Source organism: Mustelus asterias, chromosome 8, assembly GCF_964213995.1.
Source record: "Mustelus asterias chromosome 8, sMusAst1.hap1.1, whole genome shotgun sequence".
NCBI lineage: Eukaryota > Metazoa > Chordata > Chondrichthyes > Carcharhiniformes > Triakidae > Mustelus > Mustelus asterias.
Window position 1 is genome coordinate 50,312,064 of NC_135808.1, and position 72,089 is coordinate 50,384,152.

At 46.3% G+C, this 72,089-nt stretch overlaps 1 long non-coding RNA gene and 2 gene segments (V, D, J or C); 2 read left to right on the forward strand and 1 right to left on the reverse strand.

Annotated features, from left to right (window-relative positions):
• Positions 1-6,969: 6,969 nt before the first annotated feature.
• LOC144497132 (Ig kappa chain V region Mem5-like) lies at positions 6,970-17,342 on the reverse strand. The segment is given in 4 exon segments: positions 6,970-7,834; positions 14,399-14,437; positions 16,710-17,012; positions 17,199-17,342. Coding segments are annotated over 4 exon segments (720 nt in total).
• Positions 13,965-34,156, forward strand: LOC144497136 (uncharacterized). Its single transcript, XR_013498515.1, has 2 exons — positions 13,965-14,186; positions 33,889-34,156. It is a non-coding gene; the product is annotated as an uncharacterized LOC144497136 (long non-coding RNA).
• Positions 34,157-46,944: 12,788 nt separating this feature from the next.
• Positions 46,945-56,407, forward strand: LOC144497138 (Ig kappa chain V region Mem5-like). The segment is given in 4 exon segments: positions 46,945-47,147; positions 47,334-47,635; positions 48,390-48,435; positions 55,501-56,407. Coding segments are annotated over 4 exon segments (726 nt in total).
• The last annotated feature ends 15,682 nt before the right edge of the window (positions 56,408-72,089 follow it).

Here is a 72,089-nt window from a genome sequence, read left to right on the forward strand (position 1 = left end):
TACATTACAGCTGAAGAGTTGTAAGGAGAGTTAACCATTTAAGAGAAATAATTAATTATGCGCTCATCTTGAGCTTAAACCGGAGAGTCTGTAAGAAAGTGTAAACGTCTTAATAAGTAGAGATATTTAAAAAGTGACAAAAATAAATGGATTTTTTGGATCAGGCTTTTGTTATAAAATGAACTCTTGATAGAATTGACAATGAAAAGATAAATGGAAAGAATTATTCCTGCGTATTTGAAGTGATGATTAATCACTTGTTTATGTTCAGCTGAGTGAACTTACCCCTCCGGCTCTCTGCTGAAACGAGCAGAGAACTAATCCATCCTTTCCGCCACAGGAAATTCATGTTATAAGACTTGCAGTAATCTTAAGATATAGAGTCAAAACTTAAGAGAGAAGGGAGTTACAGAAGGTAGAATGGGAGTGTGTGTGTGTAATGCTGGGAATCATTATACGGCCATAATGCATTCTAATTAAAATGTGTTACACGGATCAACCATGAAACTGTATTAAATGCCAGACAGGCTAAAAGAGAGTGCCCGCCTATAATACCAAATTGGCAAATCCATATAATTGAGATAAGAAAATGCTGGGAAAGTGTTTGTTACAAATTGTTCAAAATTAAAGTGATAAGATTTCTTGAATTTACTTCTGTTTTGAGTTGAATTACACTTTGGAAAACAGCAGAATAAAAGTGACTGTTAATCAACGTTCAGTTTTCTTCAATGTTTTATTTTCATCCCAGTTTAAGATGTTAAGTCTGAATAAATGTTGGAAGCTTCCATGTGTATCTGTGTGTTTAACAATGTGATTGCGTGAATGTTTTGTTGGTGTTCGTTTGAATGTTTTAATGTTGAGAAAGGAGTTAAACCTTGGAAGGACCATGTGCTCTTTCCTTGTCTTGAAGTTGAAATTATAAGAGTGTAGTTGAGAAGTTAAAAGAAAGGCAATTTTATGAAAACAAAGAAAAGCAGGAACAAAAGAATAAGATGAATATACTGTCTCTGAGTCAGTTTAACGTGTATCAAATCAGTGAAATGAATCGTAGTTCTGATTACCCCAAGTTACAGCAGGAGATTAACCTCAGTTGTTAATAAAAATAAAGATGTTGTCCTTGAGTATTTTTAAACACCATGAATTGTTGGAACTTGTGTTACCAGTTAGTTATTTTTAAATAAAATGATAATAATATGAAATTTGTGATGTTCCGATAACATGCGACAAATTACATCATTTAAACCATCTCACATTGATGATAGTTCTGTAAAATTAGATACTGCCGTTGGGATTGCGTGTGCCATCTATTGTTCAAGGTTTTCCAGATGTAAAAACACTGCAAAGCTTAAAACCTAGCCAGCTAGGAATCAAACCAAAACATTTCTAATCAAGTAACAATTGTTATTGTTATATGTATTGTGCTTGTTATTGTTCTAAAATGCAGGGATTCTGATCTGGAGCAGCTTAAAAATAAAAACGACTTAAATTAAGAGGGTTTGGATATACCCGAGAGAATCAAATCCTGGAGAGCCTTAACCAATTTTATATGTTGATATATATTGTGTATTGATACAACATAATTCTGTGGAAGAAAAGGCTATTTATTCCAAACATTTAACCATTCTTTGCCATAATTTGTAATAACTTGCACAACTAACATTAACATGACAGGAAGTGAAACCGGATGACTTGAGAGAGAGAGAGAGAGAAAGAGTTGGTGACTGGCCTTACAACCAGACTCAAAAATCTTGCAGCATTCGACTGGACACAACAGATAGCTCATTCAGTTATCTGTGTTTTTAAAGAGCTGTGTCTGGCTCAGTGACCACGGAACACTGTTGTTTACCTTATGAGACAATCTGTCTATAGAGGGATCATTTCTGCTCAAACAAATGATCAAATTAGATATAATGTAAGATACATCATACAAAGATCGGAGCTGTATAGTATATGATTTTAAGTACACTAAGCTCTCTATGCAAGGGGGGTATGTAGTTAAATGTATAATGCACTGGCTTTTGTGGCCAAAGGTATTGACCACCATACTAATGAGATTAAGGGTTGCCACAAACCAAACAACCGGATTAACCCCTTATGAGCTAATGACTGGACGGGCGATGCAATTACTAGAAAGCACCATAACAGGTGGGACCGATGTAGGTCCACTAAAAGATAAAATCAGGAGATATGTTTTGGAACTAAGCACCCAACTAAAAGGGATGCGTAAATTGGTAAAAGACAATTAGGAGATACGAGACGCAGAGAGAGGGCTTGAAATGCTCCCTGACATCCCAACAGCGGGACGTCTGAGTGAAAACACTACCTGACAAATCAGGGTTTGTACTAAAATGGGATGGGCCGTATGAAGTTACAATTAGTGAAGATACCTGTGCCTGCATAGACATAAGGGGGAAAGGTCATTAAACTCAGTTGAAAGAATATGCTGAAACTAATTGGGAAATTATGTGATATCCTCCCATTGCAGGAATGTACAGACAATGACCAACCTCCAAGCAAGCTGAACGGGTGCGCGGTGTTGCGCGCGGGCGGTAGCCTTTGGACCGTTGTATAACGGTCACGCGGGTTATTAGTAAGTGATAAGATGCTTTTCATGCTACTTCTCACGACCCTGGCCCTGTTAGCTATAGTGGGAAAATATAGATGGAATTATGAGAATTTGGGGATGGGACACAGTGAACATCTCCGTGACGATGACTCTGTCTATTGTATGAACACCTCTGTGTATATGTCTTATCTGTGTGCATCACAATCGAATTTGAGCAAGTGCTGGGTCTGTTCACACATTCCCACGCACAGAGGAAAGGGAGGAATTCCTTTATTCCCTATCCCTTTATCAGCTCCAGATACACAATATCGGGACCTCTCAGGCCAGTTTTGACGTTATCAGTAAAAACAGAACTGTTATACATTTTCTTAATCTGATTCTCTGCCTTACATTCGTTTAAAATTAATTTCATTTAATGTCCATATGTTAACATAAATTATTGCCAAATGCCTCAGCTAACCACTTAGTACTTTCCAGCATGATGGTTTCTCATTCGTCCATTACAACAGGACATTACTCACTTCTTGACTAAAGCTATTTCCCTGTTGCCTGGATGCGGTAGATGCTACCGTAAAGGTCAAAGTGGAGATTCCTACCAGCTCACTGCCAAGCTGAATAGACATGTGTTGCTGCATCCAGGGTCATGTCTATTCAATGTATGTATTGGCGACACGGTAGCACAGTGGGTAGCACTGCTGCTTCACAGCTCCAGGGACCTGGGTGCGATTCCCGGCTTGGGTCACTGCCTGTGTGGAGTTTGCACATTCTCCTCGTGTCTGCGTGGTTTTCCTCCGGGTGCTCCGGTTTCCTCCCACAGTCCAAAGATGTGTGGGTTAGGTTGATTGGCCATGCTAAAATTGCCCCTTAGAGTCCTAGGTAGGTTAGAGGGATTAGTGGGTGGATATGGGGGTAGGGCCTGGGTGGGATTGTGGTTGGTGCAGACTTGATGGGCCGAATGGCCTCTTTCTCCACTGTAGGGTTTCTATGTCTGGGCGGTGAATTGATTGAAACATTATGTTGCACAATGTGTTCCCTCATCGGGATCTCCCAGATATGAGTTTGCAAACTAATGGGTTCCAGGCCTTTGGCTCGTCACATTTTACCTTTCCCACCATGTCTTTCAGTACCTTGCATTGGCCAAAGTGTACAATCACAGTAAAATACTTGAAATACATTTAGAATATCAACTTCTATGTCTTAAAATCATAGTTGTTTTAATTCTCTTACTGCGCTCACATGTGGGTAAGTTATCATTTAACTCCTTACTGTTCGCTCTGCCAGTGCTTGTACTCTCTCTAAAAATGAAGAGAAATATAAAATAATCCCTTTCATCTCCCCATGGGGCTCGGTCTCAGATTGTTCTTGTGAAGCACGTTGTATTATATTGGCAGTTGTGTGTGTGGTGTGTGTGTGATGCCTCCCATGGTTGATGAGCTGGGAATTATGTGTGTGCATGTGTGTGTGTGTGTGTTTTTGTGTGTTTTCGTGTGTGTGTGTGTGTGTTTTTGTGTGTTTTTGTGTGTGTGTGTGTGTGTTTTTGTGTGTTTTTGTGTGTGTGTGTGCGTGCGTGTGTTTTCGTTTTTGTGTGTGTGTGTCTGTTTTCGTGTGTGTGTGTGTGTGTGTGTGTGATGCTACCTGTTGTTGATGAGCTGGGAGTTGTGTGTGTTTGTGATGCCTCCTACGATCGATGAGCTAGGAATTGTGTGTGTGTGTGTGTGATGCCTCCTGTGATTGATGAGGCAAATGCTTTAGGGGGTAAGGGGGGGTAAGAGGGCACGGGGGTGGGTGAGGGTTTGGATGCGTTGGGGCTTTGGGTGAGTTTGAGATTGGGGGATATTCTGAAGGGCAGGTCAGGTCACGGGGTGGTTGGTGTTTTTTGGTGCTGCCAATCGAGTCAGGGCGGTATTCAGGAAGGTGAGGGGGTCAGACAGGTGCCCTTTGGAGGCAGGGGACATGTTTCAGTTTTACACTGACCCCGGTGTTGGAACTGCTCTGAATCGTTCTAACTTTTCCTGGGTAACTATTCTGGGCAGTAAGTCAGAAACATCTGAATTCTCCAGATTTCAGTCCGAGATTCAGAGGGTTCCAGACTCAGGGGAATTCCCCATATAGATCCGGGATACGACCATCCGGAGATTGGAAGTTCTGGGTCAGGAGCTCAGACCAACCAAAGATGAGATAAAGAGGTGGGTCTGCACCGACCACAATCCCACCCAGGCCCTACCCCCACATATTTACCCGCTAATCCCAGTAACCTACGCATCACAGGACTCTAAGGGGCAATTTTTAACCTGGCCAATCAACCTAACCCGCACAACTTTGGACTGTGGGAGGAAACCGGAGCACCCGGAGGAAACCCACGCAGACACGAGGAGAATGTGCAAACTCCACACAGACAGTGACCCGAGCCGGGAATCGAACCCGGGACCCTGGAGCTGTGAAGCAGCAGTGCTAACCACTGTGCCACCGTGCCGCCCCACTGTGCCACCGTGCCGCCCCACTGTGCCACCGTGCTGCCCCACCCCCCCCAACCAGTGAGCGATCGGGCCTCCCCCCCCCACCCAGAGGAACATCTGACCCGCCTCCCTCCTCCCTCCCCACCAGACAACGATCAGCCGTCCCCGCCCTCCCCACCACCAGACAACGATCGGTCCTCCCTCCCCCCACCCCCCACTCCCCACCAGAGATACATCTGACCCATCTCCTCCTCCTGCCCCTCCCTGCCCCTCCCCCACCCCCGCCCCCGGCCAACCAGACAACGATCTGGCCTCACTCCCCTCCCGTCACCCCCCCAACCAGAGAATGTTCTGACCTGCCTCCCTCCTCCCCCCCACCACCGATCTGAGTCAGGGAGCCGCTGGAAGCTCTGAACTCGCTCTTCAGCAGCTGGAGCGCCCGATTCAGACTTTTATTCAGCATGTCCAAGGATGAGAACTATAAAATCAAGACATTGCTTGATCAGGAGCCAGTGTAGGCCAGTGAGCACAGGGGGTGATAGGGGAACGGGACTTGGTGTGAGTTCAGACTGGGACAGCAGAGTTTGGGATGAGCTGATGTGTGCGGAGGGTGGAATGTGGGAGAGCAGCAAGGAGTGTATTGGGATAGTCACGTCTAGAGGAACAAAGGCATGGATGAGGCTTTCAGCAGCAGATGGACTGAGAACAGCAGGTAGCTCTCATGGACAAGATGAGCTCAGAGAAGCCATGAGGGGGTATTGGAGAGAAACTAGAGAAAGATGTGAGTTCAGGGCTCGGGCGGGGGAGGGGGGGGGGGTGGGGTGCGTGGGGGCGGGGGAGGTAGAATTAGAGGATGTTTGTCCAGATGGTTAGAGGAAGGAAGGGACGTGGCAGAGGCAGCTGATTGGATTGTCTCAATCTTAGTCACAAAGACCTCGGTGAGATCCTCACACTTGTTGCTGGAGGTGAAGGGGGAGGGGACAGGGGAGAGGGGTTTAAGAAGTTGGTCTGCAGTTGGGAAAAGAAGCCGGAGCTTATCTTCTCATTCCAGGATGATCCTGGAATAGTCAGCAGTTTTAGCAGATGAGAGTAGGAGCCGGAAGTGTTTGAAGTGCTCCAGCCAGATCTACCAGTGGATGGATAAACCAGTTGTCCACCAGATCCTTTCAAGTCTGTGTCCCTGGGATGAAGTGAGTGGAGATGAGGCCGGAGCAGGGGGAACGGCCGGGGGGAGAGGGAATCATGGTTTTATTGGGGATTAGGATATCAAAGGTGGGGGTGAGGGGGAGGAAATCAGTCGCTGCAGAAATGTTGTGGTGATCGGAGGGCCAGAGACGAGATAGTTGGGATTTGGAAAGTGCGGTTGTAAGTGAATGGACACAGCTGGAAGAGTTGGGTGAGGGGAAACAAAGGGGTTGCCTCCCCACAGAGCTGGTCTGAGAATCAACTGGCTTCTGGTAAAATGAAATTTAAGATAGATGGGAATTGGAAAGTGCGGTTGTAAGTGGATTGGGGAATAGGTTTTTGCAGGGATGGATACAGAAGGGGGTAGGGTTGTGGGTGTGGAAGGAGGATGTGGCTGGGGAGTGATACAAGGAAGTGATCAGAGATGGTCTGATCTCTGATTGAAACTATGGGAGCAGTGAGACCACGTGAGATGGTTAAGGTCAAGGGGGAGGTGGTGAATATGGGGTGGAGAATTGTGATTGTGATGGTTTAATCCCAGCAACTTTCAGTTTCTTTTCTGTTTTCAATCTTGTCACTCAAGAGATTCCAGATCAAACTGATAATTTTCAAATGAATGATCATTGGCTTTGAATCCAATCTTCTGCTGATGTGTCATTGATTGACAGGCCAAACAGCCAATCAGGACAATCACTTGGTGAAATGCAGCCAATCAGCTGATGGGGAGGTGGGACATTTCCAAAGCACTCACCAGACAGAAACTGAATATTCTTAATGTTTATTACCTTTTACACATTGACATTGACAGAAAAAACAGCCCAGCCAGAGGAAGCTGGAGAAATTCACAGGGAGAATGGAGGTTTATTAAAACACTTGTGGAGATTTTCTCAATAACATGAGAATCCTGTCCCTTTAAACAGTGACTAAAGCTTCAATTGTAACTGCAGGGTGAGCAGGAAGGAGGTCTGGTTTACTGAAGCAGACACTTCACAGGGTCACATTATTATTGTACAGCTGACACTCTTCAGCATCTTCCAGAGGTTGTACTTGTTATCACGAGTCTGCACTGTCCCCATCAAACTCTCCCAGGACAGTAACACCACAGGGTTAAATACAAAGTAAAGCTCCCTCTACACTGCCCCAATAATGTGCTTTAACCCCTGACCCTCAGAAGTGTCTCAGACCCAGTCCCGAGGAGGAAGAGAGTTGTAATTCAATGCTGATAATGACCTTTGCCCTCCCAGCTCACCCCTGTTCTATTTCAAGTTGTGCCTCCTCTGTGGACTGTCTCTAACACTCTAGGCACATTCTGATCTACTGACGCTCTTGCTGAGGGGCGAGGAGAGGCTGACGTGGGTGAGGGCACAGGAGAAGCGGGCGTTGGACTCCCAGTCGGAGCCAGAGAGGGTCAGCAGGCTGCTGACGCTGTAGGTGTTGTCTGAAGCTCGCAGGTAGTTGCTGGTCTGAACCCCGTTGGAAATGGCTGCACCATCCTTCTTCCACTTCACCTCCACCTCATCGGGATAGAAGTGATTGGCAAGGCACACCAGGGTGGCAGTGCCCTTGGTCTTGACCTCCTCCGGGGAGGGGGGCAGCAGGGTCAGCGTGGGTTGTGAATTCTCACGGGCTGAAAGAGAAGAGAAGGAATTTTAATCGCTGCTATTTTCAGGCTTTCAACTTCCCGAATATTGACTGGGATCAAATCAGTGTCAATGTTTCGATGTTGCAGAATTCTGAAAATCCATTCCGGGGGAAATTTTTTAACCAGCACGGAACAATCCCAACAAGAGAAGGGGCAGTTTTGGGCAGTTTTATAGAATGAATCTCGGCATGTGGAAGGTGTATCAGTGGGAGAGCATTTGGGTAATAGTGATCATAATATAGTTAGATTTAGAGTAGTTACGGAAAAGGGGAAAGATCGATCAAGAGTAAACGTTTTAAATTGGGAAAAGGCCAATTTCACGAAACTGGGATTTGCCAAAATGGAGAGGAAACAGCGACTTGAAGGTAAATCAGTGTCAGAGCAGTGGGAAGATATTCGAGCTGGAGATAGAGTTCAGAACAAATATGTTCACACAAAGCAATAGCGTGGGACATTGCAAAGAGGATAACTAAGGAATGAATAGGGCTGATTGGAGAGCAAAAAGGTAACTTGTGTGTGTAGGGAGAAGACACGGTGATGGTTCTTCATGAATAATTTACATCAGATATCACAAATGAGAGGGATAAAGCTAACATTGTAGTTCAGGAGGGGAGGGATTGTGAAATAATCAATGGGATAATGATAGTGTGGGAGGAGATATTAATGTGCTTATCATCTTTGAAAGTGGAGAAATTCCCAGGCCCGGGTGAAATGTATCCCAGGATGCGAAGGGAAGCACGGGAAGAAAAAGCAGAGACTCTGACCATTATTTCCCAATCCTCTCTGGCTACAGGTGTGGTGTGGGAGGACTGGAGGACGGATAATGCTGTTTAAAATTACAGGCTGATGGGATTCAAGGGAAAGTGGCACGTTCGATTTCAAATTAGTTCAGTGTCTGGGGGTAAAGGTTTGGTTTGAAGCTGGTTAAATCATTTTGCATATATAAAGAAAGTTACAACAAATTCAGCACTGAAATGGTTAATAGTGAGAGTATTTAAAGACACAGTGTCCCTTTAAGAGACTGTTAACCAGTCAGGAAGCTGGAACTATTGTTCAGTCTGTCTGGGGGAAACAGGTTGAGCATCAACAAACCTCAGATCACACACAGATCAGGAGAACTTTATCCCAGAACATTGCAGCAGACTTGGATCAACACACTTCACACAGGATTCTGATTGGCTGTCAGTGTAGAAGCTTCCAGATTTCATTTCAAACCTTACCCTCAGCACTTGGCCGAGGTCAAGGGTGAGGTTAGAATTAGTCTCAGTGTCCAGGGGTCAGACAGGGTCACTGCTCCGAATGACCCCATGAACTCTGGAGGGTGTGAGTGTGTGGATAATGAGTGAGGGTTAGGATCAGGAATCTCCAACCTCAAAGACAGAATTACATTTCTATAGCACCTGTCACCACCTCAGAATGTCCCAAAGTGTTTTACAGCTCATTGTGCACAGCAAGATCCCAGGGACAGAGTGAGAATGAACAGATAAGCAGATTTGTAGTGATGTTGATTGAGGGATAAATATTGACCAGTACATCGGGGTGAACTCCCCTGCTCTTCTTCCAATGGTACCATGGGATCTTTCACACCCCCTGAGAGGACAGATATCAGTTTGTCTCATCTGAAAGACGGCACCTCTGACAGTGCAGCACTCGCTCAATACTGCACTGGATCTCAGCCTGGATGATGTGGGATTTGAGGTATCATTCTGTTTCTGTGGATTCTCTGCTGCTTTCAGTTCAATGAAGAGTGCAGGAGGACATGGCAGGAGCAACAGCAGACATACTGAAAAATGAGATATTGACCTGGTGAAGCTACAACACAGGACTGTGTGCCAAACAGCAGAAGCAGCCAGTGATAGACAGAGCTAAACCATCCCACAAACAATGGATCAGATCTAAGCTCTGCAGTCCTGCCACATCCAGCCGTGAATGGTGGTGGACAATTAAACAACTCACTGGAGGAGGAGGCTCCACAAATATCCCCATCCTCAATGATGGAGGAGCCCAGAACATCAGTGCAAAAGATAAGGCTGAAGCATTTGCAGCGATCTTCAGCCAGAAGTGCCACGTGGATGATCCATCTCGACCTCCTCTGGAGGTCCTGAAGACGTGTGCTCCAGAACTTCCAGCGTCCCTAGCCAAGCTGTTCCAGTACATCTACAACACTGGCAGCAACCCAACATTGTGATAAATTACCCGGTTATGAACTGTGCACAAAAACCAGGACAAATCCAACCCGCACAATAACCGCCCCATCAGTCTACTCTCGATCATCAGCAATGTGATCTGAACATATCCAGAGCGATTACCAAGCAGCACTTACTCAGCAATAATCTGCTCACTGACACTCAGTTAGTGTTCCGCCAGGATCACTCAGCTCCTGACCTCATTACAGCCTTGGTTCAAACATGGACAAAAGAGCTGAACTCCAGAGGTGAGGTGAGAGTGACTGCCCTTGACATCACGGCAGCATTTGACCGAGTGTGGCATCAAGGAGCCCTCGCAAAACTGGAGCCCATGGGAATCAGGGGAAAACTCTCCGCTCTTTGGAGTTATACCCAGCACAATGGAAGATGGTTGTTGTTTAGGGTTTTACTCTACAATCTATATTAATGAGCTGGATGAAGGGAATGAGAGGAACGTCACTAAACGTGCTGATGATAAAATGAAAAGTAGAAATACAAGTTGTGAGGAGGATGCAGAGTCTGAAAAGGGATAGAGATAGGTTCAGTGAGTGGGAAAACATTGACAGATGGAATATAATGTGGGAAAATGTGAGGTTGTCCACTTTGGCAGGAGGATTGAGCAGAATACTAGTAAACTGGAGAGATTCTATCGAGTGATCTGGATGTCTTTCCATCTAGGAACAGCAATAAATTAGGAAGACAAATGGAATATTGCTCTTCATTGCAATGAGGATGAGTATAAAAGTAGGGATGTTTTGCTACAGCTGTATAGCACCTTGAGAAAATCACACCTGGAATATTGTGGACACTTTTAGTCTCCATACTTAAGGAAGGATATAGTAGCATTGGAAAGAGTTCAGAGAAGGTTCACGAGGCTGATTCCACTGAGTAATGGATTGTCTTATGAGGAAAGCTTGAGCAGGTTGGGCCGATACTCATTGGAGTAGAACTTATTCCACCACCTCAGCACCATCTTCACCAGGGCAATTAGGGATGGGTAATAAATGCTGGTCTGCATAGAATCACAGAAAATAGGAACAGGAGGAGGCCATTCGGCCCTTTGAGCCTGCTCCACTATTCATCATGAAGATTTCTGATCATCCAATCAGTAGCCAGATCCTGTCTTCCCCCGCAAATCCTTTGATCCTATTCACCCCAAGAGCTAAATCTAACTCCTTCTTGAAAACGTACAATATTTTGGCCTCAACTGCTTTCTGTGATAGTGAATTCCACAGGTTTACGCCTCTCTGGGTGAAGGAATTTCTCCTCACCTCAGTCCTAAAAGGTTTACCCCATATTCTCAGACTATGACCCCTCAAACTGGACGCTCCCAGCACTGGGAACATGCTTCCTGTATCTACCCTGTCTAGTCCTGTTGGAATTTTATAGATTTTTATGCGATCCCCCCTCATTCTTCTGAACTGCAGTGGGGGTAGCACGGTGGCACAGTGGTTAGCACTGCTGCCTCACAGTGCCAGGGGGCTAGGTTCGATTCCCGGCTTGGGTCACTGTCTGTGTGGAGTTTGTACATTCTCCCCATGTCTGTGTGGGTTTCCTCCAGGTGTTAAGGTTTCCTCCCACAGTCCAAAAGGTGTGCAGGTTAGGTGAATTGGCCAAGCTAAAGTCTCCCTCAGTATACCCGAACAGGCGCCGGAATGTGGCCACATGGGGATTTTCACAGTGACTTCATTGCAGTGTGAATGTCAGCCTATTTGTGACTAATAAATAAACTTTAAAAAAAAAAAAATCTTAACCAACGCAATCTCTCCTCCTACATCAATCCCACTATCGCAGAAATCATTCCAGTAAACCTTTGCTGCACTCCCTCTGTCACAAAAACATCCTTCCTCAGAAAAGGAGAGTAAAACTGTACACATCATTCCCAGTGTGGCCTCACCAAGGCCCTGTATAACTGCAGAAAGACAGAATTACGAGGGACAGAGATAGGGTAGATATGAGGAAACTTTTCCCCTTAATCACAGAGGCAGCAGATTTTGAGAGTCTTGAGGGAAATCTTTTCACCCAGAGGGTGCTGGGAATCTGGATCTCACTGCCTGAAAGGGTGGTGGAGTTGGGAGCACTCACAACATTTAAGAAACATTTAGATGAGCACTTGAAATTCCAAAGCATACAAGGCAACGGACCAAATGCTGGAAAATGGGATTGGAATAGATAGGTGCTTGGTAGCCGGCACAGACATGGACAATAGAATCCCTAAAGTGCAGTCGGAGGCCATTCGGTCCATCGAGTCTGCATCAACTCTTACCCCATAACCCCATGTATTTACCTCACTAATCCCCCTCACCTGTTAGAATTTTATAGGTCTCCATGAGTTGCCTCTGAACTCCAGTGAATATAAGTCTTAACCAACTCAATGTCTCCTCATACATCAGTCCCATTATAACAGATATCAGTCTGGGATACCTTCTCTGCACTCCCTCTGGAGCAAATATATCCTTCCTGAGATAGGGAGACCAAAACTGCGCACAATATTCCCAGTGCGGCCTCACCAAGGACCTGTATAACCGCAGCAGGTCAGAATTATGAAGACATAGAGCAGATACGAAGAAACTTTTCCCCTTTTAGCAGCAGATTCAAAAACCAGGGAGCATAGATTTAATCTCAGAGGCAGAAGATTTTGAGGGATTGGAGGAAAAACTTTTTCACTCAGAGGCTGTTGGGAATCTGGAACTCACTGCCTGAAACAAAGGTAGATACAGGAACCCTCACAACATTTAAGAAGTATTTAGATGAGCATTTGAAATTCCAAACCATACAAGGCTATGGACCAAGTGCTGGAAAATGGGATGAGAATAGTTGGGTGCTTAATGGCCGGCAGAGACAGGATGGGCTGAAGGGCCTCTTTCTGTGCTGTAAATTTCTATGAGACGATGACTGAGCCAAGATGGCCGAGAATGTAAAGTGACCAGCTTCTGGAAAATTCCGATGTGGGTTATATTTGACTGATTGTCCTGAGAGAAGATGGAATGTCACACCTGAAAGATGTCAGGGATTTCATCAAACAGGAAATAGAAATGGAGATAGAAAAAATGTCTCAGACTAAACTTTAATCTCCTTTTGATACGGAAACAATGGAGACTGATTGTCACATCTCAGCAGACATCCAAAACCCATCTGCTGTTGAGTTATACCTCAGAATGTGGAAATGGTCTGAGTTCAAAGTAAACTGACTCTGGGGTGAAAGACATGTTTGTTTGTTACCTTTCAGGAAACAACAGGGAAATGGGTTAAAAATCCAACTGCACACCTGAGCTGTGTGTACTGGTGCTGTGTGACAGATTGTGAGTTGAGACATTCCTCCGAATGGTCCAGTTTCCTCCCACAGTCCAAAGATCTGCAGGTCAGATGGATTGGCCATGCTAAATTACCCCTAGTGTGTTCTTTAGGTGGATTAGCAATGGTAAATGCGCAGGGTTACAGGGATAGGGTGGGGAGCCTGGGTAAGAAGCTCTTTCAGAGAGTTGGTACAGATTCGATGGACTGAATAGCCTCCTTCTGCACTGTAGAGATTCAAAGGCTAATAAAGGACTACGTGGACTGTGTAAGGTTTCCACGGGTGAAGGGATCCATTTTAAATGAACCTTGTTGTGACCAATCGAGTGCGGGGTTCCAGCTGATTACTCCTCACCCAGGAGCAAAACAAAATTGGGATCCGGTTCAGGAAGTTAACAAATGAGGGACCTTGTCTGAGGACTGGTCACAACGTATACACAGCAAGATCCCACACACAGCAATGAGAACAATCAGCATTTTCAGTGATGTTGGATCCGGGATAAATATCGGACTGAACTCGTCCCAGAGAGAAAGTAACTGAGAGTCTCCCCAAAAGCCTGGAACACTGAAGCCACTGGATTGTGGGCCGTGCTGTAGCTGTTTGTCATCAGAACTTTAGCAAGAGATCAGCAGGGAGTGGAGAGAGCAGAGTGAAAGCTGGGGGAGGTGGCACCTCGGTGTCTCACTGTGCTGGTGCTGTGATCAGTTATATCAGAGAGTGTGACAGGGAGTCCGACTTCACATCAAACTCTGCCTGTGTGTGTCACACTGAGACTGACAGGAGTCTAGAGAGTGATTTCACTCCATGCTGCAGGAATGTGAGCACAGTCTGCAAACGTCCAGATCTCCTCCACACGGTGGGTAAAAGCTGCTTACTTATATCTTGCTGCTTAAAGGGGGGAATGGAAGGAAAGAAATACAGCTGGGCTCCCTGTTCCACACAATGTTCTTCAATCAACCATTTCATTGACTGCAGCTTCCTCACCAACACCTTCAACTATTCAGCATTTGTGTTTGAGAAAGTTTCAGCATTGAAAGGGTTAATAACGGAGGATTGGGCTTTACTTACTCAGTCTGAGTTTGGTTCCTTTACCGAACGTAAGGCACACTGACAGCTTCCAGTGCAGGAGCTGTACAAAAACCTCTGCTCTCTGCCTCACTCACTCACTCACTCATCTCTTCTCTCTCACTCTTTCTCTCTCTCTGTTTCTCTCAATGTCTCAGTGTTTTGTTGGGAGAGTTGAGAATTCTAATTTGAGATGATAAATCTTTCAGCTGCTCTTCATATGTGGACATGGAGAGTAAGAGGGAAACTCGAGGCCTTCAGCGAGCGGTGGACACCACAGGGACTGGAGTGTGTAGTGGACAGTGCAAATAATTTGTCCAGTTTCCTTTCTTGTCTTTATTATATATTATATAAAACTGTGGGATGTGTCAGTACAGGAGGTGGGACTGTGTGTCCTTTATTATATATTATATAAAACTGTGGGATGTGTCAGTACAGGAGGTGGGACTGTGTGCCCATTATTATATATTATATAAAACTGTGGGATGTGTCAGTACAGGAGGTGGGACTGTGTGCCCATTATTATATATTATATAAAACTGTGGGATGTGTCAGTACAGGAGGTGGGACTGTGTGTTCATTATTATATATTATGTAAAACTGTGGGATGTGTCAGTACAGGAGGTGGGACTGTGTGTCCATTATTATATATTATATAAAACTGTGGGATGTGTCAGTACAGGAGGTGGGACTGTGTGTCCATTATTATATATTATATAAAACTGTGGGATGTGTCAGTACAGGAGGTGGGACTGTGTGTCCATTATTATATATTATATAAAACTGTGGGATGTGTCAGTACAGGAGGTGGTGCTGTGTGTCCATTATTATATATTATATAAAACTGTGGGATGTGTCAGTACAGGAGGTGGGACTGTGTGTCCATTATTATATATTATATAAAACTGTGGGATGTGTCAGTACAGGAGGTGGGACTGTGTGTCCATTATTATATATTATATAAAACTGTGGGATGTGTCAGTACAGGAGGTGGGACTGTGTGTCCATTATTATATATTATATAAAACTGTGGGATGTGTCAGTACAGGAGGTGGGACTGTGTGTCCATTATTATATATTATATAAAACTGTGGGATGTGTCAGTACAGGAGGTGGGACTGTGTGTCCATTATTATATATTATATAAAACTGTGGGATGTGTCAGTACAGGAGGTGGTGCTGTGTGTCCATTATTATATATTATATAAAACTGTGGGATGTGTCAGTACAGGAGGTGGGACTGTGTGTCCATTATTATATATTATATAAAACTGTGGGATGTGTCAGTACAGGAGGTGGTGCTGTGTGTCCATTATTATATATTATATAAAACTGTGGGATGTGTCAGTACAGGAGGTGGGACTGTGTGTCCATTATTATATATTATATAAAACTGTGGGATGTGTCAGTACAGGAGGTGGGACTGTGTGTCCATTATTATATATTATATAAAACTGTGGGATGTGTCAGTACAGGAGGTGGTGCTGTGTGTCCATTATTATATATTATATAAAACTGTGGGATGTGTCAGTACAGGAGGTGGTGCTGTGTGTCCATTATTATATATTATATAACACTGTGGGATGTGTCAGTACAGGAGGTGGGACTGTGTGTCCATTATTATATATTATATAAAACTGTGGGATGTGTCAGTACAGGAGGTGGGACTGTGTGTCCATTATTATATATTATATAAAACTGTGGGATGTGTCAGTACAGGAGGTGGGACTGTGTGTCCATTATTATATATTATATAAAACTGTGGGATGTGTCAGTACAGGAGGTGGGACTGTGTGTCCATTATTATATATTATATAAAACTGTGGGATGTGTCAGTACAGGAGGTGGTGCTGTGTGTCCATTATTATATATTATATAAAACTGTGGGATGTGTCAGTACAGGAGGTGGTGCTGTGTGTCCATTATTATATATTATATAAAACTGTGGGATGTGTCAGTACAGGAGGTGGGACTGTGTGTCCATTATTATATATTATATAAAACTGTGGGATGTGTCAGTACAGGAGGTGGGACTGTGTGTCCATTATTATATATTATATAAAACTGTGGGATGTGTCAGTACAGGAGGTGGTGCTGTGTGTCCATTATTATATATTATATAAAACTGTGGGATGTGTCAATACAGGAGGTGGGAGTGTGTGTCCATTATTATATATTATATAACACTGTGGGATGTGTCAGTACAGGAGGTGGGACTGTGTGTCCATTATTATATATTATATTAAACTGTGGGATGTGTCAGTACAGGAGGTGGTGCTGTGTGTGTTGGGGTTTTTGTAAGGCTCTGTATCACTGTGTAGAGGGAAGCTCTGACGTTGCTGACAGTAATAATCAGCGACATCCTCATTCTGTACATTGCTGATTGTCAGGGTGAATCTTGTCCCAGATCCACTGCCGGTGAATCGGTCGGATATTCCTGTGAATCGATTTGATGCATCGTAGATCAGCAGAGCCGGTTTCTGTCCTTCCCGCTGTTGGTACCAAGCAACATAGTAACTGACAGATTGACTGGCCGTACAGGTGATGGTGGCGGTCTGGCCCAGGCTCACTGACAGCACCGGGGGAGACTGGGTCATGATGATGTCTCCACTGATACCTGAGGGGTAATAGAGAAACAGAGTGAAGTAAGAACTGTCACAGAAAGACGCTGTACAATGAGATATTGTTGGAGACACTGACTGTTCCTCTCCTTTCAGCATTTTCCCTTCAATCACAAGTCAGGCGAATTGGATTGAAATGGAGAGCAGGAAAATATTCAAGGTGGAAGGAGAGAGATTTGTACCTGCGATGCAGAATGCCAGAGGCCAGAGCAGCTGGATGGCTGAAATCATGGTGTGTGGTCGTGTCCCTGTGCCTGGTTACTGATAAACTCTCCCTTCACTGGGCTCTGCTTTATAAAGCTGCAGCCTGTCAGAGTCTCACTGCCTGTTCCTCAGTTTGTAAATGGTCTGACCCAGAGAAACCACGTCAGCACCTTTCACTTCCTCTTCTTCTCTCTCCCTCCCTCAGTCTCTGTCCCTCAGTCTCTGTCTCTCGAAATCTCTCCCTCACTCATTGTCTCGCTCTCTCTCTCTCTCTCTCTCAATATTTGACCCTCAGTCTCTCTCTCAGTCTCAGTCTTTCTCTCTCAATATCTGTCCCTCAGTCTGTCTCCCTCACTTTATTAATATCTCTCCCTCATTGTTGTCTCTTTCACTCTCTGAGTAACTCTCCATGAGTCTCTGTTTCTATCCACCACACTCTCGCTGTCTCCCTTTCTTGTCCTTCCCATCTCACACTCCTTGTTTACCCTCTCATTCACTCTTTCTTTCTCTCTTCTCATTCTCCCTCCCTCTCTTCCTCTCAGTTTCTCCATCACTTTATCTCATAGAGTCATAGAGTCATAGAGGTTTACAGCATAGAAACAGGCCCTTCAGCCCAACTTGTCCATGCCGCCCTTTTTTTAAAAACCCCTAACCCCAATTGCTGCATTTGGCCCAAATCCCTCTATACCCATCTTACCCATGTAACTGTCTAAATGCTTTTTAAAAGACAAAATTGTACCCGCCTCTATTACTATCTCTGGCAGCTTGTTCCAGACACTCACCACCCTCTGTGTGAAAAAATTGCCCCTTTGGACACTTTTGTATCTCTCCCCTCTCGCCTTAACCCTCTGCCCTCGAGTTTTAGACTCCCCTACCTTTGGGAAAAGATATTGACTATCTAGTTGATCTGTGCCCCTCATTATTTTATAGACCTCTATAAGATCACCCCTCAGCCTTCTACGCTCCAGAGAAAAAAGTCCCAGCCGATCCAGCCTCTCCTTATAACCCAAACCATCAAGTCCTGGTAGCATCCTAGTAAATCATTTCTGCACTCTTTCTAGTTTAATAATATCCTTTCTATAACAGGGTGACCAGAACTGTACACAGTATTCCAAGTGTGGCCTTACCAATGTCTTGTACAACTTCAACAAAACGTCCTGACTCCAGTATTCAATGTTCTGACCAATGAAACCAAGCATGCCGAATGTCTTCTTCACCACTCTGTCCACCTGTGACTCCACTTTCAAGTAGCTATGAACCTGTACCCCTAGATCTCTTTGTTCTGTAACTCTCCCCAGTGCTCTACCATTAACTGAGTAAGTCCTGCCCGGTTCAATCTACCAAAATGCATCACCTCGCATTTATCTAAATTAAACTCCCGCCACTATTCGTCATCCCACTGGCCCAATTCCGGTTGGAATCGGAGATTACCTTCTTCACTGTCCACTATGCCACCAATCTTGGTGTCATCTGCAAACTTACTCACCATACCTCCTATATTCTCATCCAAATCATTAATATAAATGACAAATAACTGGACCCAGCATCGATCCCTGTGGCACACCGCTCATTCTCTTTGTTCTTCTGTATTCTCAGCTCACTCTGCCCCAGAAGAGACACCATCCTCCTGGTATCCACTCTGTCAGTCCCCTCACAACCTGATATGTTTCAATAAGATCACCTCTCATTCTTCTAAACTCCAATGGGTTCAGGCCCAACCTGTCCAACTTTTCTTCATAAGATAACCCCTCACCCCAGGAATGTGTCGAGTGAATCTTCTCTGAACTGCTTCGAACACAATGATATCCTTTTCCAAATAAGGAGACCTAAACTGTACACAGTATTCCAGATGTGGTCTCACCAAGACTCTGTACAGCTGCAGTAAAACTTCCCTATTTTTATATTCCATTCTCCTGGTAATAAACACCAACATTCCATTTGTCTTCCTAATCACTTGCTGTAGCTGCAGACTAACTTGTTGTGATTCATGTCCCAGGACAGCCAGATCCCTCTGTAGCACCGAGTTGTGCAATCTCTCTCCATTTCAATAGTTTACTGCTGTTCTATTCTTCCTGCCAAAGTGGACACCTTCACATTTACCCAGGATATACTCCACATGTTTCGCCATTCACTTCCCCTGTCCCTATCCCTTTGCAGACTCTCTACCGCTTCTTGAAAACTTACTTTCCCACCTATCTTAGTGTAATTGGGACATCAGCTCCATTCACTCCCTTCATCCAAGTCATTGATACGGATTGTGAATAGTTGTGGTCCCAGTACTGATTGTTCCAGAACTCCACTAATTACAGCTTCCCAACCCCAAAACAATCATTTATCCTCTCTCTCTGTTTGGTTAGCTAACCAATCCTCTATCAATGCTAATATGTTACCCACACACCATCGTCTTACCCACACACCATCGTATCTTGTGTAGTAACATTTGATGTGGCAATTTATCAAATACCTTTTCGAATTCCCTGCACATCACAGAGACAAGTTCCCTTTTATCCATTTTGTGACCTCCGCAAAGGTGGGCAATGACATGTTTACAACAGAAAGAAACTGCTCCACATCGACCATGATGTCCCACTGGAGCCTCCAATAGGGAGCAGTAAACATGGCCTCCTTCCCACTGGAGCCTCCAATAGGGACCAGTAAACATGGCCTCCTTCCCACTGGAGCCTCCAATAGGGAGCAGTAAACATGGCCTCCTTCCCACTGGAGCCTCTAATAGGGAGCAGTAAACATGGCCTCCTTCCCACTGGAGCCTCCAATAGGGAGCAGTAAACATGGCCTCCTTCCCACTGGAGCCTCCAATAGGGAGCAGTAAACATGGCCTCCTTCCCACTGGAGCCTCCAATAGGGACCAGTAAACATGGGCCTCCTTCCCACTGGAGCCTCCAGTAGCTGAGCTTCAAACTCCACATCCTCTCCATCATGTAGGCCTCTTATTTCCATCTCTACAACATTGTCTGTCTCTACACTACATCAGTCCCTTAAGTACAGAAACCCTTATCCCTGCATGTCCCGCCTTCTAACTCCATTATTCCGATATCCTCACCCAGCTCCCCACATCCATAAACCCCAACTTGTCCCAAATGAAGTGGGTCCGGATCCTGTCTCATACCAAGTGTCGTTCCAACACCACCCCTGACCTCACTGATCTATCACCCCTGACCTCAGTGATCTATCACCCCTGACCTCACTGATCTATCGCCCCTGACTTCATTTACCTGTTACCGTTGGCCTCACTGACCTGTTACCCCTGACCTCACTGCCCTCCAATTCCCTCCATGACCTCACTCCTCCCTACCCTGCGTTCCTGCTCCAGACTCACATTTCTCCCTCACCTTCCATCTGCTGACTCTGCTCCGCGGCCCATCGCTGCTTCCTTCATCCCACCATTGACAGCAGAGCCTTCAGACGCCCAGGCCCTGCTCTCTGACCTCCCACCCTTAATCCCTCCCCCTCTCCATGTCTCTCTCCTCATCAAACTCCATTCTTTCACCCAAGCTTCGATCTCTCTTCCTAAACTACCCCCAGCCCCTCCCCCATTCCTCTTACGCTGCTCTGTGAAACATAATGGGCTATGTTGTACACTAAGGTGCTATATAAATTCAGGTTCTGTGTGGATTTTGGTTGTGGACAGAAGTAGACACAGTGGTGAAGGCTCTTGCAGTCAAATATCCTGCTGACAGGATCCAGACTTTAACAGATCGAATGGGACATTGTGTAAAGTAGGAATTATTAAAAATGTATTCATTGACGGGGTGTGGGTGTCACTGGCTATACCAACATTTATTGCCCATCCCTAATTGTCCTTGAGAAGGTGGTGATGAGCTGCCTTCTTGAGCTGCTGCAGTCCATGAGGTGTACATACACCCACAGTGCTGTTAGGGAGCGTTTTCAGGATTCTGACCCAGCGACAGTGCATGAATGGAGATGTATTTCCACGTCAGAATGGCGTGTGGCTTGGAGGGGAATCTCCTGGTGGTGTTGATCCCAGGGATCTGCTACATTTGTCTTTCCAGATGATAGTGGTCATGGTATTCGAAGGTGCTGCCTCAGGAACCTTGGTGAGTTCATGCAGGGCATCTTATAGATGGCACACACTGCTGCTGCTGTCCGACAGTGGTGGAGGGATTTAATGTTTGTGAATGGGTGCCAATCAACTGGGGCTGCTTTGTCCTGGATGGTGTTGAGCTTCTTGAGTGTTGCTGGAGCTCTACTCATCCAGACAAGTGGAGAGTATTCCATCACACTCCGGACTTGTGCCTTGTAGATGGTGGACAGGCTTTGGAGAGTCAGGATGTGAGTTACTCACCGCAGGATTCCTATCCACTGACCTGCTCTTGTAGCCACAGTATTTATAGGCTGGTGCAGTTGAGTTTCTGGTCAATCATATCCAACAGGATTTTACAGTGGGGGATTCAGCAATGGTAATGACATTGAATGTCAAGGGGAGATGTTAAAATTCTCTCTTGTTGGAGATGGTGATTCCGTGGCACTTGTGTGGCACGAATGTTCCTGCTTCAATATCTGAGGAGTTGTGAATGGTGCTGAGCATTGTGCAATCATCAGTGAACATCCCCACTTCTGAAGGTTATTAATGAAGCAGCTGAAGATGGTTGTGTCTCAGACACTCCCCTGAGGAACTCCTGCAGTGATGTCCCAAGGCAATCTCAGATTGCAATCCGCTAACCACAACCATCTTCTCATCATATTGGGTGGCACGGTGACACACTCGTTAACACTACTGCCTCACAGCGCCAAGGACCCGGGTTCAATTCCTGGCATGGGGCACTGTCTGTGTGGAGTTTGCATGCTCTCCCCGTGTCTGCTTGCGTTTCCTCCGGGTGTTCCGGTTTCCTCCCACAGTCCGAAAGACCTGCTGGTTAAATGCATTGGTCATGCTAAATTCTCCCTCAGTGTACCCGAACAGGCGCCGGAGTGTGGTGACTAAGGGATTTTCCTGGTAACTTCATTGCAGTGTTAATGTAAGCCTACTTGTGACACTAATACTGACACTTAAACTTAAAAGTCCAATAACCACAACCATCTTCCTTTGTGCTGGGTGTGACTCCAGCCAGTGGAGAGTTTCCCCCTGATTTCCATTGGTTCCAGTTTTGCGAGGGCTCCTTGATGCCACACTCGGTCAAATGCTGCCTTGGTGTCAAGGGCAGTCACTCTCACCTCACCTCTGGGGTTCAGCTCTTTTGTCCATGTTTGAACCAAGGCTGTAATGAGGTCAGGAGCTGAGTGACCCTGGCGGAACCCTAACTGAGTGTCAGTGAGCAGGTTGTTGCTAGTAAGTGCCGCTTGATAGAACTGTCAACAATTTAAATCACTTCACTGATGATTGAGAGTAGATTGATGGGGCGGTAAGAGGCCAGAATAGAATTATCCTGTTTTTTGGTATACAGGACATGTCTGGGCAATTTTCCACATTGCCGGGTAGATGCCAGTGTTGTAGCTGTACTGGAACAGCTTGGCTAAGGGCGCGACAAGTTCTGGAGCGCAGGTTTTCAGGACTATTGCTGGATTATTGTCAGGAGACAGAGTCATTGCTGTATCCAGTTGTAAATGTATCAGTCTTTTCTTTTCACTGATGTGCTGGGCTCCTCCATCATTGAGGATGGGGATATTCGTGGAGCTCCTCCTCCAGGGGGTTGTTTAATTGTCCACCACCATTCACTGGATGTGGCAGGACTGCAGAGCTTAGATCTGATCCATTGGTTGTGGGATGGTTTAGCTCTGTCTATCACTTGCTGCTTCTGCTGTTTGGCACACAGTCCTGTGTTGTAGCTTCACCAGGTTAACACCTCATTATTCAGTATATTTGCTGTTGCTCCTGCCATGCCCTCCTGCGCTCTTCATTGAACCAGGGTTGATCCCCTGGCTGGGTGGTAATGGTAGAGTGGGGGATATGCCGGGCCATAAGGTTACAGATTGTGGTTGAGTACAATTCTGCTGCTGCTGATGGCCCACAGTGCCTCATGGATGCCCAGTTTTGAGTTGCTAGATCTGTTTGAAATCTATCCCATTTAGCACGGTGGCAGTGCCACACAACACGATGGAGGGTATCCTCAATGTGAAGATGGGATTTTATCTCCACAAGGACTGTGCGATGGTCACTCCTACCGATACTGTCATGGACAGATGCATCTGCGGCAGGCAGGTTGGTGAGGATGAGGTCGAGTATGTTTCTCCCTCTTGTTGGTTCCCTCCCCACCTGCCGCAGTCCCAGTCTAGCAGCGATGTCCTTTAGGACCCGGCCAGCTCGGTGTGTGGTGGTGCTACCGAGTAACTCTTGGTGATGGACATTGAAGTCCCCACCCAGAGTACACTCTGTGTCCTTGCCACCCTCAGTGCTTCCACCAAGTGGTTTTCAACATGGAGGAGAACTGATTCATCAGCTGAGGGGGACGGTATGTGGTAACCAGGGGAGGTTTCCTTTTCCGTGTTTGACATGTTACCGAGAGACTACATGGAGTCTGGAATGTTGTTGAGGATTCCTTGGATAACTCCCTCCTGACTGTATCCCACTGTGCCTTCTGTGCTGGGAGATTAGAGGTAGTGGACACGGTTCACCATTTTCTCCCGTCTCAGTAACAAACATCCAGCTGCTCTGAGCTCCTTCTTTCACTTCCTCTGTTGGTTACGTTTCAATCTTCCGATCTGACAGTCTTTGCAGTTATTTTTGACACTGGGGATTTGTGCTGTGGTCTGAATCTCTAACAATAACTGTCCAATCAGTGAAAAGAACAGCAGCTCAGAGCAGTCAGGACTGAGGAGCCAGGCTCACTGGGAAACACATTGGGAAGATCAAAGCCATTGGTCTTCAGCTCCCGATACAAACTCCATCCCTCCCCCTGAGCACTGTCTGCTGCTCAACCAGACTCTCTACAACATTGGCCTCAACTTTGACCCCGATCTGACCCCCAAATCCTCCACATCACAAAGATTACTCTGCTCTCTCTTTCTTCGGTTGAAAGTGGGTGTTTTCACACTCTCCACATTGAACTCCATCTTCCATTGTCTTCAGACCCCATCACAAACTCTGTTCCCTCAACACTGATTCCATCCCTTCCCCATTGGAGTGTCTGACACTGAACCACACACTCCACAGCCATGGTGTCCTATTTGACCCTGAGATGAGTTTCCCACCACATCATCCACTCCATCACTAAGACCACCTAGTTCCACCTCAGTAACATCTCCCGAGTCCCCCCTGCCTCACATCATCCTCTGCTGAAAATCTCATCCGTGTCTTTGTTACCTCTGAACGTTACTATTCCAATGCTGTCCTGGCCGACCTCACACCCACCACCCTCCGTTATCATCAGCTCACCCAGAACTCTGCTGCCCGGATCTGAACTCACACCAAATCCCGTTCACCCGTCACCCCCTGTGTTCACTGACCTACACTGACCCCCGGTCCAGCCATGCCCCGATTTTACCATTCTCATCCTGCCTCTCAAATCCCTCCCTATCCTGCACCCTCCCTATCTCTGTAACCTCCTCTAAGCTGCCTAACTTAGTGTGCTCAGTAATCTTGGATATGTGTCTCTCTATTGCTTCATCCAAGTCATTGACAAATATAGTGAAAAGCTGAGGCTTCAGCACAGACCCCTGGGGACATCACTATTCTTAGAACATAGAACAGTACAGCACAGAACAGGCCCTTCGGCCCACGATGTTGTGCCGAGCTTTGTCTGAAACCCAGATCAAGCTATTTCCTCCCTATCATCCCGAAGTACTCCATGTGCCTATCCAATAGCTTCTTAAATGTTCCTAAAGTTTCTGACTCCACTATCCCTGCAGGCAGTCCATTCCACACCCCAACCACTCTGAGTAAAAAACCTACCTCGGACATCCTTCCTATATCTCCCACCATGAACCCTATAGTTATGCCCCCTAGTTACCGTTCCATTCACCCGAGGAAATAGTCTTTGAACGTTCACTCTATCTATCCCCCTCATCATCTTATAAACCTCATCAAGGCTCCTCTCAACCTCATTCACTCCAAAGAGAAAAGCCCAAGTTCCCTAAACCTTTCCTCATAAGACCTACCCTCTAAACCAGGCACCATCCTGGTAAATCTCCTTTGCACTCTTTCCAGTGTCTCCACATCCTTCTTGTAGTGAGGTGACCAGAACTGCACACAATATTCCAAATGTGGTCTCACCAAGGTCCTGTACAGTTGCAGCATAACCCCAGGGCTCTTAAACTCAAACCCCCTGTTAATGAACGCCAACACACTATAGGCCTTCTTCACGGCTCTATCCACTTGAGTGGCAACCTTCAGAGATCTATGGATATGAACCCCAAGATCTCTCTGTTCCTCCACAGAACCCTACCTTTGACCCTGTAATCCACATTTAAATTAGTCCTACCAAAATGAATCCCCTCGCATTTGTCTGGTTAAACTCCATTTGCCATTTTTCAGCCCAGCTCTGCATCCTATCAATGTCTCTTTGCAGCCTACAACAGCCCTCCACCTCATCCACTACTCCACCAATCTTGGTGTCATCAGCAAATTTACTGGTCCACCCTTCAGCCCCATCCTCCAAGTCATTTATAAAAATGACAAATAGCAGAGGACCCAGCACTGATCCCTGTGGTACACCGCTGGTAACCGGTTTCCAGTCTGCAAATTTTCCATCCACCACCACCCTCTGTCTTCTATGAGATGGCCAGTTACTTCGCCAATCGGCAAAACTTCCCTCTATCCCACACATCCTTACTTTCTTCATAATTATGTGCTATTATGATGTGGAGATGCTGTCCAACGCCGGCATCTCCACATCATGACATCACTATTCACAGCTTGCTGATTGGAATACACACACATTATCCCTACTCTCTGTCTCCTATCTCCGAACCAATTCCTTATCCATGGCAAAAGCTTTCCTCAAATTCTATGCACTTCCGTTTTTATTCACAACCTCCAGAGACATTTCTTTATCGAACATATTAGTGGCTCATTAACAAATGTAAGCGGCTGAGTTGAACATGTCTGACTCTCTTGAAATCAGTGTTGAATCTCTCTGATCAGTTCATGTTTCTCACTCGTTCTGTCTCTCATAAAACATTCCAGTCATTTTCCCACAACACACATTAAACTGAGCTGTTAGTTGTGAATGACTCTCGTAAAACAGCTAGTACAGACATGAGGGGCTGAATGGCCTCCTCCTGTGTTATAGATCTATCTGGCTCATTGACTGAAACATCTGGATTGGAACAGGAGGTGGACTGGAGGTTAAACAATGAGTTGAAGGTAGACGGAGTGTTATTAGTGGGTCATGTCCAATGTACATTGTGTCCAACACTTTCTCCAAAAGATGGGGGCAAATTTCCTGAAAAACAATGTGCCGTTGAGGAGATTTTCCTGCCGTTTTCTGGGCGTACTCAGTCAGTTGAATTTCCGGCACTCGGTGTTTCACAAAATCCACCAGGGATTTACACCAGTGGGCGGGGCCTAATCCCACCCGTGGGCCTGGCATCCTCCCACATCCCTGCCCCACCCCAGCTAAAAACGGAGGGAGCTCTGGAGGAGTACAATGAAAGTAGGAAAATACTCAAACGGGGAATTAGAAGAGCAAAAAGGGGTCACGAAATGTTCTTGGCAGACAGGATTAAGGAGAATCCCAAGGCATTTTATTCATACGTTAGGAACAAAAGGGTTGTTAGGGAAAAAATCGGACCTCTCAGGGACAAAAGTGGGGACTTATGCTTGGAGCCCAAAGAGGTAGGGGAGATCCTAAATGAATACTTTGCGTCGGTATTCACAAAGGAGAGGGATGTGTTGACTGGGAGTGTCTCGGAGGGGAGTGTTGAACCGTTGGAGAAAATCTCCATTACAAAGGAGGAAGTGTTAGGTTTGTTAGAGAATATAAAGACTGACAAATCCCCAGGGCCTGATGGAATCTATCCAAGGCTGCTCAGGGAGACGAGAGGTGAAATCGTTGGGCCTCTGACGCAAATCTTTGTCTCGTCACTGGACGCAGGTGAGGTCCCAGAGGATTGGAGGATAGCCAATGTGGTCCCGTTATTTAAGAAGGGTAGGAAGGATAACCCGGGTAATTATAGGCCGGTGAGCTTGACGTCCGTGGTGGGGAAGTTGTTGGAGAAGATTCTTAAAGATAGGATGTATGCGCATTTAGAAAGGAATAAACTCATTAACAATAGTCAACATGGTTTTGTGAGAGGGAGGTCATGCCTCACTAACCTGGTGGTGTTTTTTGAAGAAGTGACCAAAATGGTTGACGAAGGAAGGGCCGTGGATGTTGTCTATATGGACTTTAGTAAAGCGTTTGACAAAGTCCCTCATGGTAGGCTAGTGAAAAAGGTTGGATCCCATGGGGTAAAAGCGGAGGTGGCTAGATGGGTGGAGAACTGGCTTGGTCATAGAAGACAGAGGGTGGTAGTGGAAGGGTCTTTTTCCGGCTGGAGGCCTGTGACTAGTGGTGTACCGCAGGGCTCTGTATTGGGACCTCTGCTGTTTGTGATTTATATAAATGATCTGGAAGAAGGAGTAACTGGGGTGATCAGTAAGTTTGCGGACGACACAAAACTGGCAGGACTTGCAGACAGTGAGGAACATAGTCAGAGGCTACAGAAGGATATAGATAGGCTGGAAATTTGGGCAAGGAAATGGCAGATGGAGTTCAATCCTGATAAATGCGAAGTGATGCATTTTGGTGGGAATAATGTAGGGAGGAGCTACACGATAAATGGAAGAACCATAAAGGGTGTAGCGACGCAGAGGGACCTGGGTGTGCAAGTCCACAGATCTTTGAAGGTGACGTCACAGGTGGAGAAGGTGGTGAAGAAGGCATATGGCATGCTTGCCTTTATAGGACGGGGCATAGAGTATAAAAGTTGGGGTCTGATGTTGCAGATGTATAGAACGTTGGTTCGGCCACATTTGGAATACTGCGTCCAGTTCTGGTCGCCACACTACCAGAAGGACGTGGAGGCTTTGGAGAGAGTACAGAGGAGGTTTACCAGGATGTTGCCTGGTATGGAGGGGCTTGGTTATGAGGAGAGATTGGGGAAACTGGGGTTGTTCTCCTTGGAAAGACGGAGGATGAGGGGAGACTTAATAGAGGTGTATAAAATTATGAAAGGCATGGATAGGGTGAACGGTGGGAAGCTTTTCCCCGGGTCGGTGGTGACGTTCACGAGGGGTCATAGGTTCAAGGTGAAGGGGGGGAGGTTTAACACAGATATCAGAAGGACATATTTCACACAGAGGGTCGTGGGGGCCTGGAATGGGTTGCCGGGCAAGGTGGTGGAGGCGGACACACTGGGAACGTTTAAGACTTATCTAGACAGCTATATGAACGGAGTGGGAATGGAGGGATACAAAAGAGTGGTCTAGTTTGGACCAGGGAGCGGCGCGGGCTAATTGTTCCTTGTTTCTCGTTTCAAGGCTTCATTCTATGATCATCTTGCTGGTGCCAGTACAGAGCGAGACTGCGGATAGTTGGGAACCTGTCTCGGGGGCAGGGAATTCATATGGTGTTCGTGGAAGTGGAAATGACTAGGGTTGGGAAGCATTTTCCGATCAGGGCCATTGTGATCTCCTGGACTCGTTTTGATCGCCTCAGGGGTCGGAGAGGAATTTCCCAGATTTTTTTTTTTTCCCCATATTGGCCCTGGGGTTTTTCACTCTGGGTTTTCGCCTCTCCCTGGAGATCACATGGTCTGGAATGGGGGGGTGGGGGTGAGTTAATAGGTTGTAATGAACAAAGCATCGTAGCTGTGAGGGACAGCTCGGTGGATAGGATATTGGTATGTAGATAGGCTGGAAAATTGGGCGGGGATCCTGGATTCAGGATTCAATCCTGGACCGGGGAGCGGCGCGGGCTTGGAGGGCCGAAGGGCCTGTTCCTGTGCTGTATTGTTCTTTGTTTGTTCTTTGTTCTCACGATGGCTTCCCCAACCTAATTCCCCCCTCCCCCGATCACCATCCCCGACACTCCCACCCCCACCCCCCATTCCCCAGCCTCCCAATGGCTGGCCCAACACCCCCACTCCCTGATCACCAGCCTCCCAATGGCTTCCTCAACTGGAAGGTCCCTGCTGAACTCAGCAACAATTCTGGTTCCCCCCTCCCCACACCAGCTTCTAAACAAACATCAGCGATGGAATTGGGGAGAAGCGCAGAAAGAAACTTTAGTAAAAGTCAAACCAGCTTCACAATCATCGTCATTGCTCGCGCACTTTGACCCGAGCAAACCATTCGGAATCACTTTTGATGCCTCCTCATACTTTGCAGGGGGATGGGACACACTGTAGATGTACAGTTGGGAGCGAGGTTCAGTCAGATATAGAAGGAAAACTCGGTCAGTCCAGCAGGCAGAGAAGACTTGGGCATGATAAGGTACATGGGAGGATTGGAAGGCTAAACTGCATCTATTTTAATACAAGGAACCTGTCTGGTCAGGCAGATGAACTTAGCGAGTTGGTCAGCACGTGGAAATATGAGATTGTTGCAATCACTGAGACATGGTTGAAAGAAGGGCAGGACTGGCAGCTCGATACTCCAGGGTATTGAAGTTCCAGGCGTGATTGGGGGAGATGTAAGAGAGGATGTAAGAGATTAAAGTTACTGCAGTAATGAGGAACGATGTATTGGAACGCTCTTCAAATGAGGCCATATGGGTGGAGCTGAGAAATATAAAGGGCGATCACTGTACTGGGATGATTCTACAGGCCTCCCAACACTCAGAGGGAGATAGAGGAACAGATATGTAGGCAAATCACAGAGTGAGGTGTGAGAGGAATAGGTCTGTGGTAGTCGGGGATTTCAACCTCACCAATATTAACTGGAATCACCTTAGTGTGAAAGGGGTGTCACGGTGGCAGTGTGGTTCGCGCTGCTGCCTCACCGCGGCAGCGATCCAGGGTCAATTCCAGCATCGGGTGCCTGTGTGGAGTTTGCATGTTCTCCCCGTGTCTGAGTGGGTTTCCTCCGGGTGCTCTGGTTTCCTCCCACAGTCTAACGATGTGCAGGTTAGATTGATTGGCCATACTAAATTGCTCCTTAGCGTCAGAGGGACTAACAGGGTAAATACATGGGGTCACGGGGACAGGGCCTGGGTGGGATTGTTGTTGGCGCAGGCTCGATGGGCTGAATGGCCTAGTTCTGCACTGTAGGGATTCTATGATTCTATGATTAGACAGGATAGAATTTGTAAAGTGATTCCAGGAGAGCTCTTTGCGTCAGTACGTCGACAATCCGACTCGGGATGAGCCAGTGCTCGATCTAATCCTCGGGAATGAAGCCGGGCAAGTTGTTGAAGTGTCAGTGGGGATGGGGAAGGTGGGCAGAGCAATGAAAGATGGAATTTAGTCCTGATACTTGTGAGGTGATGCATTTTGGGAGATTTAATAAGGGTAGGATATACACAATGAACAGTAGGTACCGAGGGAGTATTGAGGAAAAAAGGGACCTTGGTGCAAAGTCCATAGATCCCTGAAGGTGGCAGCACAGGGCGATAGTGTGGTGAAGAAGGCAATTGGAATGCTTGCCTTCATTAGTCCGGGGGCTTCGAACATGGCAGGAGGGAGGTCTTGGTACAACTTTATAAAACATTGGTTAGGCCACAGATGGAATATTGTGCGCAGTTCTGGTCACCACACTATCGGAAGGATGTGATTGCACTGGTGAGGGTGCAGAGGAGAATCACCGGGATGTTGCCTGGGATGGAAAGTCTCAGCTTTGAGGAGAGACTGGATAGGCTGGATTTGTTTTCCCTGGAGCAGAGGAGGCTGAGAGGGGATCTGATAGAGGTTTACAAAATTATGAGAGGTGTTGATAGGGTAGATCGTAAGAGACTTTTCCCCATGGCACAGGTGTCTAAGAGCAGAGGGCATAGGTTTAAGGTGAGAAGGAAGTGGTTTAGAGGAGATCTGAGAAAGAATTTTTCATGATGTGGAGATGCCGGCGTTGGACTGGGGTAAACACAGTAAGAGTTTTAACAACACCAGGTTAAAGCCATTTGCGACCAAATAAACCTGTTGCACTTTAACCTGGTGTTGTTAAAACTCTGAAAGAATTTTTCACCCAGAGGGTGGTGGAAATATGGAATGCGCTGCCTGAGAGGGTGGTGGAGGCAGGAACTCTCGCTACATTTAAGAAGCATCTGGACAAGCACTTCAATCACCAAGGCAGAGTAACTATGGACCAAGTGCTGGTAAATGGGATTAGTATAGATTGGTATTGGATGGTCAGCATAGACATGGTGGGCCGAAGGGCCTGTTTCTGTGCTGTGTAACTCTTTGATGCTATATGGAGTTGGAGCAGTTCTATCCCATAGAATGGCAGATGGGACGGAGAGGCCAAATTCATTTGCTTTGAGGACTTTGTCAGACGTTGAGAAAATGTACTCACAAATCGACAAAGAAAGCCGAGCAGTTATCTACACAGTGAGGAATTTCACCAATACGTCTATGGGCGGCATTTCACCATCGTGTCAGACCGTAAGCCATTGTTGGGGCTTTTCCGGGAGGATAAGCCAGTGCCACCTATTGTCTCTGCCAGGGGCAGAGATGGGCATTGCTGCTGGCAGTAAACAGCGAAACCTTCCAGCAGAGGCCGGGAACAAGATCTCAAATGCAGATGCATTGAGCCGCCTGCCGCTACCACAGACCATACCGTCACCGCCTGTTCCACAGGAGATAGTATTGGCTCTGCATTATTTGGTCACCCTGCCTGTCTCAGCAGCCCACACTCAGACGTGGACAGATAGGGAGCCGGTGTTAGCAAAGAGCAAGAAAATGGTACTGACCGGGTGGCACTTGGACAAGGCAGAGCAAATGAAGCTGTATTTACATTGCAGGGACCAGATACCCTGCGAAGATGGGGTGCTATTGTCGGGGGGTCTCTGTCAGCGTCCACCCCCTGGGCAATGGCCATTGCTCCAAGTGTCACCTGGCCAGAGCAGAATGAAAGTGTTGGCCAGAAGTTATGTCTGGTGGCCTGGCATTGACAGAGACATTGAACAAACGGTTGGACAGTGTGAGAGAGTTGTCCGACTCAGCAAGCGTTACCTCCACCAGCTTTTACAGATGCAACATAGAAAGCATTCTTTCTGGTTGTATCACAGCTTGGTATGGCTCCTGCTCTGCCCAAGACCGCAAGGAACTACAAAAGGTCATGAATGTAGCCCAATCCATCACGCAAACCAGCCTCCCATCCATTGATTCTGCTGACACTTCCTGCTGCCTCGGCAAAGCAGTCAGCATAATTAAGGACCCCATGTGCCCTGGACATTCTCTCTTCCACCTTCTTCCGTCGGGAAAAAGATACAAAAGTCTGAGGTCACGTACCAACCGACTCAAGAACATCTTCTTCCCTGCTGCTGTCAGACTTATGAATGGACTTACCTTGCATTAAGTTGATCTTTCTCTACACCCTAGCTGTGACTAACACTACATTCTGCACTCTCTCGTTTCCTTCTCTATGAACGGTATGTTTTGTCTGTATAGCGCGCAAGAAACAATACTTTTCACTGTATGTTAATACATGTGGCAATAATAAATCAAATCAAATCATCAGCAGACATGCTCCCTTGGGATTGTCTGGGCTGTCCGTGGTCACGGCTTCATGCAGATTTGGCTGGACATTTTTTGGGGCAGATGTTCCTGATGTTAGTCGATGCCCATTCCAAGTGGCTGGACGATCAGCTCATGAGACCCATCACAGCTCCATTTACCATCGATAAACTGAGGCAGGTCTTTGTGATCCATGGTCTTCCTGAAGCGTTGCTATCAGACAGCGGAGCAGCATTCACGCTGATGAATTTCAGACTTTGGTCAAGTTTAATGACATTTGTCCTGTCAGGTCAGCCCCCGACCATCCTGCCTCGAATGGGTTGGTGGAGCGAGCCATGCTGACGTTCAAGGCTTCATGTGAAGCAGGTTCATAGGCCGTTCCATTGTGATTGGGCAGTTATTTGCTGTCATACAACACTACACCTCACGCCATCACTGGGGTCATGCTGAGGTCACACCTGCAGAGTTGTTAATGGGTCGGTGCCTGTGTACCTGTTTAGATTTAGTGTCTCCAAATTTGTCGGGGAGGGTGGAGGCTCGGCAAGCCTCTCAGAAAGAATATTGTGACTCTCAGAAAGGGGGCGGATTGTTTAATGATGGCGACCATGTGTTGAGAGGGAATTTGGGTGGCGGACCTGCCTGGGTACCAGGGAGAGTTGTGGAGAAGACGGGACCAGTCTCATATTTGGGGGAGACACAGGGCCGTTGAATTAAGGAGCATGTTGGCCACCTACGCAAGAGAGTAGAGCCAGTTCCAGGAGCTGAGCAAGTGGGCCCTGTATCCAGTTTGTGTGTAGCAGCCTCTGAACAAGACAGCTCCATGTCCATGGTGAGGCCAAGGCAGCCTCTGGCTTGGGTGGGTGAGTCAGAGGAAAGGGCCGTCCAGGGCCGAGCTCCAGAGGTGGTTAGCACGTCCACCCCATCAGTGGATCCTGTGTCGATGGCTGCTGAAGAGCCCCTGACAGAGTTGCAGCGTTCCGCAAGGTTCCGGAAATCTCTGGACCAGCTGACATTATGAACTGTCTTTCCCTGGTGTCCCTTCTGTAATATTGTTGTTTCTCTGCCTCTGTGTTAACTGTTTTACTTTGCGTTTTATCATAGGGAGTCCAAGATGTTACGGGGGAAGGAGTGTGTGAGCCTGGCTCCTTTAAGGGGCAATCCTTCACGGGCCACATGACCAGGCTGGAGCCAATGGAGTGCGAGGGTGTGAACCTGGGCCAATCGGGAGTGAGGGTGATCATTCCTGGGGCTGGAGGCTTCAGTTGGAGTCAGGATGTTGTTGGGAGTAGACCTGTATCGTTGTGCTGTTAAACCCTTCATTGTAAATAGTTCTTCTCATCAATAAAGCCTTGAGTTATTTCTTTCCAAATCGAGTCTCCTCCAGTTATTACAATGAGCATCTGCACCACTTTGGATAGCAACAGTCTCTGATAACAGCAAATACACAGACTAACTATTAAACTGTAACAGTTTCACCAGCTGCTGTCACCCTCCCTACTTCCCTCCATTTATTCTGCATTCTCACCATCTCCCCTCGATTTCTTGCTGAATCCTCCAGTTTCCTAGTCTTTCCTGTGGCCAGGTTCACCTGCCCCCTTCCGCTTGGGATTGTTCGATTGCTTTGTTCCATCAACTTTCTGGTTGTGGTCAGGGTTCTCTCCACCGCTCCCCGAGACATTCGGTCTGGGGCAGCGTCGATGTTTAACCTCCTGTCCCACCTTGGACTGAATACATAACCAGTGAGGGTCCGACCCACACGATGAGAGTTTGTCACCGTAAAGGAGTCAGGGATCTGTAGCAGAAAGTGTGATTAATGTCAGTCTCTAATCCTGCGGATAGGAATCTCATCCTGTCCATGGAAACCTTTCACTGAAAGGTTAAATCTCTGTTAACTGATCCTGTACTGACTAAACTGTCAATTCTCTGTCACTGCTAATTTGTGTTGGATTGTTTTTAATCTTTCAATCAATTGTATTTTGTCATTTCTGTTGCTGTGGCGATAGCCTCTTGGTCAGGTTGTTGTTGTAAATGAGAATTGGTTCTCAACTGACTCACCTGGTTAAATAAAGATTCAATAAAATAGATGTCTAAGATAAAAGCAAAATACTGCGTCTGCTGAAATCTGACACAAATCCCGGGCGTTCCGGTTCCCGCTGAACCATGACCTTATCCCTCACTCTGGCATCTCCTGGGTAGTCGCTCCCCCTCAAGACTCTAGGCTTGAAACGTTGGCTCTACTCTCTCTCCACAGATGCTGTCAGACCTGCTGAGATTTTCCAGCATTTTCTGTGTTTGTGTGTGAAATAAATGACTCGGGAGGCACAATGGCTCAGTGGTTAGCACTGCTGCCTCACAGCGCCAGGGACCTGGGTTCAATTCCAGCCTGGTGTGACTGTGTGGAGTTTGCACATTCTCCCGGTGTCTGTGTGGGTTTCCTCCGGGTGCTCCAGTTTCCTCCAACACTCCAAAGGTTAGATTGATTGGCCAAGCTAAATTGACCATGAGTGTCCCAAGATGTGTAGGTTAGAGGGATTAGCAGGGTGAATAAATGGTGTTATGGGGATAGGGGCTGGGGAGGATTGTTGTCGGTGCAGATTAGCTGGGTCGATTGGCCTCCTTCTGCACTGTCGGGGTTCTATGAGGTAGAAAGCAATCTCCTGTGAGAATGCAGCAGTGTGTAGGGGAGGTTTGGACTGTCTTGAAAGCCCCTTCGAGAGGTTTCTATCCCTCTGCCCCTGATATGTTCCGTCATTATCTTCCTGTGATAAACTGATCAGAAATGTGATTGTGTTTCTCCCAGCTCCTGTCATGGGCTGTGTAACTACTAATTCCTGTCAGTTTTCCTGTACATTGATAATGTGGAATTTCTCCACAGTCTGATGTGTGTGTGGAGGCACCGTACTAAATCTTATATCTTCAATATCTGTCCTAACATTATCTATCAATTCCTGAGACAACATGTCCCATCCCCTCCCTTCAGACTGTGAGTCAGTCATATTAATGAGTTGGAAGCCCTCTGGTCTACTGTCCCCCTGAAGTTGTATGTCTGTCATTGGATTCACTTCCTGCTCTGTCACTCACACTCCTCGTGACTCTTTTCTTACCCAGGGGGCACAAGTTTGGTCACTTTTCTGTAGCCCCATCAGCCAATAAGGTCAGAACGAGGTCGGTCAAATTGTCGCTCACCTCCAGGCTCCCGATTGGAACATCCTGGTCCTTGCCATCATTGGAGGGTAAATCCCGGGCATTCCGGTGCTCCCTTAACCATTACCTTATCCCTCACTCTGGCATGACCTGGGGGAGTCGCTCCCCCTCATTTCATTCCACTCCTCCTGCTGCTGTGTGAGCTCAGACCTCAATTCCTGAAGCTGTCTACACAACTCTACAATGTAGCTTCTTCTCCTCTCTTTCAATGGCCCAGTATCTTCACTTCCAGTGAGGCTCCCAGCTCTCCCTGTCATCATGGTGTTAATCCTGTGTTCCTACTTTGTGTAGCTGATTAATACACTCACTAATACACCCACCCATCCTTTGTCCAGCTCTCCCTTTACCTGAACCCAACTTGTGGTCAGTTGTTGGGAAAAATTATTTTTCCAGACCCTTCAATTGTCTCAAACACAGATTCCTTCTCATTTCTTGTTTTTTATTCCTTCTGGCCACGATTCTCTTCAAGTCAGTTTCTCTATTGCCTCGATCGTTTAAAAAACTGTTTTCTTACTCTTTAGGCCATATTAACCATTTCATGTCAAAGGAGGTGTGGGGGGTGGGGAGGTCTCTCACTCTGGATCTTTGCTTATCTCCCCCTGTCTGGTTCCAATGTCACAGCTGATGGCCAGATTATTAAATTCAGGTCTCTTCAGTAGTTTGTATGTTGTGTCCTTTTTCCCGCACTCCATCTCTGACCCTGAATCATTTGCTCAGAACCTTTTACACAGACAATAGTTAGCAACTTATCTGGTTCAGTTTGTCTGGAGGGACTTTCCAGTCCAATAAAGTATTTTCATGTAAGGAGCGGTGAGAGTTCCTTTCAGAGTCTCACTGAGGTTCAGAACCGGACTCTGGACGTAACAGGAATGAGCGACTGGAACAAGTTTTGTGTTAAAACAACCATTTTATTGAATAATGATAAAAAGAATATATAAGAAAGATAATGTGTATGGAAAGGAAGAAAGATAACTTTATTGAAAGGAGAAAGCACTCTGTATATATCTGAAGAATAGAAGACAGTCGGATGTTTGTTTAAACACAAACGATAACCCCAATTTGCTCTGTTCCATGACAGCTCCCCCAGAATTGGTACACGTTACCCTCCCCTGGGTACACACATGCCCAAGTTGCTGAGTAACCTCAATGGGTGAACACTACAGTCAGTCACTTAAGGGGCGATACGGTGGCACAGTGATTAGCACTGATGCCTCACAGGGCCAGGGAACCGGGTTCGATTCTCATCTTGGGTCACAGTCTGTGCTGAGTCTGCATGTTCTCCCCGTGTCTGTGTGGGTTTCCTCCGGGTGCTCCGGTTTCCTCCCACTGTCTGCAAGACGTGCTGGTTAGGAGTATTGGCCATGCTAAATTCTCCCTCAGTGTACCCAAACAGGCGTCAGAGTGTGGCAACGAGGTGATTTTCACAGTAACTTCATTGCAGCGTTAATGTAAGACTAATTGTTGCATTAATAAATAAACTTTTGTTTAAACATTTCTGTTTCTAACTCTTCCTCCTGTTGTCCCTGGGTGACTATTCCACCTTGGCTGCAGCACTCAGTCTCTGAAACAATGTCTCTTTAACCTGGATTTCTGGCTCCATTCCAGTCTTGTGAAGATTGTGACACTGTCTGTCCCAAAACAAATCTCAGTTCTTCCCACAGGGACCTCAATGTGAAACAGACTTTGTAATATTCAGCTTGTTGACGGAGCTCTTGATGATGTCTTCACATCTGTCATCAATCAGCTGTTATGTCCATCAATTAAACTTCATCTTCTGATGCTTCAGGTGAGCATACCAGATAAGATTCCTCAGCGACTTGGTCTGTAGACCAAGGCTCACAGAATGCGGTTGTCACAGTAAGTAGTCTCACAACACCAGGTTAAAGTCCAACACGTTTATTTGATAGCACGAGCTTTCGGAGCGCCGCTCTTTCATCAGGTGATGAAGGAGCAGTGCTCTGAAAGCTCGTGCTACCAAATAAACCTGGTGGACTTTAACCTGGTGTTGTGAGACTACTTACTGTGCCTACCCCAGTCCCACACCGGCAACACCACAGAATGCGGTAGAACAGTACCTGTAATAAACAAGAAACAACTTATTTTAATATTCTAGCTTGAGAAAGTGGAGAAACAAAAGATTGAGTCTGAACAGCAGTTGTGTGGCCAGTCCAGAGAGAAAACACGATCTGGAAAAACAGCTCACCCCTGATTCTTCTTCTGAATGAATCAGAGCACAATCACAGCTGGGTTAAGATCAGTGTGGATCAAATGAGAAAATACAAAATGAGTTCAAATATTAAAAATCAGAGCAGGGTAGAAATAAAATGTAAAATACAAAACTGTAAAAGTTAGTGGCAGCAGCAGGCCTCAGGCCTACACTCAGAATATTTTTAAAATAGAAATCAGGCCGATTTGACTTTTTTTCATTCATTCATGGGACATGGCATTGCTGGCTGGCCAGCAGTTATTGCCCATCCCTAGTTGCCCTTGAGAAGGTGGTGCTGAGCTGCCTTCTTGAATCACTGCAGCCCACGGGCTGTGGGTTGACCCACAATGCCACTAGGGAGGGAATTCCGGGATTTTAACCCAGCAACTGTGAAGGAACGGTGATATATTTCCAAGTCAGGACAGTGAGTGGCTTGGAGATGAACTTGCAGGTGGTGGTATTCCCATGTATCTGCTGCCCTTGTCCTTCTAGATGGAAGTGGTCGTGGGTTTGGAAGGTGCTGTCTAAGGAGTTTTGGTGAATTACTGCAGTGCATCTTGTAGATAGTACACACTGCTGCTACCGAGTGTCGGTGCTGGAGGGATTGAATGTTTGTAGATGTGGTGCCAATCAAGTGGGCTGCTTTGTCCGGGATTGTCAACCTTCTTGATTGTTGTTGGAGCTGCACCCATCCAGGCAAGTGGGGAGTATTCGATCACACTCCTGACTTGTAGATGGTGAATAGGCCTTGGGGAGTCAGGAGATGAGTTACTCACCGCAGTATTCCTTGCCTCTGACCTGCTCTTGTAGCCACTGTGTTTATGTGGTGAGTTCAATTGAGTTTCTGGTCAATGGTGACCCCAAGGATGTTGACAGTGGGGGATTCAGTGATGGTAACACCATTGAATGTCAAAGGGCATTAGAGTGTCTCTTATTGGTGATGGTCATTGCCTGGCATTTGTGTGGCGTGAATGTTACTTGCCACTTGTCAGCCCAAGCCTGGATATTGTCCAGGTCTTACTGCATTTGAACATGGACTGCTTCAGTATCTGAGGAGTCATGAATGATGCTGAACATTGTGCAATCATCAGCGAACATCCCCACTTCTGACCTTATGATGGAGGGAAGTTCATTGATGAAGCAGCTGAAGATTGTTGGGCCGAGGACACGACTCTGAGGAAGTCCAGACATTAACATGTTTTGTGTCTTTATCACCTTCCCCTCTGTTAAGAATTGGGGAAATGAAAATAAACAAATGACATTGGGATAAAAGAAAATGAAACAGGGAGATGTCTGAAGAGATGTTGAGATGTGAATTGGCATCTCAGTGAGAAAAGCAAGTGTTTACTGAGGTAACTGAGGAAAGCAATGGGGTTTAGAAAAGATAACTTCAAAGTGGAGGGATAAGGAAATCGACACGGAAATGCCCAAAGCCGATTCCACAGGGTGGGTAACATCAAAGGGAAAGAATGATATATCCATAGCACAGTGACTGGGGGAAAGGGGAGACAGACACAGACACAGCTAACATCAGCACACACTCAGCTGCAGAAACAGTCTCCTGAAAAGAAGCAGCAGGTTTCACCTTCACTGAAACTGAAGACAGTTTTCCCGAACGCTGACACATAACCTGTGTGTGGTAATTATTCACTGGATTTAGCTCACAGAGTTACATAATATTGGATGTTGTTTTGGAACAAAGGGACATCTCAGTGTTCAGGAAACGTAGGTGATTGAGAACAAAGGGGTAGCTTCATGTAATAGTGTGTGTGTCTAGCCCTCAGTGTAGTTAAATATATTGTCGTGTATTCTCGAGCTTGTGTGTTTTTTTTCTTTTACCTGGATGAATATTCTGTATTAATTGTTCACACAAAGACTGGACTATTTCTCCCTGGTTCACACACTTTTCCTCACAGGATACCAGAGTGAAAATCGACACCACTAAGAACCAATGTTCCATGTTCCCATTCTGAGCTTTGAGATCCTCTCACATTTAACATCAGCGCGGTTCTTAACACCTCAAACAACATTCTACTCTCTGGAAAGTAACTCTGGAGATTGTTGCTGGTGATTTTTACATTTTAAAATGATTCCAGATCCGAATAGTTTTGTTGTTGAGCTGCCTGCTTTAACTCTGATACAAGTTACATTTCTGACAAACTTCAAGCTTTCGGGTTCATATGTTGGGAAGAGACAAACACATTTTAAACTCTTCCTTCAGCACAGAAGCTTTCAGCATTTGGATTTGTGTCAATTGTTGTCAAACCTTTTAAAATAAACATTTCCTCTTGAGAACTTGATCAGGGCCCAAAGGTCAAATCTTTAAATTATAATTTGCACTATCAAAATTGAAACTCTCTCTTCCTGATGTGTGTGGCTTTGTATCCAGATTGAAAGTCCCACATGTTTATCAACACATATTCTTTATCTTAGATAACATCATCGTTTCTCAAAGGTCACTTGCTGAAAGGTCTGATTCCCATTGTTCAGTGTGTCCATATCAGATCCCCTGTCCCCAAGCAGAAGACAACATTGGTCCTGAAGGGGTTAAATCATTTTCTTTCAACATAAAGTAAAGATTCTAAACCATGACCATGCTGTGGGAAAAAAAATCTTCAGATCAATTCTCAGAGTCTTAACGCTGCTGGCAATCTTGTTCCATTTGTGGTTCTCTGGAAATAAAGACACAAGGTCCATTCTGCTCAGGGGAATGGATTCAGCAATCTGAAAGTTCAAGCTGTTGTTGCAAAGGGTTCACTCTGTGTTCGTCTGCAAGAGGTTGCTGCAAAGCTGCTTCATTTTCAACACAGGGAAAAGCTGGTGTATCTTTAGAGAACAATCAAACTCTGCTTTCTGGACAGAAATCTCAACTCAAACCTCATAACTTCAAACTTTGCTTTGTTTCATTATATTCTCCTTGAATCCAACTCATTATCCACATTGTGAAGCTTCAAATTGCTGAAACTTCACACACAAATGAGAAATTAGGGAAGGAAACACATGAAAGCTCACACACACAAATTCTTCATTGTACACAAACACACACAAATAGAAAGATATGTATATTTCCATTCTGATAACAATTATCATAGAATCATAGAATCCTACACTGCAGAAGAAGGCCATTCGGCCCATCGAGGCTGCAACGACCACAATCCCACCCAGGCCCTATCCACAAATCCCTACCCACAAATCCCTACCCACAAATCCCTACATATTTCACCCACTAACCCCTCGAACCTATGCATCCCGGGACACTAAGGGGCAATTTAGAATGGCCAATCAACCTAGCCCACACATCTTTGGACTGTGGGAGGAAACCGGAGCACCCGGAGGAAACCAACGCAGACACAGGGAGAATGTGCAAACTCCACACAGACAGTGACCCAAGCCAGGATTCGAACCCAGGTCCCTGGAGCGGTGAAGCAGCAGTGCTAACCACTGTGCTACCGTGCCGCCTGGTCATCTGAACAACACCTGAATTATCTGAACAACATTAAACTTTCAGACTCAAAACAAAATAAACACCAGCAGTGGAGGGGGTGGGAGGAGCCTTGGAGACTTCTACTGACAGGAACAATCTAAACGGTCGAAGGTCCCATTTCCTCAGTCCCTGCCTGTCACTGCTCATGTTGTAAAGAGTCTGGTTGAGCAGCAGACAGTGCTCAGGGGGAGGGATGGAGTTTGTATCGGGAGCTGAAGACCAATGGCTTTGATCTTCCCAATGTGTTTCCCAGTGAGCCTGGCTCCTCAGTCCTGACTGCTCTGAGCTGCTGTTCTTTTCACTGATTGGACAGTTATTGTTAGAGATTCAGACCACAGCACAAATCCCCAGTGTCAAAAATAACTGCAAAGACTGTCAGATCGGAAGATTGAAACGTAACCAACAGAGGAAGTGAAAGAAGGAGCTCAGAGCAGCTGGATGTTTGTTACTGAGTCGGGAGAAAATGGTGAACTGTGTCCACTACCTCCAATCTCCCAGCACAGAAGGCACAGTGGGATACAGTCAGGAGGGAGTTATCCTGGGAATCCTCAACAACATTCCAGACTCCAGGTAGTCTCTCAGTAACATGTCAAACACGGACAAGGAAACCTCCCCTGGTTACCACATACCACCCTCAGCTGATGAATCAGTTCTTCTCCATGTTGAAAACCACTTGGATGAAGCACTGAGGGTGGCAAGGACACAGAATGTACTCTGGGTGGGGACTTCAATGTCCATCACCAAGAGTTACTCGGTAGCACCACCACACACCGAGCTGGCCGGGTCCTAAAGGACATAGCTGCTAGACTGGGACTGCGGCAGGTGGTGAGGGAACCAACAAGAGGGAGAAACATACTCGACCTCATCCTCACCGACCTGCCTGCCGCAGATGCATCTGTCCATGACAGTATCGGTAGGAGTGACCACCGCACAGTCCTTGTGGAGATAAAATCCCATCTTCACATTGAGGATACCCTCCATCGTGTTGTGTGGCACTGCCACCGTGCTAAATGGGATAGATTTCAAACAGATCTAGCAACTCAAAACTGGGCATCCATGAGGCACTGTGGGCCATCAGCAGCAGCAGAATTGTACTCAACCACAATCTGTAACCTCATGGCCCGGCATATCCCCCACTCTACCATTACCACCCAGCCTGGGGATCAACCCTGGTTCAATGAAGAGCGCAGGAGGACATGGCAGGAGCAACAGCAGATATACTGAAAAATGAGGTGTTAACCTGGTGAAGCTACAACACAGGACTGTGTGTCAAACAGCAGAAGCAGCAAGTGACAGACAGAGCTAAACCATCCCACAACCAATGGATCAGATCTAAGCTCTGCAGTCCTGCCACATCCAGCCGTGAATGGTGGTGGACAATTAAACAATTCACTGGAGGAGGAGGCTCCACAAATATCCCCATCCTCAATGATGGAGGAGCCCAGCACATCAGTACAAAAGATAAAGCTGATACATTTGCAACTGGATACAGCAAAGACTATGGGTCCTGACAATATTGCAGCAATAGTCCTGAAGACTTGTGCTCCAGAACTTGCTGTGCCCCCAGCCAAGCTGTGCCAGTACAGCTCCAACACTGGCATCTACCCGGCAATGTGGAAAATTGCCCAGGTATGTCCTGTATATCAAAAAACAGGACAAATCTATTCTGGCCACTTACCACCCCATCAATCTACTCTCAATCATCAGTAAAGTGATTGAAATTGTTGACAGTGCTATCGAGCCGCACTTACTCAGCAATAACCTGCTCACTGACACTCAGTTTGTGTTCCACCAGGATCACTCAGCTCCTGACCTCAATACAGTCTTGTTTCAAACAGGGACAAAAGAGCTGAACTCCAGAGGTAAGCTGAGAGTGACAGTCCTTGACAGCATTTGAGCGAATGTGGCATCAAGGAGCCCCAGCTGGAATCAATGGGAATCAGGGGGCAAACTCTCTGCTGGTTGAAGTCATAATGTGGAGATGCCGGCGTTGGACTGGGGTAAGGACTTTAACCTGGTGTTGTTTAACTTCTTACTGGGTTGAAGTCATAGCCAGCACAAAGGAAGATGGTTGTGGTTATAGGATTTCAATCAGAGATTGCCCCAGAACATCACTGCACGAATTCCTCAGGGAAGTGTCTGAGACCCAAGAATCTTCAGCTGCTTCATCAATGACCTTCCCTCCATCATAAGGTCAGAAGTGGGGATGTTCGCCAGTGACTGCACAATGTTCAAGACCGTTCACAACTCCTCAGATACTGAAGCAGTCCATATCCAAATGCAGCAAGACTTGGACAATATCCAGGTTTGGGCTGACAACTGGCAAGTAACAATAAGACCACGGAAGTGCCAAACAATGACCATCTCCAACTAGAGAGAATTTGAACATCTCCCCTTGACATTCAATGGTATTACCTCACTAAATCCTCCACCTTAAACATTCTGGTGGTTACGACTGACTAGAAATTTAACTGGACTAGCCATATAAATACTATGGTTCAACAATAGGTCAGTAGTGAGGAATACTGTGAAGGGAAACTCACCTCCTGACTTCCCAAAGTCTGTCCAACATCTACAATGCACAAGTCAGTTATGTGATGGAATACTTTCCACTTGCCTGGAAGAATGCGGTTCCAAGAACTCTCAAGAAGCTTGACATCATCCAGAACAAGGCAGCCCCACTTGATTGGCACCCCTTCCACAAACATTCCACCAGCTTCAAACAGTGGCAGCCGTGTGTACCATCTACAAGATGCCCTGCATGAATTCACCAAGTTTCCTGAGGCAGCACCTTCTAAACCACTGACCAGTTCATCTGGAAAGGCAAAAGCAGCAGATCCCTGGGAACACCACCACCTGGAGGTTCCCCTCCAAGTCACTCAACATCCTGATTTGGAAATATATCACCGTTCCTTCGCTGTTGCTGGGTAAACGTCCTGGGACTCCCTCCCTAACAGCACTGAGGGTGTACCTACACCACATGGTCTACAGCGGTTCAAGAAGGCAGCTCACCACCACTTCCTCAAGGACAATTAAGAAATGGTAATAAATGCTGGCATCGCCAGTGACACACACACCCCATAAACGAATAAACTTTTAAAAATTCCTACATTACTCGATGCCCCATTGTGTGTGTTGAAGTCTGGATCCTGTCAGCAGGATATTTGACTGCAGGAACCTTCACCACTGTGGCCAATTCTGGCCCCACCTGAAATCCACAAAGAATCTGAATTTATATAGCACCTTACTGTACAACACAGCTAAAGATGTTTCATGGAGTGGCAGTAAGAGGAATAGGAGGAGGGGCTGGGGGGAATTTAGGAAGAGAGATCGAGGCTTGGGTGAAAGGATAGAGTTTGATAGGGAGAGAGACATGGAGAGGGGGAGGGATTAAAGGTGGGAGGTCAGAGTGCAGGGCCTGGGCGTCTGAAGGCTCTGCTGTCAATGGTGGGATGAAGGAAGCAGCAATGGGCAGGAGAACAGAGTTAGAAGATGGAAGGTGAGGGAAGGAATGAGAATCTGCAGGACGGAGAGTTAGGGAGGGGTGACACCATGGAGAGAATTGGAGCACAGTGAGGTCAGGGGTGACAGGTCAGTGAGGTCAGGAGAATTTTTGGAACGACACTTGTGTGACTCCAATGTTTACTGGTCCCTATTGGAGGGTATTTATTTATTTATTTTAACGATTAAAGATTAAAGTTCGGTGGCACGGTGGTTAGCACTGATGCCTCACAGCGGCAGCGACCCAGGCTCGATTCCCGGTTTGGGTCACTGTGTGGAGTTTGCACGTTTCTCCCCGTGTCTGCGTGGGTCTTCTCTGGGTGCTCTGGTTTCCTCCCACAGTCCAAAGAGGTGCTGGTTAAGTGCATTGGCCATGTCGAATTCTCCCTCTGAGTACCCAAATAGGCTCCACAGTGTGGCAACTAGGGGATTTTCACAGTAACTTCATTGCAGTGTTAATGTAAGCTCACTTGCAACTGATAAATAAACTTTAAAAACATCAAATGTTATGACACAAGATACAAGCTGATGGTGTGTGGGTAACATATTAGCATTGATAGGGGATTGGTTAGTTCACAGAAACCAGAGAGAGGGGATAAATGATTGTTTTGGGGTTGGGAAGCTGTAATTAGTGGAGTTCTGGAACAATCAGTGCTGGGACCACAACTATTCACAATCCATATCAATGACTTGGATGAAGGGAGTGAATGGAGCTGATGTCCCAATGACACTAAGATAGGTGGGAAAGTAAGTTATCAAGACGAGGTAGAGAGTCTGCAAACAGATGGAAACAAGGGAAGTGAGTGGCTAAACATTTGGAATATAACTGCGTAAATGTGAAGGTGTCCACTTTGGCAGGAAGAAGAGAACAGCAGTAAACTATTGAAATGGAGAGAGATTGCACAACTCGGTGCTACAGAGGGATCTGGCTGTCCTGGGACATGAATCACAACAAGTTAGTCTGCAGCTACAGCAAGTGATTAGGAAGACAAATGGAATGTTGGTGTTTATTACAAGGAGAATGGAATATAAAAATAGGGAAGTTTTACTGCAGCTGTACAGGGTCTCGGTGAGACCACATCTGGAATACTGTGTACAGTTTAGGTCTCCTTATTTGGAAAAGGATATCATTGTGTTCGAAGCAGTTTAGAGAAGGTTCACTTGACACATTCCTGGGGTGAAGGGTTATCTTATGAAGAAAAGTTGGACAGGCTGGGCCTGAACCCATTGGAGTTTAGAAGAATGAGATTGTGAGGGGACTGACAGAGTGGATACCAGGAGGATGGTGTCTCTTCTGGGGAAATGAATTGACAGGGGGACAACCGAGGAAGAAAGTGAGAGAGGAAGAGAGACGGAAAGAGCGGTAGGGAAAGAGAGAGAGCAGAGGAGAGAAAGACAGGGAGACAGACACAGAGAGAGTGAGGGGCAGACACTGAGGGATAGATATGGAGGAACTGAGTGAGACTGAGACTGAGGGACAAATATACAGAGAGTGAGAGGCAGAGACCCAGGGACAGATGTCGAGAGACTGCTAGAGACAGTGACTGAGGGACAGATGTTGAAAGACTGAGAGACACAGAGACTGAGAGAGAGAGAAACCACGAGAGTGTGAGAGGCGGAGACTGAGGGGCAGAGACTGAGGGACAGATATTGAGAGAGAGAGAGTGAGAGAGACAGAGAATGAGTGAGGGAGAGAGACGGCGAATGACGGAGAGATATCGAGAGAGTGAGAGAGGCAGAGAGGGAGGGAGAGAGAAGAAGAGGAAGTGAAAGGTGCTGACGTGGTTTCTCTGGGTCAGACCATTTACAAACTGAGGAACAGGCAGTGAGACTCTGACAGGCTGCAGCTTTATAAAGCAGAGCCCAGTGAAGGGAGAGTTTATCAGTAACCAGGCACAGGGACACGACCACACACCATGATTTCAGCCATCCAGCTGCTCTGGCCTCTGGCATTCTGCATCGCAGGTACAAATCTCTCTCCTTCCACCTTGAATATTTTCCTGCTCTCCATTTCAATCCAATTCTCCTGACTTGTGATTGAAGGGAAAATACTGAAAGGAGAGGAACAGTCAGTGTCTCCAACAATATCTCATTGTACAGCGTCTTTCTGTGACAGTTCTTACTTCACTCTGTTTCTCTATTACCCCTCAGGTATCAGTGGAGACATCATCATGACCCAGTCTCCCCCGGTGCTGTCAGTGAGCCTGGGCCAGACCGCCACCATCACCTGTACGGCCAGTCAATCTGTTAGCAATTACGTGAGTTGGTATCAACAGCGAGAAGGACAGAAACCGGCTCTGCTGATCTACTATGCATCAACTCGATTCACAGGAATATCCGACCGATTCACCGGCAGTGGATCTGGGACAAGATTCACCCTGACAATCAGCAATGTACAGAATGAGGATGTCGCTGATTATTACTGTCAGTGCGGTTACAGCTCCTCCTACACAGTGATACAGAGCCTTACAAAAACCCCAACACACACAGCACCACCTCCTGTACTGACACATCCCACAGTTTTATATAATATATAATAATGGACACACAGTCCCACCTCCTGTACTGACACATCCCACAGTTTTATATAATATATAATAATGGACACACAGTCCCACCTCCTGTCCTGACACATTCCACAGTTTTATATAATATATAATAATGGACACACAGTCCCACCTCCTGTACTGACACATCCCACAGTTTTATATAATATATAATAATGGACACACAGTCCCACCTCCTGTACTGACACATCCCACAGTTTTATATAATATATAATAAAGACAAGAAAGGAAACTGGACAAATTATTTGCAGTGTCCACTACACACTCCAGTCCCTGTGGTGTCCACCGCTCGCTGAAGGCCTCGAGTTTCCCTCTTACTCTCCATGTCCACATATGAAGAGCAGCTGAAAGATTCATCATCTCAAATTAGAATTCTCAACTCTCCCAACAAAACACTGAGACATTGAGAGAAACAGAGAGAGAGAAACAGAGAGAGAGAAACAGAGAGAGAGAAAGAGTGAGAGAGAAACAGAGAGAGAGAAACAGAGAGAGAGAAACAGAGAGAGAGAAAGAGTGAGAGAGAAACAGAGAGAGAGAAAGAGTGAGAGAGAGAGAGTGAGAGAGAAACAGAGAGAGAGAAGAGATGAGTGAGTGAGTGAGGCAGAGAGCAGAGGTTTTTGTACAGCTCCTGCACTGGAAGCTGTCAGTGTGCCTTACGTTCGGTAAAGGAACCAAACTCAGACTGAGTAAGTAAAGCCCAATCCTCCGTTATTAACCCTTTCAATGCTGAAACTTTCTCAAACACAAATGTTGAATAGTTGAAGGTGTTGGTGAGGAAGCTGCAGTCAATGAAATGGTTGATTGAAGAACATTGTGTGGAACAGGGAGCCCAGCTGTATTTCTTTCCTTCCATTCCCCCCTTTAAGCAGCAAGATATAAGTAAGCAGCTTTTACCCACCGTGTGGAGGAGATCTGGTCTTTTGCAGACTGTGCTCACATTCCTGCAGCATGGAGTGAAATCACTCTCTAGGCTCCTGTCAGTCTCAGTGTGACACACACAGGCAGAGTTTGATGTGAAGTCGGACTCCCTGTCACACTCTCTGATATAACTGATCACAGCACCAGCACAGTGAGACACCGAGGTGCCACCTCCCCCAGCTTTCACTCTGCTCTCTCCACTCCCTGCTTATCTCTTGCTAAAGTTCTGATGACAAACAGCTACAGCAGGGCCCACAATCCAGTGGCTTCAGTGTTCCAGGCTTTTGGAGAGACTCTCAGTTACTTTCTCTTTGGGACGGGTTCAGTCCAATATTTATCCCGGATCCAACACCACTGAAAATGCTGATTGTTCCCATTGCTGTGTGTGGGATCTTGCTGTGTACATGTTATGACCAGTCCTCAGACAAGGTCCCTCATTTGTTGACTTCCTGAACTGGATCCCAATTTTGTTTTGCTCCTGGGTGAGGAGTAATCAGCTGGATCCCTGACTTTATTCAACCCCGTCCTCGATTGGTCACAACAAGGTTCATTTAAAATGGATCCCTTCACCCGTGGAAACCTTACACAGTCCACATAATCCTTTATTAGCCATTGAATCTCTACAGTGCAGAAGGAGGCTGTTCAGTCCATCGAATCTGTACCAACTCTCTGAAAGAGCTTCTTACCCAGGCTCCCCACCCTCTCCCTGTGACCCTGCGCATTTACCATTGCTAACCCACCTAAAGAACACACTCGGGGCATTTTAGCACGGCCAATCCATCTAACCTGTATTGAATTTTGGGAGGAAACTGGAGCACCCGGAGGAAACCTACACAGACATCAGGTTAACATGCAAACTCTACACAGGCAGTGACCCGAGGCCTGAATTGAACCCAGGTCCCTGGCTGTGAGGCGGCAGTGCTAATCACTGTGTCAACATGCCGCCCCTCTTTTAATTTTTTAGAAGGAGTTATTTTAACCAGGTTTTCTTGAATAAGTTTATTAGTTACTAAATACCTGAGAAAATAATAAACATGTGAAACGCACACACTCTCGCACTGACTAGAAATGAAAAGTATGAGGAGAGTTTGACTAGGTTAGGATTGTTTTCGCTGGAGTTCAGACGAATGAGGGGGGATCTCATAGAGACTTATAAAATTCTAGCGGGATGAGACAGGATAGATACAGGGAGGATGTTCCCGATGTTGGAGAGTCCAGAACCAGTCGCAGTCTGAGGATTCAGGCTAGACCATTTAGGATGGAGGTGAGGAGACATTTCTTCACCCAGAAAGTGGTGAGCCTGTGGAATTCATTACCACAGGAAGTAGTTGATGCCAAAACATTGAATGAATTCAGGAGGCAGCTGGATATAGCACTTGGGGCAAATGGGATCAAAGGTTATGGGGAAAAAGCAGGATTAGGCTATTAAGTTAGATGATCAGCCATGATCGTAATGAATAGTGGAGCAGGCTCAAAGGGCCAAATGGCCTCCTCTTGCTCCTATCTTCTGTGTTTCTGTGTCTATGTTTCTATGTCTTCATAATTCTGTCTTGCTGCAGTTATACAGGGCCTTGGTGAGGCCACACTGGGAATATTGTGCACAGTTTTGTTCTCCTTATCTGAGGAAGGATGTTCTTGCTCTACATGGAGCGCAGACCAGGTTTACCAGACTGATTCCTGCGATAGTGGGACTGACCTATGAGGAGAGATTGAATTAGTTAAAGTTTATATTCACTGGAGTTCAGAAGAATGAGGGGGGAACTCAGAGAAACCTATAAAGCTCCAAAAGGTTAGGGGGATTAGTGAGGTAAATACATGGGGTTATGGGGTAAGAGTCGATGCAGACTCGATGGACCGAATGGACTCCGCCTGCACTTTAGGGATTCTATTGTCCATGTCTGTGCCGGCCACCAAGCACCTATCTATTCCAATCCCATTTTCCAGCCCTTGGTCCGTTGCCTTGTATGCTTTGGAATTTATCTAAATGCATTTTAAATGGTGAGGGTTCCCACCTTCACCACCCTTTCAGGCCGTGAGATCCAGATTCCCAGCACCCTCTGGGTGAAAAGATTTCCCTCAAGACTCTCAAAATGTGCGGCCTCTATAATTAAGGGAAATGGTTCCTCGTATCTGTCTTGCTGCAGTTATAGTAAGATGTCGATATGCGCGATCTCCTTGGAGATTCTCTCCACTTGGAGCCCCAGTTGCGGTGTCGATGGTAGCCATGATATGGAGATGCCGGTGTTGGACTGGGGTGTCCAATGCCGGCATCTCCACATCATTGCTGCAGTTATCCAGGGCCTTGGTGAGGCCACACTGGGAATATTGTTTGCAGTTTTGGTCTCCTTATCTGAGGAAGGATGTTTTTGCAACGGAGGGAGCACAGCAAAGGTTTACCAGACTGATTCCCGGGATAATGGACTGATGTAGGAGGAGAGATTGTTTTGGTTAAGATCATATTTGCTGCAGTTCAGAAGGATGAGGGGAATCACATAGAAACCTATAAAATTGTAACAGGACTAGACATGGTAGTTGCAGGAAGGATGTTCCCAATGGTGGGATTGTCCGTGGTGGGTTCCGTGGTGGGTTCCAGGGGTCACAGTCTGAGGATACGGAGTAAACCTTTTAGGACTGAGGTGAGGAGAAATTCCTTCACCCAGAGAGGCGTAAACCTGTGGAATTCACTACCACAGAAAGCAGTTGAGGCTAAAATATTGTATGTTTTCAAGAAGGAGTTAGATTTAGCTCTTGGGGTGAATGGGATCAAAGGATTTAGAGGTAAAGCAGGATCTGGATACTGATTGGATAATCAGCCATGATCATGATGAATATTGGGGCAGGCATGAAGGGCTGAATGGCCTCCTCCTGTTCCTATTTTCTGTGATTCTATGCAGACCAGCATTTATTACCCATCCCTAATTGCCCTGGTGAAGATGGTGCTGAGGTGGTGGAATAAGTTCTGCTCCAATGAGTATCGGCCCAACCTGCTCAAGCTTTCCTCATAAGACAATCCATTACTCAGTGGAATCAGCCTCGTGAACCATCTCTGAACTCTTTCCAATGCTACTATATCCTTACTTGGGAATGGAGACCAAAAGTGTCCACAATATTCCAGGTGTGATCTTCCCAACGTGCTGTACAGCTGGAGTAAGACATCCCTACTTCTAAACTCATGCTCATTGGAATGAAGAACAACATTCCATTTGCCTTCCTAATTTATTGCTGTTCCTGGATGCAAAGACACACAGATCACTCGACAGAATCTCTCCAGTTTACTAGTATTCTGCTCTATCCTCCTGCCAAAGTGGACAACCTCACACTTTCCCACATTATACTCCATCAGTCAATGTTTTCCCACTCACTGAATCTACCTCTATCCCTTTTCAGACTCTGTATTCACCTCACAACTTGCTTTCCTACTAATCATTTTACCATCAGCAAATTTAGCGACAATCCTCTCATTCCCTTCATCCAGCTCATTAATATAGATTGTAGAGTTAAACCCCAAACAACAACCATCTTCCTTTGTGCTGGGTATAAATCCAGCCAGCACAGAGTTTTCCCCCCTGATTCCCATTGACTCCAGTTTTGCTTGGACTCCTTGATGCCACACTTGGTCAAATCCTGCCTTGATGTCAAGGGCAGTCACTCTCACCTCACCTTTGGAGTTCAGCTCATTTGTCCACGTTTGAACCAAGGCTGTAATGAGGTTGGGAGCTGAGTGACCCTGGTGGAACCCAGACTCAGGGTCAATGGGCAGGTTATTGCAGAGAAAGTGCTGTTCGTTATCGCTGCAGATATATTCAGATCACAAAGAACAAAGAACAATACAGCACAGGAACAGGCCCTTCGGCCCTCCAAGCCCGCGCCGCTCCCTGGTCCAAACTAGACCATTCTTTTGTATCCCTCCATTCCCACTCTGTTCATGTGGCTATCTAGATAAGTCTTAAACGTTCCCAGTGTGTCCGCCTCCACCACCTTGCCCGGCAGCGCATTCCAGGCCCCCACCACCCTCTGCATAAAATACATCCTTCTGATGTCCATGTTAAACCTCCACCCCCTTCACCTTGAACCTATGACCCCTCGTGAACGTCACCACCGATCTGGGAAAAAGCTTCCCACTGTTCACCCTATCTGTGCCTTTCATAATTTTATACACCTCTATTAGGTCACCCCTCATCCTCCGTCTTTCCAGTGAGAACAACCCCAGTTTATCCAATCTCTCCTCATAACTAAGCCCTTCCATACCAGGCAACATCCTGGTAAACCTCCTCTGCACTCTCTCTAAAGCCTCCATGTCCTTCTGGTAGTGTGGCGACCAGAACTGGGCGCAGTATTCCAAATGCGGCCGAACCAACATTCTATACAACTGCAACATCAGATCCCAACTTTTATACTCTATGCCCCGTCCTATAGAGGCAAGCATGCCATATGCCTTATTCACTACCTTCTCCACCTGTGATGTCACCTTCTAGGATCTGTGGACTTGCACACCCAGGTCCCTCTGCATATCTACACCCTTTATAGTCCTGCCATTTATCATATAGCTCCCCCCTACGTTAGTTCTACCAAAATGCATCACTTCGCATTTATCTGGATTGAACTCCATCTGCCATTTCTTTGCCCAAATTTCCAGCCTATCTATATCCTTCTGTAGCCTCTGACAATGTTCCTCACTATCTGCAAGTCCAGCCATTTTCGTGTCATCCGCAAACTTACTGATCACCCCAGTTACACCTTCTTCCAGATCATTTATATCAATCACAAACAGCAGTAACAGCAATAACATTGTGAATAATCAAGATTAGACTGATGGGATGGTTATTGTGTGGATTGGATTTCTCCTGTTTGATGTGGACAATTCATACCAGGCAATTTTCCACATTGCCAGGTTGATGCCAGTGTTGTACCTGCACTGGAACAGCTTGGCTAGGGGCATGGAATGTTCTGGAGCACTAGTCTGCAGGACTTCCGGAGGAGGTCGAGATGGATCATCTACTCGGCACTTCCGGCTAAAGATTACTGTGAATGCTTCAGCCTTATCTTTTGTACTGATGTGCTGGGCTCCTCCATCATTGAGGATGGGGATATTTGTGGAGCCTCCTCCCCCAGTGAGTTGTTTAATTGTCCACCACCATTCACTGGATGTGGCAGGACTGCAGAGCTTTGATCTGATCCATAAGTTGTGGGATGGTTTAGCTCTGTCTATCACTTGCTGCTTCTGCTGTTTGACACACAGTCCTGTGTTGTAGCTTCACCAGGTTAACACCTCATTTTTCAGTACGTCTGCTGTTGCTCCTGCCATGTCCTCCTGCACTCTTCATTGAACTGAAAGCAGCAGAGAATCCACAGAAACGGACTGATGCTTCAAATCCCACTCCTGAGATGGTGGTGGCAGATGCTATAGAAATGTAATTCTGTCTTTGAGCTTGTGGATTCCTGATCCTTGCCCATTGTCCACACACTCGCAGCCTCCAGGGTTCATGGGGGCATTCGGAACAGAGACCTTTACTGATCCCCGGACACTGGGACTAATTCTAGCCTCACCCTTAAACTCAGGCCAGTGCTGTGCGGTAAGGTGTGCAATGAAATCTAGAAGCTTCTACACTGACAGCCAATCAGAATGCTGTGTGAACTGTGTTGATCCAAGTCTGCTCCAATGTTCTGGGATAAAGTTCTCCTGATCTGTGTGTGATCTGAGGTTTGTTGATGCTCAACCTGTTTCCCCCAGACAGACTGAGCAATAGTTCCAGCTTCCTGACTGGTTAACAGTCTCTTAAAAGGGACACTGTGTCTTTAAATACTCTCACTATTAACCATTTCAGTGCTGAATTTGTAGTAACCTTCTTTACAAATGTTTCAGTAACATTGCAAAATGATTCAACCAGCTTCAAATCAAACCTTTACCCCCAGACTCTGAACTACTTTGAAATCCAACTTGTCACTTTCCCTCAGACCCCATCAGGTTTTAATTTTAAACAATGGTACAGCATTATCCGTCCTCCAGTCCTCCCACACCACACCTGTAGCCAGAGAGGATTGGGAAATAATGGTCAGAGTCTCTGCTTTTTCTTCCCTTGCTTCCCTTCGCATCCTGGGATACATTTCACCCGGGCCTGGGAATTTTTCCACTTTCAAAGATGATAAGCACATTAATATCTCCTTTCTCACTATCATTATCCCATTAATTATTTCACAATCCCTCTCCTCCTGAAATACAATGTCAGCTTTGTCCCTCTCATTTGTGATATCTAATGTAAATTATTCGTTCAGAACCATCTCTGTGCCTTCCCCCTCTGCACACAAGTTACCTTGTTGCTCTCTAACCTGCCCTATTCATTCCTTAGTTATCCTCTTTGCAATGTCCCACGCTATTGCTTTGTTTGAATATATTTGTTCTGAACTCTATCTCCAGCTCGAATATCCTCCCACTGCTCTGACACTGATTTACCTTCAAGTTGCTGTTTCCGGTTCATTTTGCCAAATTCCAGTTGAGTGAAATTGGCCTTTTCCTAATTTAAAACTTTTACACTTGATCGATCTTTCCTCTTTTCCATAACTACTCTAAATCGTTAACTTTATGATGATCATTATTACCTAAATGTTCCCCCACTCATACACCTTCCAGCTACCCAGATTTGTTCTCTAAAATTACCCCAAACTGCCCCTTCTCTTGTTGGGATTGTTCCGTCCTGGTTAAAACAGTTCCCTGGAATAGATTTTCGGAATTGTGCAATGTTGAAACACTGACACTGATTTGATCCCAGTTTATATTCGGGAAGTTGAAAACCCTGAAAATGGCAGTGATTAAAATTCCTTCTCTTCTCTTTCAGCCCGTGAGAATTCACAACCCACGCTGACCCTGCTGCCCCCCTCCCCGGAGGAGGTCAAGACCAAGGGCACTGCCACCCTGGTGTGCCTTGCCAATCACTTCTATCCCGATGAGGTGGAGGTGAAGTGGAAGAAGGACGGTGCAGCCATTTCCAACGGGGTTCAGACCAGCAACTACCTGCGAGCTTCAGACAACACCTACAGCGTCAGCAGCCTGCTGACCCTCTCTGGCTCCGACTGGGAGTCCAACGCCCGCTTCTCCTGTGCCCTCACCCACGTGAGCCTCTCCTCTCCCCTCAGCAAGAGCGTCACTAGATCAGAATGTGCCTAGAGTGTTAGAGACAGTCCACAGAGGAGACACAACTTGGAATAGAACAGGGGTGAGCTGGGAGGGCAAAGGTCATTGTCAGCACTGAATTACAACTCCCTTCTCGGGACTGGGCCTCAGACACTTCTGAGGGTCAGGGGTTAAAGCACATTATTGGGGCAGTGTAGAGGGAGCTTTACTTTGTATCTAACCCCATGCTGTACCTGGCTTGGGACTGTTTGATAGGGACTGTGTAGAGGGAGTTTTACTCTGTTCCTGTCCTAGGACTGTTTGATGGGGACAGTGCAGACTCGTGATAACAAGTATAACCTCTGGAAGATGCTGAAGAGTGTCAGCTGTACAATAATAATGTGACCCTGTGAAGTGTCTGCTTCAGTAAACCAGACCTCCTTCCTGCTCACCCTGCAGTTACAATTGAAGCTTTAGTCACTGTTTAAAGGGACAGGATTCTCATGTTATTGAGAAAATCTCCACAAGTGTTTTAATAAACCTCCATTCTCCCTGTGAATTTCTCCAGCTTCCTCTGGCTGGGCTGTTTTTTCTGTCAATGTCAATGTGTAAAAGGTAATAAACATTAAGAATATTCCGTTTCTGTCTGGTGAGTGCTTTGGAAATGTCCCACCTCCCCATCAGCTAATTGGCTGCATTTCACCAAGTGATTGTCCTGATTGGCTGCTTGGCCTGTCAATCAATGACACATCAGCAGAAGATTGGATTCAAAGCCAATGATCATTCATTTGAAAATGATCAGTTTGATCTGGAATCTCTTGAGTGACAAGATTGAAAACAGAAAAGAAACTGAAAGTTGCTGGGATTAAACCATCACAATCACAATTCTCCACCCCATATTCACCACCTCCCTCTTGACCTTAACCATCTCACGTGGTCTCACTGCTCCCATAGTTTCAATCAGAGATCAGACCATCTCTGATCACTTCCTTGTACCACTCCCCAGCCACATCCTCCTTCCACACCCCCAACCCTACCCCCTTCTGTATCCATCCCTGCAAAAACCTATTCCCCAATTCACTTACAACCGCACTTTCCAATTCCCATCTATCTTAAATTTCATTTTACCAGAAGCCAGTTGATTCTCAGACCAGCTGAGCAGAGAGACAACCCCTTTGTTTCTCCACACCCAACTCTTCCAGCTGTGTCCATTGATCATTGAGCCAATGATCATCACTTGTCTTTATCAATCTAATTGGATGAACAATATAAATATCAAAGGATGCAATTGCGAGCACATTGACAAGGGCTGAGTTGGTGAAAATGCCAGTTTGGAAACAGGGAGGGATGGGAGCACAGTAATCATGTTACAGGACTGTTAATCCTGAGGGTTTTTCTGGGAGGTATGGGTTCAAATCCCATTATGGCACTGGGAGGAATTTGAATTCTTTCCATTTCAGGATACTGGTGTTGGACAAGGCAATATGCTGTGGTCCTCAAACTGTTGAGAAAGTGTAATATCTTCAGCCCGCTTTCTTTAAAGAGAACACATTTCAATGAACCAAAACCATCATAAATCCTGCATTGACACAAAGCAAAACATGTCTTTTTCCTTTATAACATCCCAACATAATTAGTAATTTCTAGGAACAGGCATGTTTATCTGTAAAGCAGTTTGATAATTAGTGACTTGTGTTAAGTCTTTGTATCTTGGAGATCTCCCTTCTCTTGAACATTGTGTTTCTGTGAACGAAATCTATTCTTGGCCTTTTTCAGCTGCATTATCTTGGAGAGGACATTATCTCACAGAGATCAATGAGTGCTTTTCACAACTCTTTTACTCTTCTTGGATTCTCAAACCAAAGGGTAACATTTAGTATGCTTTCCCACTAAGAATCTGATGATCCCTGCGCTGCTCAAAAACCGACCCAGAAGATTGGCATGTGAAGCATCATTAAATCTTACATAGAAACATGGAAACTAGGAGGAGGAGGGGGCCATTCGGCCCTTCGAGCCTGCTCCACCATTCATTATGATCATGGCTGATCATCCAACTCAACAGCCTTCCCGTGTATCCTTTGATCCTTTGATTCCCCCCCCAACTCAAATGCTTTATCTAACTGAACAAAGAACAATACAGCACAGGAACAGGCCCTTCAGCCCACCAAGCCTGCGCCGATCACATTGTCCTATCGAGACCAAGCCCCTGTATCCCTCTATACCCCACCTGTTCATGTTTCTATCTAGGAAAGTATTAAATATCGCTAACGTAACTGCCTTAACCATCTCACTTGGCAGTGCATTCCAGGCCACCACCACCCTCTGTGTAAAAAAAACTTCCCCTGCACATCCCTTCTGAACCTTTTCCCCCTGACCCTGAACTTGTGCCCCCTTGTAATTGTCATTTCTACCCTGGGAAAAAGCTTCCAACTCTTCACCTTATCTATGCCCCTCATTATTGTATAAACTTCTATCAGGTCCCCCTCAACCTCCATCTTTCCTGGGAGAACAGTCCCAGTTTATTCAATCTCTCCTCAAAGCTAATGCCCTCCATACCAGGCAACATACTGGTAAACCTTGTCTGTCCTCTCTCGAAAGCCACCATGAACTTCCAGTAGTGTGGCAACCAGAATTGAACAGAGTATTCCCAATGTGACCTAACCAACGTTTTCTATAACTGGAACATAATTTGCCAACTTTTATCCTCTATGCCCCAGCCGATGAAGGCAAGCACGTCATATGCTTTCTTCATCAGATTTCCACCTGTGCTGCCACTTTTAAGGATCTGTGGACCTGTCCTCCCAGATCTCTCTGTGTGTCTCTGCTCCTGATGGTTCTGCCATTTATTTTATAGCTCCCACCTGAATTGCATCTACCAAAATGCATCATCTTGCATTTGGCTGGATTAAATTCTACCTGTCAATTCTCCACCCAATTTTCCAGCCTATCTGTATCCTGCTGTTTTCTCTGACAATCTTCATCACTATCCGCAACTCCAGCAATCTTAATATCATCTGCAAACTTATTAATCAGACCAACTATATTTTCTTCCAAGTCACTTGTATATATTACAAACAATCGAAGTCCCAGCACTAATCCCTGTTCAAGACCACCAGTTACAGACTGCTTCTTGAAAGCATGCAACGTTTTGGCCTCAACTGCTTTCTGTGGTAGCAAATTCCACAGGCTGACCACGCTCTGGGTGAAGAAATTTCTCCTCATCTCTGTCCTAAACGCTCCATCCTTAATCCACAGACTATAAGCCCTGGTTCTAGACACCATCGGGTATATCCTTCCTGCATCTTACCAATCTCATATCATCTGGTTCACCCAGGGCTGGGAACTTGAGTGTGCATTTCTCCAAGTTTAGTTCCTTCAATGTTTTGTTTGCTCTCAGAGCTTCCCCTCTCTCCTGGCCTGCTTCATCATGTACTCTGCTCCAACACCTCACAACTGGCATCAGGTCTGGTCTGAGTACACAACCAGGTCAACTGTCCAATCAAACTTCTCAAAGGATCCGTTTCTTCCTTGGACACTGGATCCTCTTTTTGTGAGGATCTGACCCGATTTATTGGATGGGATTATCATTTCCCAAATGATTGTCGGTTCAATGTCACACCTGACTTCTTTTGCTTCATGTTTTAACCGATGTGTTTAAAATCTCCTGAAGTCTGGCTTCCAACCTGGAATTCCTTCTTGATTTCATTGATCATCCATTGATCAAATTCAACAAAACCTCCCCACAGAAAATCACCCACATTGATGATAAAGATTCCTGCTGCTCTCTCCTTGTGACACCAATAGAACATCGCAGAGTCTGCTTTCATCTGGAAACAACCCATTTTCAACAGGGCCGACCTCAGAGAGAAATACCAAGAACAAAGAAATTACATCACAGGACCAGGCCCTTCGGCCCTCCAAGCCCGCACCGACCATGCCGCCCGACTTAACTAAAACCCCTCCCCTTCCGGGGATCATATCCCTCTATTCCCATCGCATTCATGTACTTGTCAAGACGCCCCTTAAAAGTCACTACCGTATCCGCTTCCACTACCTCCCCCGGCAACGAGTTCCAGGCACCCACTACTCTCTGTGTAATAAATCTGCCTCGTACATCTCCTTTAAACCTTGCCCCTCGCACTTTAAACCTATGCCCCCTAGTAATTTACTCTTTTACCCTGGGAAAAACCTTCTGAATATCAACTCTGTCCATGCCCCTCATAATCTTGTAGACTGCTATCAGTTCTCCCCTCAACCTCCGTCGCTCCAGTGAGAGCAAACCAAGTTTCTCCAACCTCTCCTCATAGCTAATACCCTCCATATCAGGCAACATCCTGGTAAATCTTTTCTGTATCCTCTCCAAAGCCTCCACATCCTTCTGGTAGTGTGGCAACCAGAATTGAACACGAAATTCCAAGTGCAGCCTAACTAAGGTTCTATAAAGCTGCAATATGACTTGCCAATTTTTAAACTCAGTATCCCGGCCGATGAAGGCAAGCATGCCGTATGCCTTCTTGACTACCTTCTCCACCTGCATTGCCACTTTCCGTGACCTGTGTACCTGTACACCCAGATCCCTTTGCCTATCAATACTCTTAAGGGTTCTGCCATTTACTGTATATTTCCTATCTGTATTAGACCTTCCAAAATGCATTACCTCACATTTGTCCGGATTAAACTCCAACTGCCATCTCATATTCATAATGCGGACAACACAAAGGTTGGTGGATTTGCGGATAGTTCATAATCCCCTATTCATAATACATCATTCAATCCATAAACACCTGTTTAATTTCACAATTTTCTTTCTAGTTTACAGGCTTCTTTTCGATGCTTCAAAATATTTCCCTTTGAAATTTCTCACCCCACAAAAATGCTGCATTTAAATCTTAGAATCCCTACAGTGCAGAAAGAGGCCATTCAGCCCATTGAGTCTGCACTGACTCTCCGAAAGAGCATCTTATCCAGGCCCACCCCTCTAACCCTAATACCCATAACCCCATACATTTACTATGGCTAATCGACCAAACCTGCACATCTTTGGACACCAAGGGCAATTTAGCATGACCAATCCACCAAACCTGCATATTTTCGGACTGTGGGAGGAAACCAGAGCATCCGGGGGAAATCCACGCAGACATGGGAAGAACGTGTAAACTTCGCACAGAGGGTGACCCAAGACCGGAATGGAACCCAGGTCCCTGGCGCTGTGAGGCACCAGTGCAAACCAATGTGCCACAGTCCCATATCAATCTGCACTTCCAGGAGTATGTCACTAAAGTGGCGAAAAATATCTTCAAGCTTACTTTCCCTACAGTTGGGGATTCCACCCTGAGAACTTGATCCACAAGTCTCTCCTCAAATTCCCGAGTTCCCAGTCTCGCTTTAGCCTTTCAAGTGCTGTTAGGGAGAGATGTTTCTGTACATATCCACTGTGAGTCAAGTCTGACTGTCTCCTATCTGATATTTTAGTGGAAACTTCAAATTCTCTCCAACTCCTTTTGTTTTGCTTCTTTTATCAACTTATCTTTCAATTGATTAGCAACTATTGAAACCTTTCTATACGGAAGGCTTCTGCTTCTAGTGACATTCTACCTTGTCCCACAGTTCCTTTTCTTATCATGCTCTGACCTCTACTCTTCCCCTCTCTCTATCTGGCACATATAGGCAATTCTGTGGATGCGAAAGAGACTCCAGGATGGTATGTTGCCTCCCTGGTGCCAGGGTCCAGGATATCTTTGAACGGGCAGGGAGCATTCTGAAGGAGGAGGCTAAACAACCAGAGGTCGTGGTACATATTGTAACTGACGACATAGGTAGTGACATAGTCACTATGACTATGGGTCAAATCATCTTTCCCACATGTGATCAGATTCCTGATTCCAAGTTCATGATCTTCTCCTGGGATCACGACCTCTTTCTGTTTCAGAACTTACAGTGAGCTTCCTGGTCTTTCCCATCCTGGCCTTATTTCCCAATCCACTGCCCGGATTTAGAACAAAGAACAAAAGAAAATTACAGCACAGGAACAGACTCTTCGGCCCTCCAAGCCTGCACCGACCATGCTGCCCGACTGAACTAAAACCCCCTCCCCTTCTTGGGACCATATCCCTCTATTCCCATTCTATTCATGTATTTGTCAAGACCCTTAAAAGTCACTATCGTATCTGCTTCCACTCCATCCCCCAGTGGCGAGTTCCAGGCACCCACCGCTCTCTGTTTAAAAAAGTTGCCTCGAACATCTCCTTTAAACCTTGCCCCTTGCACCTTAAACCTATGCCCCCTAGTAATTGACACTTCCACCTTGGGAAAAAGCTTCTGACAAATCATTCTGTCCATGCCCCTCATAATCTTGTAGACGTCTATCAGGTCGCCCTCAACCTCTGTCGTTCCAATGAGAACAAACCACGGTTCTCCAATCCAAGTTCTAAGTTCATCTGCCTTACCCATTACACTTCTCGCATTGAAACAAATGCTCTTCAGTTCACCAGACCCTCTTTGATCAGCAACCCCACCCTGCCTCCTCTTTCACTGAGTCTTACTGGCCCGACTCTCTCATTCCCCTTCGGTCATTTCACCTTTGCTTTAGTTACCCCCCCCCCCCCCCGCCCCCCCACCCACCCCCCCTCCCGCGTGGCACTCGCAAACCTACTGACCAGAATATTTACACCCCTCCAGTTTAGACGCAACCCGTCCTTCTTGTACTGGTCACACCTGTCCTGGAAGAGATCCCAATGGTCCAGATATCTGAAACTCTCCCTCCTACACCAGCTGTTCAGCTGTGTGGGGCCTGAAGAGATAGGAGAGGCGCTAAATGAATATTTTTCATCAGTATTCACGCAGGAAAAAGACAATGTTGTCGAGGAGAATACTGAGATACAGGCTGTTGGACTAGACGGGATTGAGGTTAATAAGGAGGAGGTGTTAGCAATTCTGGAAAGTGTGAAAATAGATAGGTCCCCTGCGACGGATGGGATTTATCCCAGGATTCTCTGGGAGACTAGGGAAGAGATTGCAGAGCCTTTGGCTTTGATCTTTATGTCGTCATTGTCTACAGGAGTAGTGCCAGAAGACTGGAGGATAGCAAATGTTTTCCCCTTGTTCAAGAAGGGGAGTAGAGACAAACCTGGTAATTATAGATCAGTGAGCCTTACTTCTGCTGTGGGCAAAGTTTTGGAAAGGATTATAAGAGATAGGATTTATAATCACCGAGAAAGGAATAATTTGATTAGGGATAGTCAGCACGGTTTTGTGAAGGGTCAGTCGTGCCTCACAAACCTTATTGAGTTCTTTGAGAAGGTGACCAAAGAGGTGGATGAGGGCAAAGCAGTTGATGTGGTGTATATGGATTTCAGTAAAGCATTTGATAAGGTTCCCCACGGTAAGCTATTGCAGACGATACGGAGGCATGGGATTGAGGGTGATTTAGCGGTTTGGATCAGGAATTGGCTAGCTGTAAGAAGACAGAGGGTGGTGGTTGATGGAAAATGTTCATCCTGGAGTTCAGTTACTAGTGGTGTACTGCAAGGATCTGTTTTGGGGCCACTGCTGTTTGTCATTTTTATAAATGACCTGGATGAGGGCGGAGAAGGATGGGTTAGTAAATTTGTGGATGACACGAAAGTTGGTGGAGTTGTGGACAGTGCGGAAGGTTGTTGCAGGCTACAGAGGGACATAGATAAGCTGCAGTGCTGGGCTGAGAGGTGGCAAATGGAGTTCAATGCGGAAAAGTGTGAGGTGATTCACTTTGAAAGGAGTAACAGGATTACAGAGTACTGGGCTAATGGTAAGATACTTGGTAGTGTGGATGAACAGAGAGATCTGGGTGTCCATGTGCATAGATCCCTGAAAGTTGGCACGCAGGTTGATAGGGTTGTTAAGAAGGCATACGGAGTGTTAGCTTTTATTGGTAGAGGGATTGAGTTTCAGAGCCAGGAGGTCATGTTGCAGCTGTACAAAACTCTGGTGCGGCCGCACTTGGAGTATTGCGTACAGTTCTGGTCACCGCATTATAGGAAGGATGTGGAAGCATTGGAAAGGGTGCAGAGGAGATTTACCAGGATGTTGCCTGGTATGGTGGGAAGGTCTTATGAGGAAAGGCTGAGGGACTTGAGGTTGTTCTCGTTAGAGAGAAGAAGGTTAAGAGGTGACTTAATAGAGGCGTACAAGATGATCGGAGGATATGATAGGGTGGATGGTAAGAGCCTTTTTCCGCGGATGGTGATGGCTAACACGAGGGGACATAGCTTTAAATTGAGGGGTGATAGATATAGGACAGATGTCAGAGGTAGGTTCTTTACTCAGAGAGTAGTAAGGGCATGGAATGCCCTGCCTGCAGCAGTAGTGGACTTGCCAACATTAAGGGCATTTAAATGGTCATTGGATAAACATATGAATGATATTGGAATAGTGTAGGTCAGATGGGCTTTAGATTGGTTTCATTGGTCGGCACAACATCGAGGGCCGAAGGGCCTGTACTGCGCTGTAATGTTCTATGTTCTATGTTCTACGTGTTGAGCTGTACTATCTTCCTATTTCCAGCTTCACTGGCACATGGCACAGGGAGTAATCCTGAGATTACAACCCTCGGGACCCTGCTTTTTAACTTTCTACCTAACTCCCTAAACTGCTGCTGCAGGACCTTGTCACTCTTCCTGCCGATGTCGTTAGTACCAATATGTACCACGACCTCTGGTTGTTCAGCCTCTTCCTTCAGAATGTTCTCTCCCGTTCAAAGATATCCTGACCCTGGCACCAGTGAGGCAACATACCATCCTGGAGTTTCTTTTACGTCCACAGAATTGCCTATCTGTACCCCTAACTATAGCGTCCCCGATAACTATTGCTCTCGTGTTCTTTATCCCTCCCTGCTTAACAACAGAGCCAGCCATGGTGCCACTGCTCTGGCTGCTGCTGCTGTTATCCCTGATAGGCCATCCCCCCAACAATATCCAAAATGGTAGACTTGTTAGAGAGGGGATCGACCACAGGGAATTCCTGCACTGAATGCCTGCCCCTTCTAGCGGTCACCCATCTATCTGCCTGCACCTTGGGTGTCACCACATCATTAAAACTCCTGCCTATGATGCTTTCCGCCATCTTCATGCTCCTAAGTGCATCCAACTGCTGCTCCAACCTATCCATGTGGTCTGTGAGGAGCTGCAATTGGGTGCACTTCCAGCAGATGTAGTCATCCGAGACGCTGGAAGCCTCACGGATCTCCCACATCTCCCAAGTGCCAGCATTTGACCGACATTTCTATCACCAATTAAATTATTGAAGAAAATTTATTAAACTCTGACCTTCACTTCTCACATGAGGTTGGTCTTCATATCACTTACTTTCCCAGGATACTCTCTGGATTTCTCCCTGCAGAATAACAGTTACGAAGCAAGAAGAAAGAAAACAAAACAAAAAGGGAAAACAGCATCTCCTCCCACTCTGCACTGAATTACCGCACTGTTCCAAATGGCCAAGTTTCAATCCCACTCTGGCTGCCTCAGTCACGCTGTCTCCCATTTCAAGTGCGCAAAGCTCTGATTTCCGGACCTTCCCTTTTTAATTCATTTTTACAGGATGTGGGGATCGCTGGCTTGGCCAACATTTATTACCCATCCCTATTTGCCCGTGAGCTGCCTTCTTGAACTGCTGCAGTCCATGAGGTGTAGGTACATCCACAATGCTGTTAGGGAGGGAGTTTGAGGATTTTGACCCAGTGACAGTGAAGAAAGGGCGATATATTTCCAAGTCAGGATGGTGAATGTGTTGGTGGGGAATCTCCAGGTGATGGTGTCCCAGGTGTCTGCTGCCCTTGTCCTTCTAGGTGGTAGTGCTTGTGTGTTTGGAAGGTGCTGTTGAAGGAGACTTGGTGAGTTCCTGCAGTGTATCTTGTAGATGGTACACACGGCTGTCACTGTTCATTGGTGGTGGAGGGTTTGTGGAAGGGGTAACAATCAAGCAGGCTGCTTTGTCCTGATGGTGTCTAGTTTCTAGAATGTTGTTGAAGCTGCATCCATCCAGGCAAGTGGAGAGTATTCCATCACACTTGTGTCTTGTAGATGGTGAACAGGCCTTGGGGGTCAGGAGGTGAGCGTCTCACTGCAGGATTCCTAGTCTCTGACCTGTTCTTGTAGCCACAGTTTTCCTATGGCTCACCCAGTTCAGTATCTGGTCAATGATGAAGTCGGGAATGGGTTAATGAACTTCAATACTCGAAGTGTCACAGTGACCTCTGTGATATTTAGAGCTTGTGTGAGAAATACTGTAGAACTCATGTTTACGTTAGGGTTTTCATGCTCATGTTTCCAGAACAGATAAGAGCACAGCTGTTGTATGTATTTCTGTTCAAGAATGTGGCTAATCCGCCATTTTGTATTCTTTAATTATGTATTGCTGTGTAACAATGGACGCCTATATCTCTGCCTTTTGTGACGTATTATGATACCTTCATATATATTCATCATAACCTGTACCGATATACATTATACAAGTACCTACGAACGTATATAAATTGTTGTATGCCAATTAACTTGTTTGTGCGAAGACTGTAACTTTGTACGTTAGTAAGATACCCCACCTGTGCTCACAGAGAACAACAACACTCACGGCCTTGGGATAACCGTGAAGAAAACACCAAGGCAGCAAGGTTCACACAGGAAGATGTGCAACCGCCTGGGAACCTGTGAGCCTGGGAAACTGCGGACTTGCAAGGTGGGGTATAAATGTATGTGTTTAGCCTGTATTTGCTGAGACATCTGAGGCCATGTTAGGCATCGGACGGTCTCCCACAATTGTGCAAATAAACCAAAGTATTTTGACCTACGAATAGACTCAGAGGTATCTTTACCTGCGACAAATGGTGCCGAAACCCGGGACTGTTTACGGGACCAGTCAAATGGCCACGAATGGGAGACCGGAATAGTTACTGAACTTGATGAAGTGGGTCAAAATACATTGGGTGACCATCTGTGATGAGAGAGTGTCTGAACTGATGAAAGACGTCTGAACTGAGCACATACGGACAAGGAGGCAATTGGCTCTGACACTCTGCTGTAAACTGACTGTTAAGAGGAGGAATCTCCCACGCTGATGTTCGGATTTGAAATGGGTGTCAGGGTTGCCTGAGGTGTGATGTTCAGACGTGAGTGATGAGTGATAGATAGAGACTGTCTGAGTGGTCCCGGAGTGGAAGGAAAAGCCTTCATGTGAAAGCCAGCTGAATAAAAATATTGTGTAAGTGGTGGTACGGAGGGATCTGATCACCCCTGACAGGTATCACCGAACTCAGATAAGAGAAACCTGGGAGGGAGAGAGCGAGAAAGGAGATTAGAAGACTCCAAGGTGGTGAGTATGACCTTATCAATGATATGGCGGGACAAGGACAGTGGGGCCCGGGGTCCCTGATACCTGAATATATAATTAAGAGGGACAAACTCATTAAACAGATGATAAAAGAGGGATCGGATTTAGACCACCCACTAGACCAACAACGAAAGTGGTTGGAAAAAGAAAAGAAAGACAGAACTATGAAAATTGGGGTTCTCTTAGTTCACCAATTGGCTGGATTAATTGGACAGGTCTCAGTCTCGAGTAAGAAATGGGCTGACGACAAAGCAAAAATTAAAATGTTGGAAACACGCAATAGCAAATTGGAGAAACAGAATCAACTTTTAGAGGACCCTGCCGGGGGATTCTTGCCTCCCTATGGGCCGGCCGTACAACCCACGGCACCAGTGGGAGACCCTGATGAGGAAGAGGTCCATGATCTCGCTCCCATAACTCGGACCGGGACGTTACAGCATCCCACTGCCCGACATAAACCCTTTACCCCAGGTGAAAGACAACAGATTTTGGCACCCCTGGGAAGGCTCCAGCCAAGGATTAAACAACAAAGGGGTGAAGGAGCCTCTGAATTTGGGGAGCGACTCTTTAGAGTATACCAAGAACGTTCGGGAATACCCGAACAGATAGAGCCTTTTTACAAGCATTTAAAGATGGGCTATCGCCAGCTCACCAGAAAATCCTTAAAATGGGAGTTCTCAATACCCAGGCTTATGATGAATTAGTAGAATGGGCATCTGGAATTAGAGATGGACCAGATGAGAAACCATACCCACGAATAAAACAGGAAACAGTTAGTGCAAACAGTGGAGGGGCTAAACCCAAGGGTGCGTGCTATAATTGTGGGAAACCGGGTCACTTTGCCAGAGGCTGTAGAGCTCCAAAGGGGGGCAGTGGAAAAGCCCCTACCTGCCTGTTTTGTAATAAGGTTGGCCACATTGAGGCCACCTGTTGGAGCAAGCACGGCAGACCGAGTCAAGTGCTTCGCCCTCCACTCATTGACGAGGGAGGGAATTGATGGGAGGCAGCCCCCAAAAGCCTGGGCACAAAAGAGGGTAGAATCTACGTGTCTGCACTAGTCGGGAGAAGGCAATGTGAAATGCTGGTGGACACGGGAGCCTCCATATCTATCACTGATCTACCCTTGCCCACCACCAATAAAATGATCTATATAAGGGGTGTTAACGGACAGAAGACCCCTGCCTACTTAAGTGAAACCACCTTAGTAGAAATTAATAACCTGTATATATCTATGCGATTTTACGTATGTAGAAATAATGAAGGAATTATTATGGGAAATGACCTAATGAAGGAATACAAAGTCTGAATAGATTGTGGGAAAGGTGAATTGATTTGGCCCCGCCCCAATGGGTGAAAAGACAGGGTAGGAACATATGTAAACCATTTAGGGACCATCCATGCAGCATCTGTAACGGGACACGACTGGCGGTTAGAAGGTACTGGATTTGGTGCCATCTGCGCCTCCGTCCCCGGTGTGTGGGCGGAAACGAAACTGGATCCTGGATTCGTCAAAATTGACCCTATAATAGTGGTAGGGCCAGAACATAAACCACATCGGCAAAACCCGATTAAGCCCAAAGGCAAAAAGGCAGTGGAGGAAATTGCGACGGGATTGGTAAAGAGAGGGATCCTACGGGAAACCACTCGTACCACCAACTCCCCCACCTGGCCCGGTGTCTAAACCGGACGGGAGCTATAGATTAACCATTGATTATACAGCTTTAAATAAAGTGACCCCCAAGCTACACCCTATCGTGGCCTCGCCCCTCCACCATTTTAAACGGGTTGTCACCATCCCATGGAATCTTCACGGGATTGGATATCGCCAACGGTTTGTCGTCCATTCCCCTGGACCCTAATTCGCAAGATAAATTTGCATTTACCGTGGGCGATAAGCAGTACACATGGACTAGGCTCCCGCAAGGCTTCCATAACAGCCCGGCTATATTTCACCGGGTAATGAGTAAGGTATTAGAACAGGTGGGAGTCCCAAAAGGGAGCACAATTCTGCAGTATGTAGATGATATCTTAATAGCCTCCGAAACTAGAGCAGAACATCAGACGGTGCTATACTCAGTCTTGAAACACTTAGAAGAACAGGGACTAAAGGCGAGCCCCAGGAAAGCCCAAATCGGGACACCTGATATCCCAGGGGACCAAAGAAATGCCATTGGACAGGAAAACGGCCATTCAGCAAATGCCAAGACCAGTAACCGTCCGAGGGGTCAGGAAGGTTTTGGGACTGTTTAACTACAGTTGCAACTTTATACTGGAATTTGCCAGGCGAGCCGAACCAATACAAAGGCTAGTAAAAGGGGGGAAACCCACTCTTGAGGTTATAGAGTGGGGATCAGAACAGGAGGAGGCATCTCGTAAACTAAAAGCAGAACTAATGACAGCCCCGGGACTTGGACTGCCCAACGCTAATAAAGATTTTCACATCTATTGTAATAATGAGGGGGGGTTTATTCGGCAGTAGTTACACAGGTCCATGGGGACAAGCAGCGGCCAGTGGGTTATTATTCCACAGCGGAGGGCCCCGTAGTAGCCGGGTTGCCCAGATGTATAGCCGCACTGGATTGAGCGGCATGGGCAGTAAGGGTCAGTGAGCCCATCATAATGACGGGGAATATTGTTTTGCACACCAAACATACCTTAGTGGAAATGCTGAACACAGGAAAATTGCGGTCTGTCTCAAATGTGAGAAGGGCAAAGTGGGAGGCAGTGCTTCTCCCACCCACTAAGTCCATCACCATTGTACGAGACATGGGAACGAACCCCGCAGAAGGAATGTTAGGTGAAGGGGACCCACACACCTGTGGGGACGTAGATGAGGAGGTAGACAAAGGTAGAATAAAAGATGTGTCCCTGGAGGGACCAGATATGGTCCTATTTGTGGATGGATCACGGAAATATGTAGATGGGTCACCACGAACAGGATGGGCGGCAGTGAATGTGGATTTACAAATTGTGCAAGCAGGAAGAATAGAGGGAGGCATGTCAGTGCAAGTAGCGGAACTGGTAGCCTTGACTCAGGCTTTTACAGAGGCTGCGGGGAAAAGGGTCAACATTCACACCGATAGTAGATATGCGTTTGGAGTTATACATGACTATATGACAGTTTGGGGGAGAAGGGGATTTATCACAATGGGAGGCCAGATAATAACAACCTTATTGGGAGCCAGGAGCTCCCATCGGATGCCGCAGTATTGAAGGTAAAAGCACACCACAAGGAACCAGATAAGCAAAGTCCTGAGTGGTATATGTTTAAGGGAAACCAGGCAGCCGATAGAGCGGCACGAGCTGCCTTGGAAACAGGGGAAGTGCAGGCCTTGCCAGCTGCCTCGAGTAAAATCGAAACCCCGATAGACATCTCACAGCTCCATGCTGATACCCCTGAAGAAGAACGTCTGAGGTGGAAAACTCAAAAGGAGCAACGCCTGATGGAGGGTGGGGGGGGCGGGGGGGGGGGGGGGGGCGGGGAGGTTGGTGTATGGAGATTAAATGATAAAGTCCGAGCCCCAGAATGTATCCAGCATACTCTGATGCGGTTACATCATGGGCTGTCACATGTGGGGAGGGATGCCACGGTGACCAGTGTGGGGACGGAATGGTAGTGGAAAGGAATGGGACGGGACATTGCCCGATATTGTCACCGGTGCATAACCTGTGCACGGTATAACCCTGGAAGACCCGTAAAAACCAAGAACCGGCACCAGCCTCGCCCTCAGGGTCCCTGGGAACACCTGCAAATTGACTTTACAGGACCTCTCCCGCAGTCACACAGGAGAACCTGCTGCTTGGTAATTATTGACCAATTCACCAGATGGGTAGAAGCATTCCCAACGAAAAATTGTACTGCCACTACAGTGGCCAGAATACTAGCTGAGGAAGTTATCCCAAGATGGGGGGTGCCTTTGCAAATAGACTCCGATCAAGGCACGCACTTTACGGGGAAGGTTGTAAAAACCACATGTCAACTGATGGGGATAAGACAGATATTTCACATACCATACCACCCTCAAAGCTCGGGGATGGTGGAACGTATGAATAGGACACTTAAGACCTCCTTGGCAAAGGCCATGCAGGAATCAGGAAAGAGATGGACAGAAGTATTACCCGCCATATTAATGGAACTCAGAGCCACCACAAATCGGACCACTGGGCTGATACCATATGAGCTAATGACCGGAAGGGCTATGCAACTGCCCGAGTCCATCATTACCGGGGGGACAGATGGAGGCCCATTACGGGACAAGATTCGGCGATATGTATTAGAATTAAGCTCCCAATTAAAAGATATGCGGAAAAAAGTACGGGACAAACAAATAGCGGTAGATGAGTACAATGAACTAGAACAGACCCCGGAGATACCCCCGGCAGGCAGCAAGGTTACGGTAAAAACCTTACCCGAAAAACCTGGATTCGCCCCCGAAGGGAAAAGCCCCTATGAGGTTATCATTAGTGGAGACACCTGTGCCTGTATAGATATGCAAGGCAGAGGCGTCTGGAAACACTGGACCCAGTTGAAAGAATACACTGGCACCGATCGGAAAACATGTAATGGACAACAAAACAGTTAAGAGGGGAGTAAAGGGTTAAACACCAGCAGGCTGAGAGTTTCTCTCTCTCTTGACAAGGGAAAGAGAGAGAGAGAGAGAGGGGTGAAAGTGTGCGATCGAGAGCCACATGCGGTGGAAGAGGGTATCGCAGATCAATGTTTAATAAACTATTCTCCCCAGTTGAAATTTTACAGTCGTGCATTACATTACAGCTGAAGAGTTGTAAGGAGAGTTAACCATTTAAGAGAAATAATTAATTATGCGCTCATCTTGAGCTTAAACCGGAGAGTCTGTGAGAAAGTGTAAACGTCTTAATAAGTAGAGATATTTAAAAAGTGACAAAAATAAATGGATTGTTTGGATCAGGCTTTTGTTATAAAATGTACTCTTG